At 36.2% G+C, this 66,113-nt stretch overlaps 1 protein-coding gene across 1 annotated transcript; it reads right to left on the bottom strand.

Annotated features, from left to right (window-relative positions):
- Positions 1-34,536: 34,536 nt before the first annotated feature.
- On the bottom strand, positions 34,537-63,919 carry LOC121429984 (lysosome-associated membrane glycoprotein 1-like). Its single transcript, XM_041627254.1, has 8 exons — positions 63,657-63,919; positions 46,474-46,916; positions 45,206-45,431; positions 43,813-43,986; positions 43,214-43,395; positions 41,883-42,096; positions 40,164-40,328; positions 34,537-39,605 (listed from the first exon to the last, which is right to left on the bottom strand). The coding sequence occupies exons 1-8, from the start codon at positions 63,688-63,690 to the stop codon at positions 39,460-39,462; spliced, it is 1,584 nt and encodes a 527-aa protein (XP_041483188.1). The 5' UTR covers positions 63,691-63,919; the 3' UTR covers positions 34,537-39,459.
- Between the last annotated feature and the right edge of the window lie 2,194 nt (positions 63,920-66,113).

The following is a 66,113-nucleotide window of genomic DNA, read 5'->3' as shown; positions in this document are numbered from 1 at the left end:
TTAATTATATACCTATTCAGTTAAGTTACAAAACGTGCTAAGAATTTCCATTCCTTAGGTAAAAATGTCAAAAAATTTCGGCTCGCGCTTCGCGCTCGCATTATTTGATTTTTTAAAATGTGTAACGTCTTCATGGCTAACTGCAAGCAAGTATCTAACAGTACTTTTTCCATCACTTCATTTCTGCTCACTCTTTACATTCGTAGTAATTATTAACTTGCATACACATCTTTTTTTTTCAAAATTTTAGGAAAAAGTACATAAGATTTTTAGGACTACCCCTTCAAAGAAACAAAAAAAATCCCGGCAAAAATCATATTCGAGCGGCCGATCGGGGAAAATATGGCTGAAAAAAATTCCGGGCCCCCCCTATTGGCGAAGGCTGGATCCGCCCCTGTGATCCCCCCCCCCCCTATGTACGGCCTTGGTTTCAATGCAGCGACGTAATGAGTCAAAACTTCTGAGGGAGCAGACATGGCGTATGGGCATAATGGGGAAAATTCTTTAAAAAGCTTCGGGCAAGTGAAACGAGTGAGAAAACTTTTGACCTTTTCTTAGGATCTAATCATCACTATCAGGATCATATTATAAAAAAAAATAAAGTAACATTTTTCCCTTTTCCTATGATTTTTATTTCTTGGTGGTGATTTCTTTTTTTTTTTGGGGGGGGTCATTACCCCCAAGCCTCACCCCCCCCATCAGTACGCATGTGGTTCAGTGTTCAATTTTGATATCACGAAAACATGACATGAAAGGCGATGTGTGTACAAAGGGATTGTATAAGACGGTATTCGGTATTACGGTAGTTAGACAGGACTGATAACCGAAAATGGATTTAGAAGTTTCAACCGTGAAATTAAAATGCTTACGCTTTATCATCTTCACTTCCGAGGCAGGGTCAGTCTCGTACTGATAGAGATCAAAAGTGAATATTATTAACATCTTATACATCTTATACATGGTTACTATCTGGAAGAATATTTCGAGTGACTACTGAGGGCGCAAGGCATGCATGGTAAAGATAAATCCCATTTCCCACCCCCCCCCCCCTCCAGGATCGAGGGAGACCCTCCGCAACGGATAATAGGATAAAGGGGCAAAAATACATTTCCCCTTTTAAGAACCCCTATACTTCCTACTAAAATATAGCTCTTCTCTTAATTCTCCTTTTAAAAAGATCCCTTTTTATTTCCTGTTAAAAAAAATCACTATTTAAACTACCATCAATATTTGAAGACCGGGAAAAAAAATTTAGAATAAATAATAACACAAAAACACCTTTTCTAGCGAAGATATACCATAGATAATAAAAAAGCAAATATCTGTAATTTCATTTCATTTATTTTCATATATTTAATTGCTTTTTGATTGACGTCAAAATAAAGCAGCAACAATAAAACATAACTGATAAATTATAAACAACTGAGAAGTATACAATAACGTAACACAATCAGTCGAATTATAAAAGTTTCATTTAAGTCCAAGAAACAAGATCATGGGAGCTATATAAAAGCAAGCTTGTAAAACTGCAGGCCAAGAATATCTACCATACACTCTTCATGTAGGCCTTGTGAAGGATTTTATTTGATTCAACAAAATCATTAACCTAATTCAACAACAGCTTTGCAAAAAAAAAAGACTTTCACTATGACGTATCATCGATACCTAGGGATAGGTATGAAAAGGTAATAACGCTGTTTGGTCTTAAAAAGAGAGTAAATATGAGCACTTAATCCAATTTTCATTTTCTTGCAGAGTAATATAGCATTCATTTTCAACCTCCAGTCTTTGAACAATAGATTGGCCTCAATTTAAAAGCAGCTATAAACCAGAAAACCTATAGTCACTTTTACCAATAAAACTTAAAAATCATAAACAACGCCTTTCGCTAAAGCAGCGGACGCTGACAAATAGATGCTATACATTTCAAAAGAAATAATAAGATGGCTTTGCCTTTTCTGCTTACATTATTACAATCGTCCCTCCAACCCTTCTAAATTGTTAAGTCACTGGCCTCATAATTTGGAATGCTGATATAGTTTTAACTATTTTGTGGTGGCCCATATTGCTCAATGAAACGCTATACTGCAGGATGGATCATCAGAAATGTTTTCTCCTCAAAGTCTGTCAAAGTCGCTTTAAAAAAATGATAGATTAGTGTTTTTTGCAAGGTCACATTTGTAGGTCCCATCCATTTTTTTCAAATTCCGTTGAGATATTTAATGATCATTTTTAAGAGCTTTTTTTCAATTCAAAATTACTTAGGCCAAACTGTCACACGAGAGAAATCGAATATGCCGATCACAATAACATTTTGTTCATTCAGTATTTGGAAAAAAATCATTTCGCGCCATTTTACCAATTTACACTCTAAGATAGTCTCGGAAAATATGATTAAACATATTTTTTCAAGTACTTTGCCACACTCTTATTTCAAGTCAATGTTGTCCAAATGATAAAGATCCTGCATGTGTTTGTCCAAGTATGCTGACATGTTTTCTTGCTCTTTGACAGCAATGTTGATTTGAAAGAGTCCTCTATATATTCCGAAATGATGTGATTGTGGGCTTGTGTAATAACATTGGGTTGTCGGGTCGGGCATTCGCGAATCCCCCTCACGTTTGCCAATTTGAGGATCCCCTTAGAAAGTACACCAAGACTTTTTAAACGTCCATAACTTGCTTTTTTCATAACCAATTTTAATGAAACTTGTTTTAAATTGTTCCTCCCATTTTACTATTTCCAATTAGATTGCTTCTTTTCTTGGGTTTTGGTTTTCTTTAAGGTAAAATTTTCCTTCAACTTGGTTTAAATCCACCCTCCTTTAATGAGAAAATCGTCTTTATCCTTCTTTTGATTAAGATTCCCACTATCATCAAATCTATGAAAATGGTTTTCATTTTTCAAATTAATATTTTATTTAAAAGAATGCAATACGGAGTGTTTTTTAATGAATATTCAATATGATAGAATATTATGATATTATAGGGAGTGTTACATCATAACCAGAACTATCATATGATTTTGTTTCATTATATTTCTTATTCACATGTTTTAATCAATTTGATATTAATGCACTTTCTGGTGTCAACTCAGTCTATGGTTATTTTTTTTCTTCTTGCGTATAACATTTTTTTCAGATGACATTCGAAATTTCAATTAGAATGAAATGAAAGACATTGTTATCATCACAATGCACTCCCCTATTTCTTCCCACAGAAGGACACACTGTAGCGAACATTGTATTTTTTAATCAATGAACTGTGAATATTTTATGAAGGTTGATTGAAAGTGCGTCTAAATATTCTTACTAAACAGCACGATACGATAAGCGGATTTTAACTTACCAGCGTAAAAAAAATGCTCTTTCGAGCGCGATACAATGCGAGTTAGAAAATGTCATATTAGCTTGAAATTGTCATTTGTCAATTGTCATAATTGATCATTATTTATGTATATGTCATAAAAGAGTAATCCTCCTTGTATATACAATTATTAGTACAATTTATGACTGACCATGCATGGGCCGTTTCATAAAGCTGTTCGTAAGAACGACTGGTGAACCTTTCTTACGCGCTTGACCATCGCCAATGAATATGCCTTTTTCCACAAGAAAGGATCACCAGTCGTTCTTATAAAGTCGCTCTTAACTTACGAATAGCTTAACACCCACCAGTACTGTGTCTCTCTAATGGGTCGTAAAATCTCATTTGCGGCAAAGTAGCTGGGTCAAGAATACGGATTCTTTAAAGTGCCATCGACTTGACTGACGACTTGGCGAGATACTTTATCTTCCCATGTCGACATGGCGAGATACGTTATCTCGCCAATTCGATTTATAAAAAGTTATATGTCGACATGGCGAGATAAGGTATCTTGCCAAGATAAAACATTATTATGTCAACATAGCGAGATATTTCATCTTGCCAAGAAGACTTATAAAACATTATAATTATGTCAACATGGCAAGATATAGTGTCCAAGGCCCGGCGAAAGTCCAAATATTTCCCCAAGTTGACATATAACATTTTATAAGTTGACTTGGCAAGATAAAATATCTCGCCAAGTTGACATAAAACTTTTTATAAGTCAACTTGGCAAGATAACGCATCTCGCCATGTCGATATATAACCTTTTATAAGTCGACCTGGCGAGATAACGTATCTCGCCATGTCGACATAATAAGGTTATTATGTCGACAAGATAAAGTATCTCGCCAAGTCGTCGGCACTTTAAAGGCTCCGTACAAGAAGAATCAAACAAAGTGTAAAAAAATAATTGTGTGCACGCAGGAAGACACCTACCCATCATTCCACCCCGCATACACACACACACACACACCGACACAAAACCCACAACACATCCCCCTCCATGTACACACACCCATTAGTCCAGTCAATCTAGCCAGAATAGGGGGGTGACCCGCCACTAATTGCAACACTTGATTTTCCACTGATGCATTGCTTTCCATGAAGGTCCTCTTAACAACATACTAAAAGTCCCAAAAAATCAAGCAGTGGAAATTTATGAAACTTGCATATTATGCAAATGAGCAATAAAAAGCTAGAAAAATAAGGAAAATAGTCCAAAGATTACAAATTAAGTGTTCAAAACAATTTAATTTGAGCGAAAAGTAATGATAAATAACTTTATTCAATGTTTTTATTCAAAAGAGCCAACAAACCTACCTAATTTGCATATTATGCAAATAAGCATCCTTATATGGAAAAAATGTCAAGATATTGTAATTGTTCTCATATAGACTGCTTGAAAACACTTCATTCATGTAGACATTTATATGTTACTATCACTAAGCATGAAAATTCATCACAATGCCTGAAAATTAATTTGCATATTATGCAAATTAGCCATTAAAAAAGAAAATAAGGAAAATAATCCAAAGATTATAAATTAAATGTCAAAAGCAAGTAATTTGAAAAAAAATTAATGATGAATAGATAAGTACAATGTTTTTATTTTAAAAAGCTAGCAAATCTGCCTCATTTGCATATTATGCAAATAAGTATCCATATATGGAAAATGTCAAGAAATTATGATTTTCTCACATTGACTGTGTTCAAATCATTATGCTGCTATCACTAAGCATGCATATTTATCCTAATATAATTTGTATTTAAGGGAAAATACTGGAAATGTGCTCTTCACGTCCTAAAGCCCTGTTGTGAGTCTAACATGTCTAACAAGATGATGGGATTGGCAAGAACAAAGCACAGTATTTGAAATTGGAGAGTAGTTTGTTAGAGCTGACATCCCTTTCTTATATGGATGGGAACTGCGGAAGGGAGGCCAAGAAAAGCAAACTTAAGGCAGGTGAGATCTGATGAGTAGTCTCATTAAGAAGTGTAACAGAGATTCCATCTGGCCTAGTAGCTTCATGCAGATTGTTTTCTTTAACAATTTCTTCAGTAGTTTGGCTACACCCGCTTCACTAAAAATATGTTTTCTGGCCATGTCTGGGTCAGAACAGGGTTTCAGGACTTGCAGAGCAGCGTCATCATCATCATGATCAGTGGTAAATACTAAGACTAAAAAATCTGTTGTCTTCCAATGTAGTCATAGCGCATGATATTAAGGGCTTCCAACATGCTAGTTGTTACAGCCTGGATCATTGCCAATCCGGTCAACAAATTGTGTATTATAGGCTTGTCTACAAACCATTCTATGGTCCTCTTTAATGCATTGTAGCAATTCTGAGTTTCACCTTCCTGATGCTTTAGGAGCTCAACATGCGCAAACCTTCCTATAAAACTGTTCTTTCTACACAACTTATGTCCAGTGTCTTATTGAGGCAACTTGTGTCGGAAGAAGACAAGGGTAATGGTTTGGTTCTTGTCAAAGTCCTCTTGATTGACATTCAATCTCCTATGCTCGACTTGTCGGATTTCAGTACAGAGAGTTGTATGATTGTCCAAAGTACATCTGCATGACACTATGAAAGTCAGCATTCCTCCAGACGAACATCCGTAGTCGTACCATAATTTCTGAAAGGTTTATTCCTCTGTATACCCTCACAGTATACCAATGATTAACACAAAGTGGCAAACAAATCCTGGAATGGGTACACACTGTTTAATCAATGTTGGATGGTATATGATGGTGATGTTAAATGTGTTCCGTTATGTTGTGTCCTCTTGTTGCAATAATCTGGCTTAGTCCTTCATCTGTTAACGTCTACTTGGTTGTTCATTGTCTCACTAAGGAATTTTCATTTGCCATAAATATCAAAAACTTGATACTATTTGCATACGATTTGTTTAGAAACTATAGCTACAATATTTGGAGATAGTTGCCATCCTTAGGAGATTCATCAAAGAGGAAAGAACAGAAAATGGATGCTTCATGCTGAAGCAGCAACTGGATTCAGCAAGAACGTCTAATCATGATTCCCGTATCTGAAAAAGATGTCTACATACACTTTAAGCCTTTATCATGACATGAAAGGCTTTCATGTCGGTCGTATGGGCAAATGCTCATTGGTACTCTTATAAACCATGCCCAGAGATCTCGTGATCCAAGGAAGTACTCATATTCACCACCAAGACAAGTGGTGTGCTACCGCAAGGACCAAATATTCGAAGCTAACGAGCTTTTATTTGTACTGGGTGTGACATCTTGTACTGATCACTTGACAATCAAGGAGCATTCTAGCGTGGACTATACTAGCAAGAAACGCAAAGACTCTACCAAGTCAAGGGGATAGCAAGACTTGGATAGAAATATGAAGCATTCAAACAAAGGGACCCATGTAGAACTGACTCATCATTGCACAATATGAGTAGGGTATCTGCTCCGGTGGTAACTGCTCATGAAAAAAGTCAATATCAACCAAGCAAGGTCATCAAGGTTACACATAATCTACGTGGAATTTTAGAGGAAAATATCACAAGTTTTCTTGATTATTTATAACATGCCGGATGCTTATTTGCACAATATGTACATTCCACTTCAGATATTAAGCTGATAATTAATGTACTAGGCATTCTTAGTAATCATATATTGATCTAGATTCACAGAGGGGAGACCTTTGAAGGACCTTTCAAAGACCGAAAATTGGCAAAGTCTAGATTCACAGAGGGGAGACCTTTGAAGGACCTTTCAAAGAGAACAAAAATTGGCAAAGTCTTATACAGCAGTCTCCAAGATCACTGAAATTTGTCATCTCTGTGGAATGGCTCAGAAAGACCCCTCAAAGAACTCTGAAAGACACCTGTCCTATAGAGATCTTTCAATGGTCTTACAGAGATGTTTATGCATCTAGTGATCCTTCAGAATTCTTTCCATAGACTTTGCCTGGTCTTCAATTATCTTTCGATGATCTTTCAATGATCTCTCATTGAGTCTTACAGTAATCTCTGAAAAAATCTCGAAAGACTGCCGAAAGATCATAGAAAGACTAATAAGAACTTTGAAGGTTCATTGAAAGACCACTGAAAGACCATCACAAAATAATTTTCCTGTAAGACCGCTGAAAGACTGTTTTGAACCGTTTCAAAAAGTTTTGGGACTCACGAGGACCACAAAGACCATTGAAAGATCTATCAGGAATCGTGAAAGACATCGAAGATCTTTAAAAGTTCGTTGAAAGACCCTTGAAAGATCAAGTAAGTTTTATGGACTTACAGCAGTCTTTCAGAGGTCTTGCTCTCTGTGGAATGAGGGTTTAACTGTTTGTGTGAGAAAATGAAAATTTCTGGGTTGTTTTTTTCATACAAGGATGCTCATAATTATATATGCAAATGATGTAGATTTATTTACATTTTTTTATTTGAAGAATTATTAAATTTGTAAAGATTATCATGAGCTTCCGTTCAATTTATATTGTTTCCACACTTGATTTCCAAATTTTGGATTATTTTCCTCATTTGCAATTTTTTATGGCTAATTTGCATAAAATGCAAATTTTGTGATTTTCCTATGCTTGTCTATTTAATGACTTTTAATATGGTGTTAACTTCTTGGAAGGCATTGCCATATTCAAATTTCAATAGATAATCTACTTGCATTTTTTGAGGAATGTATCACCAGTGTGTTTTCTTGAATATTTATTACATTTTAGATACTTATTTGCATAATATGCAAATGACACTACAGACACTAAGCTTAATATAAATGTATTCATAGCAGCATATTAATTTCAAAATTATTGAAATTTTCAAGCAGTCAATGAGAGAAAAATCACAATATCTTGACAATTTTTCCATATAAGGATGCTTATTTGCATATTATGCAAATGAGGTAGATTTTTTTGCACTTTTGATTAAAAACATTGATTAAAGTTATTTATTATGAATTTTCGCTCATATGAAATTGTTTTCGACACTTAATTTGTAATTTTTGGACTATTTTCCTTATTTTTCTAACTTTTTATGGCTAATTTGCATAATATGCAAATTTCATAGATTTCCACTGCTTGGATTTTTTGGGACTTTTAGTATGTTGTTCAGGGGACCTTCCTGGAAAGCATTGCAGTGGAATATCCAGTGTTGCAATTAGTGGTGGGTCAAACCCTATATTGACTGGACCACATCCAACCATACACACACAGGCTTCTTTAAAACTTCATACAGGTTTTTTGTTAATCAAAAATGGAGAAATTGCTCCATTGTTTAAGGTCAAAATGGCTTGCCTGATTTGGAAGCAGCTTCTCATGTTGAGCACTTCGCAAGTGTCGGTGCACCTGTGTGTGGGTGGTGGTGGTGTGTGGGAGAGGTGATGATGTGTTGTGTATGTGTGGGTGGGTTTAAAGGGGGAGGGCGTGTGTGTGTTCCAATTCCAAGTGATTGGAGAAATGATTTAGGTTCGATACAATTTTGTGAGATAGACTTAATTATAATATAAACTTCCTTCTGTTGGGGAGGGAAATTAGCTTTAAGGAGGTATTATCAAGAAAAATATTTGAATATTTTATTAAAGAATTGCAAAAGTCATATGATTTACAGATAAGAGATGGACAAAATAATTATAATTATACAGAGAAAGAAATTGGTGAATGTTTTTTTAGTTTGGTCTTTAAGCATTTTTATAATAACTGATTTCATTGTTTTTTTAAGATATATATGACTCATGATTTTATTAAGTTAGTGAAAAAAGTGAAAATATGAAGTGTAAAGTATTATATATAATTTAATTAAATTGAAATGTTATGTAACTTTTTGTTCATGAAATCAGAATAAAAACATTATTCAAAACAAAAAACAAAAAGTGTGTGTGTGTGGGTGTGCGGGTATGTGTTGATGATTGGGTGTGGAGGTGCCGTGGCCGAGTGGTCTAAGGCGCCTGGCTATACATGGAAAGTCCGGAGTTCGATCCCCGGCCGCGGCACCTATGCCCGTGAGCAAGGCATTTAATCTACAATGCTCTTTTATCCTGCTTTCAAATAAATGGAAATGATATATGCATTATTGGTAACTAGGTGTGCACTTGTATAAAAAAAGGCAAAAAGTATCTGATAAGTTTGATTCGTATAGATTACCAAAAATGTACATTGCCTTAGTATAAAAAAAAGTGTGTGTGGGTGTGTGTGTGGGTGTGCGTGTGTGTGTTGATGATGGGGTGTGTGTGTATGTGAATAACATTATTAATTGGAAGACAGAGGGAATTTCAATTTAAGCTTCTGCATGGGGCAATTTACACTAAAGTTAATTTGTTTAGATTTGGATTTGTTGAAGATAATCTCTGTTCGTACTGTAAACTGGAAACGGAAACATATTCACATATATTTTTGTCTTGCTTAAAGGTCAAACTGATATGGGAAACTTTGATACAGCGATTTGAATTAGATGAAATAAAGGACTTGAATTGGCGGGATATATTTGTTGGTTTGTCAGGCAATACAAATAGAATAAAAAGTTGTAATACTATTATCTTTATGGTAAAATATATATTATTTATATTTAGAAAGAAGGGGTTTTACCAACCATTGACGATATACATAAACTTATTTTAGAATATAAGGATCAAGAAAAGAAAATAGCTATTAAAATGGGGAAATTAGGGCGGCACTTGCAAAAATGGGAAACAGTAAAATTGTGACAAGGTTAAGTTGTAAGTCTTTATTTATTTTCAATATATGTAATGCTTCTCCCGTGAGCTTGTTATATTCAAAATTTTTCATCGAATTGTTTTGTACTTTTAAACATGATTTATTTATAATGAATGTGAGCAGATCTTCTGGGCAGTGTTGTGTTGGGTGTGTGTGTGTGTGTGTTTGTGTGTGTTTTGTGGTGGGGGGGAGGGGGAAGTTTGGTCTTTAAGCATTTTTATAATAACTGATTTCATTGTTGATTTTTTTTTAAAGATATATATGACTCATGATTTTGTTAAGTAAGTGGAAAAAAGTGAAAATATGAAGTGTAAAGTATTATATATGATTTGAAATGTTAAATTGAAATGTTATGTTCATGAAATCAGAATAAAAACATTATTCAAAACAAAAAAAAGTATGTGTGCGAGTACGTGTTGATGAGATTGGATACGTGTTGATAGGGTGGGTACGTGGGTGTGGGTGTGTGTGTTTGGAAGGATGGGTAGGTGTCTTTCTGTGTGCGCACAACTTGTTTTCATTCCTTGTTAGATTCTTCACCCGGCGACTTGGCCCAACTTAGATTTTACGACCATTTGGATAAATTCTCTGGTACTGGTAGTCAGTCATGCATGCAGAGATCCGTCTGAAAATTGTACTAAATTATGCGGGGTGAATAACTCCACCAATACATATAATTAAATCGATGATTAAATGTTTCATACTTACCTATCATTGCATGTAGGTCTATCATAACTCCCATCGTAAGTAGGCCTATATAACAATTTTTTCATCATTAGTATTGTCTTTGTTATTTTTGTTCATCATGATTGTCATGACAACCAAACCCGTAATTTATTTGAACAGAATACATATAAAAGCATATTATTTCTACAAGGCAAATATAAAGAAAGAACAAAATGGCTAGGAAAACACCAGTACGTATAAATTCACGAATCAAAAGGATAGATATCCCCCCTCCCCCCTCCTTCTCTCTCTCTCTCTTTGGTCTCAGAATAAACACAAAGTGATTTCATTTTTTGTTATAAAATTTCTGGACCCCCCCCCACACACACACACACGTACGCACTCCCCCCCCCCTCTCTCTCTCCCTCTCCTTTTCTATATCATTTTACGACATTTCACTTCTTTAGTTCTCATCAAAAGTGAATAGTGTCCTTAATAATGTCTTAGAAACAGTTTGGTCTTGTAATTAAATTTCATTGTCAGGAAATTCTCAGCCCTTTCGTTGTTCAATTTGCCGATTATGTAAGCGCCGGAGTTTTTTTTCTACCTCATTAATGACCACCTGAATGCATTGTCAATGAATGTAAACAAGTATGGAGTACCATCTGATTATTGAATTCAATGTTTAATATCTCGTTGAATTTCAATATAAAAAAGAGCATCATTACTGTAATTTTTCACAGGAAATGTTTCAAATACATTACATTATTGAATTACCATGGTTATAGGTGTCACGATGCATAGAAATTACAACATAATAACCACAAACAGAAGTACATGAGTACATGCATGACCACATACAACCAAGGAGCTAACTGATACAACCAAAATGAAATTACATACTTCCACAAAATTATTCAAAGCATGCAAAGCCTTGTTCCCATCATTGACCTTGGTTCATCAAACTGTAATGAAACTGTATTGTCACTGTGAGTTTATGTTTTTTTTCATTCAAATGAAATTGGAAACAAGTAATATAATATCATTTCATTAATTTATGAATATTTTTCTTATTTCCAAAAATTTCATTTATTGACATAGAATATTAATATATAAAGTATGATGTGGCAAAACGGCGACGAGAATTGCAACAACGATTTGTAATTAAAAAAAATATAAAAAGTGTGATCTTAAGATGACAGTATCAGCATTTTTTATTCATCTTGTATTTGGAACTCGCTGTTAACAAACATTTTTGGGTATATTCAGGAAGCTTGCTTCGTATTTTCGGACCAGTATTATAGCGCTGGAAGAACTTCACTCGATGTTTCGGAACGTATATTATTTCATTTAGTTAACTGATGCGAATTCCTGGTGGGAATCGAGGAATGAATCAATGTCGTATTATTTCAGCAGTTTCATGAATGAAACGTATAGTTTGTTTTGATACAATGATAACATATAAAGATGGTTTTGATATGTGTCTTCCCAGACCTATTTACAAGAAGAAAAGTATGAGTTTGATGTACGCAAAAACTATAGTGTTATGAAAAATAAATTAGATATCAATTTTTATCGATGTATATGTTTATTGATTTGTTTTTCCTTGATCCTGAAGGAAATATCCATCTTCTTTTTATCATTAAAGAAAGTTGCAACATAATTTTATATTTCCCTTCAGCCTTACATAAAATATACTGGTATACCAGTGAATTTCATTATCTATTCTGAGATAAGTAGTCAATATCTTTTACTTTGACTCTGACTAGATGTATAAGAAGAATTCAAGTAAGATCTCATACACCCTCAGAAATTTTTGAACCTCAAAATGAAACACTTGTGCCAACTTTTTTTGGGTGTAATGAACCCTTTTGATAATCACTTGCACCCAGAAATGCTCGTTTGCACCCTATAAGGTACAATCTTTCACCTTTTAAGGTGCTTAATACTTAACATTAAAAAAGGTTTAAATTTAAACCTTATTACATAGTTCAACTCTGCACACTGAGAGTGCTTAAATTATCTATACCATATACACTTAAAGATGCACAAAATGAGCATAATTGCTCTCATTAGAAGCCCTTCGGATGCTGGTTTGTACCAACCCTTAGGGTTCAAATTTGAACACTTATTTCCTAGTGTGTACCTTTAAAACACAATTAATGTAACGCTCTATAATGAGTCGCCTCAAGACTCTTCTGAACCTCGTTGAACGCTTATCCTTGAACTGTTGAATGCATTGAAAACAGCACTGAACGCAACTGGGTTCATTTTATTAATTTTTTTTAATTAAATCAATAAGTAATGTATATGTTGTCTTTAGCTCTCCTTCCATTTCATATTTTTTTTCTTTATTGTTTTAATCTAGTTCAAATTGAAAACCAGCTGCAACCGGCCACCAACATGACCAATACGGCGGAAAATTATTCTAAATATCATTATGCTCTATGCATAATGTTTGTATTTTATTATTGATAATGCCTAAAGTATTTATTTATATATGATTATTTTGATTGCTTCACATTAGTTGTACATATTTTACGGAAAGAAAAGTTATTCATGGCTACCAAATTGTAAAACTCACAAAAATTGGGGAAAATTACACTTAGTCCAAACGGTAACAAACCCCGACATTTTTTACAAAACTGGCGCCAAGTTCACTTATTAATGTAATGTAACAGCTTCCGGATGTATTGTTAATAGAATAAAACCTGTATTACCCCCCTCCCGCCACTTAACACAAGAAAATAAAATAAAAAATCTTGAAAGGACGTTTTATTGGGAAAAAATCGTTTGATTTATGTTTATAATATTGCATACCGAGCTCATTGGTCTGACACGTTGTTGAAGATTGATTTTGAACAGGGATTCGACCGCGTGTCTCACAAGCTTTTATTCAAGATCTTAGTGTTGTTGGGGGATGTCATCTTTCAAAAGATGGATACATCGTGTCTATGACAATGCGTTTTCTGGTGGGACTGTAAATGGTATCTGTGCAGAGGAGTGTAATACAGGACGAAGGTGCATTTCGCCAAGGGGATCTCTTGTCTCTTTTCTCTTTTTGATTGTGAGATATTACATATTGATTTTAATGAGGCACTCTAAAGATTTTCAGGTTGGAATAGCAAACGCTTGCAATATGCAGATGATACAATTTGATACTTAACGGTACTTATAAGATTTACAAGTGCAATAAAGACATCAAGCAACTCTGAGAAAATATCAAACCTTATGAGATCAATTTTACCAAAACTTAAGTATTATGGATTGGGAAAACAAGATCGTGCCAAATCAACTTCTCCCAGAGCATGAATTTAATTGGGTATCTGGAAGCTACTCCAGATACTTAAGAATATATATTTCAGTAGATCTCATAGAAATTTAGAAACACAATTACGCAGAAAAATGGAAGGAAATACAGCGCCTAATTATTTCGTGATCCAAAACCAAAAATTGAATTATATATTGCTTTAATTTCCTGAGCCAAGTTCACATTCTTCTTTATATTATATTTGGGATAATAAACCCAATAAAAAAGGGAGAGAAAAAAATACCTACGTTATAATAAGGTAACTTTGAAGACGAACGAATTATGCTGACCCTGGAACTTTGACACATGAAATCGGTGTTAAACTCGAAATATCGCAAGATTGTTTTTTTACTAACTCGTTTCCTGTCCTTTTAACTTGTACTTTTATTAGGACCGAGTGAGTTTTTTTCACGTCTGTTTTATAAATATTTATATCTGATGCATATTTTTATTGGCTCAGCTTCAGAGTTTACAATTATTGTTAAGCATTCAGAATTAATTTGTGATAAAAAGGCATTCTACATGTATACGTTTTTCTCGGTCCGACATGGTCGAAAGATGCAAATTATGGTTAGGTCTTCTTTAGATTGAGGATCAGTAGACAAATTAGCCTCACTATAAGACGGATATTGTTGGTGAAAGATCTCATCATTGACCAACAAATTAATCTTACAAAGAAGGGGAGGGAGAGAGAGGGGTTACAGACGAATATGAATAAAGGTTGAAGTTACAGATTGTGGTCGTTATATACCAACCCCAGTTTTCAACTAACATTGAATTTTCAAACATAATTTTTTCTGTGTGGGTGTGTGTGTGTGGTTAATTCTCTATTTTCTTTTCATTTCGTTTCAAATCAATCATTACAAAATATGCAACCCATTTTGTTCTTATTACTATGAATATAGATTTAATAAATAATAATTCAAGCTTTAAATGTAAAGTAGGTGGACCTGAAATGATGTGAATTTCAAAAATAATAACAGATTGATTGCCAAAATATAGTGGAATAAAAGTACAAAGCTTAAAAGAAATAGCAGAACTGAACAAGATAAAACAAAAACAATGGCCCAAATACGGGGACACAGGCATTACCAGACAAGACCCCCCCCAAAAAAAAAAAATAATAATAATAATATTAATGAATAAATAGATAAATAAAATAAATGAATAAGTAAATGAATAAATAAATAATTACATAAATTTAATGAAATAAAAAAAATGATAAAATATATGATATATATCAAGGAAATAGCATCACTATCATTACATAGCTGATTAAAAAAAACTGCAGATGTGTCAGGTTGACAAAAATACAATCATCTGGTTATATTGTATGTCATTGAAATGTATGTACGAGTCCATTAAAAGGGGGGACCTGCAGTTGGAAATAATTGTTTGCACACTCTAAGAAATATTGGGTAAAAATGCTCCATGAGAGTAATTATGTGTCCAACCAACATTGTGCATTTTTATTTATCCAGTGTGATGAAAATTTTGCCCATTCTTAAATAATTGCAGCTTATTTTTAATCTTGCTGGTCAATATGCTTCCCACGTTGGGTAAAATACTGCCCCAAACTCAATTCGCTTTATTAGATATAAAACAGAATGCAATGCTGTTGTCCGAAGACTAATTGTGCAATGTTTACATTGAATATTATTTACATTTGAAGATTGTATATACACTTAAAAAAATATTCACATATAGAAGAGAAACAGTTGGTTGATTGAGTCATGCATTGGTGAAATTTCAGTAGATAATTGTACTAGCATGGGATTCAGATAATTGTGTGTTGGGGAAAAAACTGTTTAAACTTAAAATCATACAACAAAAAGGTCAGAAATATAATTCAGATTTGATTTCTATTATGAAGTTAAGAAATAAAGATTTAGAATCAAGTTATTGCAACATGATTAATCATAGTTAAAGAACGTTTAAATAAAAAATACAACCTTTGAGATATGAAGTCCATTAAGAATGGAAAAGAGATTGCTTTGAGATATGGCATTGAGGCTGATAAAATAATTCATGATAATTCTAAAGAATTACACATATTGGACACAAAGAATTGGACACATTATTACCCCGTGCTAGTTAAATTTTACCCAATATGTTTTTTACAGAGCATGGAAGACATAAAAGACATGATTATGATTTCCTTACCTCATTATACAGATGACTCCAATTACTTGACATAAGACGTGTTTGTTGTCGAAGAAAGATCCGGTCGTTACGACTCCCGTTATGCCGAAGGCGTTGATGAACGCCGACACGGCGAGGTCAGCAACCGCCAGGTTGACCACAAACGCGTTCCCGAGGTTTCTGAGCCTCCGATGTGTAAGTACGGCCCCGATCACCAAGGCGTTCCCCACACATCCGAACACCGTCATCGTAATGGTCACCGCTAATAGGATCGTGTTGAACACGTACTGATCGGCGTATGGGTTTCTTTCGATGCCGTCGACCACGTCTGTGCTTCTTGATAAGTTATCGACAATCGACGTCACTTCGATGTCGATCACCGATGTAACTTCGACATCGTATACTGTGAAGTTCGCATCCGTCGAAGTTTTAGGCAAATCTGTGATCAACTGCGTCGTCGACGTGCCGACCATTGTTCTTTCCGCAAGAAAGGGTCTACTATCAAAATCAAACTTTCTTGAAGAACAGACAAAACTTCTCGACTGTTTCAATGGAAACTGAATCGAAACACGAAATATTGTCTAGTTCTTGTACCTATTATCCTAACTTGTATGTGTCAAGTTATGATTTAAAATGTAACATTACATAAAGGCAAATAGAGAGAGAGTTCGAAAAACGATTTCCAGTTCACATACAGAACGTTGTCAATCCTTGCTGGGCCACTATCCTCTTTTGAAGATCAAGAAAATATCGACGCAGGGCATGCCAAATTACGCAAGATGTCAGACAAAGTACAACGCTTAATTACAATCAAAGCTGCCGAAGCAATCGTTGACAGAGAGATGGCGTGACGAGTTTTAAAATTTAAAGGCAAATTATTTTAAAAGCTCTTGCTATCAGAGATGGATGGTCCTACTTAATGACAGCTAGCGAAGAGTATAACTGAGGTGAGCGATGAGCGGGATTAATGCTGTCAAGAATGCATCACTGTATTGTCACCTTCTGATCTCCAAACGCGTTGAACAGCGGTTATGAAAGCAGCCGGTCCGAATTGCCTGCGTGACCACCAAAGCAATCACGATTCTGCGCAGTATGGAAATCGTTAAGTTCTTGAATATTTGAAGCGTCACATTGGAAAAATAGCTGCCGTGGCGCAACAAAGGATGAGGGGGTCATTGGGGCACGTGCCCCCCCCCCCAATCGGCTGGCCAAAAAAAAACGGAGAAAAGGAGAAAAAGAGGGAGAAAGGGAGAGGAACGTAGTGGGGGAAAATAAATTATTGTTAATTATATAATGTTATATTACAATTATGTTATATTACATTAAAAAAATCATAACTTAATGAAACATAATTTGCGCAGGGCCTATATGTCTTCAAAAACCATTTCATGTCCGTGCTTACGTTCGCGGATTGGTGAGATATGTTCTTCATGAATTCCTATCAGTCCTTAAAATGTCCCTTATTGTGATCTGAATATCAACATTTCAGCTTGCGCTTCGCGCTCACATCATTTGGTTAGTGAAATACGCATGGTCTTCGTGAATTCCTACAAGCAGGCCTTAGAATGCCCCTCTTTACGTCTGAAATTCCTAAATTTTCAGCTCGCACTTCGCGCTCGCAATATTTGATTAGTGAGATGCGTATGATAATCATGATTACAATGACTACAAAAAAGTGCTTTATGTGTTTAGATGTATATTACTCTAACAAAATCAGCAAGCGCTTGGCACTCGCATTAGATGACCATGGTGAGATATGTATACTCTTAATGGATTCCAAAAATATAGTCCTTAAAATGTCTCTGTTTGGGGTCAATATATACAAAAATTTCAGGTCGCGCCTCGATCACGCTCGCATTGTTTGTTTATCGAGACAGGGGCTGTCTTTTTTTTCAGGTCTGAATTAAAAAAATTTAAGCTCGCGCTTTGCGCTCGAATTATGTGATCAGTGAGATACATATCCGTTTAATGGCACTGTCCTTAAAATGTCTCTATTATGTCAGTATACATGGCACGGGACCTGGCAACTGAGCGCGCTTCGCGCGCTCTCTAAGTGACTCAATTTTTTTTGCTGCCCCCCCCCCCATGCAGTGACCCACGGTACGCCACTAAATAGCTGGATGCACAAAAATGAATTAGAAATTATATAAAATTTAAAAGATATCAAGGTCACTGTAAATGGAGCTATGTTGAATATGCCGTGAATATTTTCTCTTTTTTTCATTTGCTGCTTCTGACGTATTTTAGCCATGTTTTCATGATGATAATTATGCTTGTTATCATTATCAGTATTATGGGCGCAGCTAATTATCTGTCATTATAATTATGAACTTATTGAACTAGCGTACCTACGGGGACAGGGGGCAGTCTGTCCACCCCCCCCCCCCCCTGACGAGTCACAACCCATGCAAGGGACATACCCCTGACGAGCCTGATAAGACCTTCTCTTTTTTTTGCTTGCTTGTTATTTTTTTTCTGTTACGCAATCCTATATTTGTGGTTGAAGACCTTTTTTTTTTGCTTGTCAAATTTTTAGGCGGACGATTTTGCCCCCCCCCCTGTGGAAAATTCTAGGTACGCCACTGACTTATTGTGATTGGTAGTCTGTATACTTCGCTGTACTCCCACGGGTCTTATAGTTATTGATAATTGTATGCCTAATTGGTGATGAATACCAGACAAGTTGGACAAATTGGAGCGCTCAGTGCTTAAAAAGTTACAGATGACCGTCACTCTTTCCGGGCCATTTTGAAAAGTGTTGCGACAGCACCTACATGATTGTATATACATTGCGATTCCGAGGCAATTTTGCGTAACGGATGAAGTTTTTTCTTCAGAGGGGGATGGGGTCGCCCCCATGCACTGACCATGCTTCACCCGCCTGTTGCCCCACCCCTGCATGCCAGTGACGTATGTACTTCCCATCCAGCCATCCACCCGTCAGTTGACAACTGTGAGAGTACATTCATTTTTATATATATATATAGTTTAGTTTGTATTTCAAGAATGAGAGTTTTCAAAAAGAATGGGCCTACATGGAACGGTAAATAAATGTGTTTTTCCGAACACTGGTTGTTTGGCATTCTGATCAGTAGCTGAAAAAAATGCGAAAAAAAGTGAGTTTTAAAACTTGAGGGCATTTTTTTGAAAAAGCTCTTGCTATCAGAGATAAATGTCCTACTTAATGACAGCTAGCGAAAGGTGAAATCAAACAAGCAGTGTTTTTTTTCTCTCTCTCTCTCCCTTCCTCTCTCTCTTCCATCTTACTCCTTCTATTAAACACGTCCATGGGGGGCACGTGCCCCCCCCCCCTTAATCGGTTGGCAAAAAAAAAACGGAGAAAAGGAGAAAAAGATGGAGAAAGGGAGAGAAACGTAATGGGGGAAAAAGAAATTATTGTTAATTATAATGTTATATTATAATTATGTTATATTACATAAAAAAATCATAACTTAATTAAACATAATTTGCGAAGGGCCTATATGTCTTTATTGTTCCCGCTGCTCGCATTGTCTGTTTGACGAGATATGAAATCTAAAACCTCCCGTTTTCAAGTCAATATACACCAAATATATTTCGTCGCACTTGGAATTATTATTGTTTTATGTAGTGACCTATACTTCTTTTTTATGACTACTAAAAGTGATTGTCCCATTTAAAAGTCTTAATATTAACCATTTCATGTCCGTGCTTACGTTCGCATTCGCGGATTGGTGAGATCTATTTTTCATGAATTCCTATCAGTCCTTAAAATGTGCCTTATTGTGATCTGAATATCCAAAAATTTCAGCTTGCGCTTCGCGCTCACATCATTTGGTTATTGAAATACGCACGGTCTTTGTGAATTCCTACAAGCAGGCCTTAGAATGCCCCTCTCTAAGTCCGAAATTCCTAAATTTTCAGCTCGCGCTTCGCGCTCGCAATATTTGATTAGTGAGATGCGTATAATAATCATGATTACAATGACTACAAAAAATTGCTTCATGTGTTAGATGTATATTACTCTAACAAAATCAGCAAGCGCTTGGCACTCGCATTAGATGACCATGGTGAGATATGTATACTCTAAATGGATTCCAAAAATATAGTCCTTAAAATGTCTCTGTTTGGGGTCAATATATACAAAAATTTCAGCTCGCGCCTCGATCGCGCTCGCATCGTTTGTTTATCGAGACAGGGGTTGTCTTTTTTTTCAGGTCTGAATTTAAAAAAATCAAGCTCGCGCTTTGCGCTCGAATTATGTGATCAGTGAGATACATATCCGTTTAATGGCACTGTCCTTAAAATGTTTCTATTATGTCAGTATACATGGCACGGGACCTGGCAACTGAGGGCGCTTCGCGCGCTCTCTTAGTGACTCAAATTTTTTGCTACCCCCCTTGCAGTGACCCACGGTACGCCACTGAATAACTGGATGCACAAAAATGAATTAGAAATTATATAAAATTTAAAAGATATCAAGGTCACTGTAAATAGAGCTATGTTGAATATGCCGTGAATATTTTCTCTTTTTTTCATTTGCTGCTTCTTACGTATTTTAGCCATGTTTTCATGATGATAATTATGCTTATTATCATTATTATGTGCGCAGCTAATTATCTGTAATTATAATTATGAACTTATTGCACTAGCGTACCTAAGGGGGCAGGGGACAGTGTGCCACCCCCCCCCCCCCCCCCCGACGAGTCACATCCCATGCAAGGGACGTACCCCTGACGAGCTTGACAAGACCTTCTTTTTTTTTTTTGCTTGCTTGTTAATTTTTTTCTGGTACGAAATCCTATATTTGTGGTTGAAGATCATTTTTTTTCTTGTCAATTTTTTAGGCGGACGATTTTGCCCCCCCCCCCCTGTGGAAAATTCTAGGTACGCCACTGACTTATCGTGATTGGTAGTCTGTATACTTCCGTGTACTCCCACGGGTCTTATAGTTATCGATAATTGTATGCCTAATTGGTGATGAATACCAGACAAGCTGGACAAATTAGAGCGCTCAGTGCTTAAAAAGTTACAGATGACCGTCACTCTTTCCGGGCCATTTTGAAAAGAGTTGCGACAGCACCTACATGATTGTAATAATAATAATTGGTCCATTTATATAGCGCAGTTACTATATGCATATACTCTACTGCGCTTTGATAATTGGTATATTATTACCCCGGCTGTAGCTGAGCCGCCATATTAATAGGCGCTAAAGCGTTCAAGGAAAAATCCTACCGGGTACCCATTCACCTCACCTGGGTCGAGTGCAGCACAATGTGGATAAATTTATTGCTGAAGGAAATTACGCCATGGCTGGGATTCGAACCCACGACCCTCTGTTTCAAAGTCCGAAGACTAATCCACTGGGCCACAACGCTCCACATATATACATTTTGTATATACATTTCGATTCCGAGGCAATTTTGCGTAACTGATGAAGTTTTTTCTTCAGAGGGGGATGGGGTAGCCCCCATACACTGTCCATTCTTCACCCGCCTGTTGCCCCACCCCTGCATGCCAGTGACGTATGTACTTCCCATCCAGCCATACACCCGTCAGTTGACAACTGTGAGAGTACATTCATTTATATATATATATAGTTTAGTTTGTATTTCAAGAATGAGAGAATTGTGCGTTTTCAAAAAGAATGGGCCGACATGGAACGGTAAATAAATGTGTTTTTCCGAACACTGGTTGTTTGGCATTCTGATCAGTAGCTGAAAATAAATGCGGAAAAAAGTGAAAGAGTTTTAAAAATTAAGGGCATTTTTTTGAAAAGCTCTTGCCATCAGAGAGGGATGTCCTACTTAATGACAGCTAGCGAAAGGTGAAATTAAACAAACAGTGTTTTCTCTCTCTCTTCCTTCCTCTCTCTCTCCCATCTTACTCCTTCTATTAAACATGTCCATGGGGGGCACGTGCCCCCCCCCTTAATCGGTTGGCAAAAAAAAAACGGAAAAAAGGAGAAAAAGAGGGAGAAAGGGAGAGAAACGTAGTGGGGGGGAAGAAATTATTGTTAATTATAATGTTATATTACATTTTAAAAAATCATTACTTAATGAAACATAATTTGCGCAGGGCCTATATGTCTTCATTGTTCCCGGTGCTTGCATTGTCTGTTTGACGAGATATGAAATCTAAAACCACCCGTTTTCAAGTCAATATACACCAAATATATTTCGTCGCACTTCGAATTATTATTGGTTTATGTAGTGACCTATACTTCTTTTTCGTGCCTACTAAAGGTGATTGTCCCATTTAAAAGTCTTAATATTAACCATTTCATGTCCGTGCTTACGTTTGCATTCGTGGATTGGTGAGATCTGTTTTTCATGAATTCCTATCAGTCCTTAAAATGTGCCTTATTGTGATCTGAATATCCAAAATTTTCAGCTTGCGCTTCGCGCTCACATCATTTGGTTAGTGAAATATGCATGGTCTTCGTGAATTCCTACAAGCAGGCCTTAGAATGCCCCTCTTTAAGTATGAAATTCCTAACTTTTCAGCTCGCGCTTCGCGCTCACATTATTTGATAAGTGAGATGCGTATGATAATCTTGATTACAATGACTACAAAAAAAGTGCTTCATGTGTTAAGATGTAATTCTAATAAAATCAGCATGCGCTTGAGACTCGTATTAGATGACAGTGATGAGATATGTATTATACTCTTAATGGATTCCTAAAATATAGTCCTTAAAATGTCCCTGTTTGGGGTCAATATATACAAAAATTTCAGCTCGCGCTTCGATCGCGCTCGCATTGTTTGTTTATTGCGAGACAGGGGTTGTCTTTTTTCAGATCTGAATTTTAAAAAAATTTAAGCTTGCGCTTCGCGCTCGCATTATGTGATCAGTGAGCTACATATCCGTTTAATGGCACTGTCCTTAAAATGTCTCTATTATGTCAGTATACATGGCACGGGACCTGGCAACTGAGAGCGTTTCGCGCACTCTCTAAGTGACTTAAAATTTTTGCTGGTGCCCCCCAATGCCGAGACCCACTGTACGCCACTGAATAGCTGGATGCAGATTTGATAAATATCAGGCCTACAATGTAATAATGATAATGATAATAATAACAATAACAATACTTATGATAATAATGATAACTGAGTCTTATATATCGCCTTTATTTGCAGCGTTATATTGGGAAAAAAGCTGAATGCAGATTTGATCAATGTTCGACCTGTAATATAATAATAGTGAAAATAATGATAATGATAATAACTTAATCTTAATATAGCGTTTTCTATGAGAACCACATCAAGGCGGTTTACAGTGTAGACGATTTGAAACATACAACAAAAATGAACTATAGATTATATAAAATTTAAAAGATATCAAGGTCACTGTAAATGGAGCTATGTTCAATATGCCGTGAATATTTTTCTCTTTTTTTCATTTGCTTCTTCGGACGTATTTTAGCCATGTTTTCATGATGATAATTATGATAATTATGATAATTATGCTTATTATCATTATCATTATTATTCTTTTGTGCTCAGCTAATTATCTATCATTATAGTAATGAACTTATTGCACTAGCGTAGTGTTTTTCCGAACACTGGTTGTTTGGCATTCTGATCAGTAGCTGAAAAAAAATGCGAAAAAAGTGAAAGAGTTTTAAAAATTAAGGGCAATTTTTTTAAAAGCTCTTGCTATCAGAGATGGATGTCCTACTTAATGACAGCTAGCGAAAGGTGAAATCAAACTAGCAGTGTTTTCTCTCTCTCCCTCTCTCTCCCTTCCTCTCTCTCTCCCATGTTACTGCCTCTATCAAACACTTCCTCTCACACTCAAACCTGACAGTCATCAGTAGTCATCAACCAATATAATAGACCAGTTCGTAATTACTTCATGGGCAATTTTGGTCAAATGACCTTTCATTTCTTTCATCATGATAGGCAGATTTCAAAGCAAGATATTATGTAAGCTTGCCTTACATAGCAGGATGAAGAAATTGAATAGACCAGGTGACTAGAATAGCACACCAATGAACACTTAATGAAGGTATTTGTTGCATTCCTACTTTGAATGCATATCTTAGCATGTTGCACAATGTACTTGACAAATTGTGAAATACCAGTCGTTCGTGGAAGCATTGTTGTTTTTGTGGATGTAAATGAAAACGACAATTCAAAAGAATATATGAATAATCAAGACATCAAAGTTGGTGCTTATACAGTATTTATCACCTACCTGGCAGAAGAACTGATATGTCTTGTTAAAAATTATGCTTTCAGACAAATATTTTACTCATAGATCACAATTACGTGCATTTATGGTGCTCACACGTGTGAAAATTTATTTCCTAGTTCGCATTGCACATAATACAATCGATGTCTATGGCGGCCATTTTGAAAGTCAAAATACAGTATTAAACACAAACTTTAATCCTGAATGATATATTTCGTTAAAAGAACTATGTTTTATAAACAGCATCCCATTTATTCATCACAAATAAATGCATTTCAGTGCTCACTCATGTGATTTCTTTGGTCCTCTTTATCGTTGAATACTGTTGGGGCCTTTGGCGGCCATTTTTAATATCAAAATACAGCATTTATCACATACATGGCATATCAAATAATACATTTTGTTAGCAATTGTGTTTTAGTCGATATTCCACTTGTTTCTGTTAATAATATGCATTTTAGTGCGATTTTTGTTGGCCCCTTTGCCATAGAAAATAATACTATTTGGGCGAGTGGCAGCTATAATTTTTAATATTAAATACAAAGATATTCCCATGCATGACATATCAAGTGATATAGCATGTTAGCATTGATGATTTTCATATATTACTTCGTCCGTAGATCACAATTACTTGCAGATTAGTGATAATTTTGGGGGGAAATAATTTTTCCCTATTCATATTGTACATTATAGGTTAAACAGAGGTCTGTGGCAGCCGTTTTGAATATCAAGAAATAAATATTTCGTCAAAAAATGTTATTTTTTAGAGAGTATTTCACTCCTGCAACACAATTACATACATTTTATAGCCAATTTGCTGCCAAATATATGATTTTCATGGGTAATATGCATATTTTGGCGGCCATATTGGATTTTGCTAATTTGTGGAAAATGCTCAAGGTTACACGAGTGGCATCATTCATATTCGAAATCAGCACCCGCGAATTAACAGAAAACAATAAAAAATATTGTATATATGACAAAAACAATGCCTCTTCTATCCTGGACTAATTACCCGGTAATAAGCACTCACTGTTGCGGAGTAAGGCCATTAAGTTGTCAAGAAATCCCCAATGAGAATAATATGACACGTCTGTATCGATAACTCTAATCAGCAATAATTGCAGTGATTTAGTTCAGTTTATCTTTTGTAAGAATATAATTTACATATAAATAGACCTGTTCACATATTATGTATACCTAAAAGGTTCATCCGCACTTTGCACTCGCATTCATTATACTGTACTTGAGATATGTATTCTTTTCACGATTAGGCCTAAACTATCCGTTTTTATGTCAGTGTGTAGAACAAAAATAAGTTCGCGCTTCACGCTCACATTAATAATAATAATAATGGGTATATAGAGGCGCTAAAAACAAAAGTTCCATAGCGCTACAATGTAGGAATAGCAATTTAACATTTGCAATAATTACTACAATATTCAAGAATAAAAGGAAAAATTAATTATTTAGGAAAAATGTATGTCTTAAGGGAATATTTGAACATTATTACCACAATGAGATACAAACCCTGTTAATGAATGCTCCATTTAGGACAATAGAACTATTACTTGGTTTTCTAAAGATATTTAAGAATGCATGATTGTCGTTCACCCCCTGAGTATACGCATTGTTCTCTTTGTGATTGCCGTTTGGTTACGAGAAGCTAATTGTAAAAGTTAATAAATAATTAATGAATAACTGAAAAAGGTAGAATCATGGCTCGTCAAGATTTGCTCAATATTATTCCAGTCAGTTATTATCAGATTGTACGCATACATTCGTAATTCCGAAGCTTCGTTATTCCGAAGGTTAGGATATTCCGAATAGGTTTGTTATTCCGAAGGTGCGTATTTCCAAAGGTTCGTAATTCCGAAGGTTCGTTAATCCGAAAACGAAATAATTAACGAACCTTATTTCGTTTTCGGACTAACGAACCTTCGGAACGAGGAACCTTATTTCGTTTTCGGATTAACGAACCTTCGGAACATCGATCCTTATTTTGTTTTTCGGATTATCGAACTTTCGGAATAACGCCACAAATGTTCGGATTAACAAACCCTTTTACGTTTTCGGATTAACGAACATCGAGGTATAGGCAATTTACGTGTGACGGAATTACGAAGTGTAACCAGATTGTGAATACAGTCAGATTTGATGTTGGATACATGGCACTGGGAAGCGGAGGTGTTGCGTATATTATTCTCCGAAGGCATTCAACACCCCCTGGAATTTTGAATGGTGTGACAAAATGGAGAAATGTAACCAATATGACCTTCATTTTGTACTCAAAGCTTTTTGTTTTGGCTTTTCAAAATATTTCGGGACCAGAAATCGACCGTCATTTTGCAGTGAAAACTTTTTTGTGGGGGGAGGGGGGGGGGGCTTCTCGAATTTACATCAATACCCCTAGTTAAAAAAAATATATCGTTCCCAGATCTATGATTGACCGTACCGAGTTGGGTTATATTTCGACCTTCATGATCTTGAGAATTCAAATCAGATTTATCTAAACTGAATTCTACCGATCAGTTTAAAACAGCGATTCTGCGTTTAAATCCCTCGAAAAAAAAAACCTGCCTCAGTAAATGAAACTGTTCAACTTAATGCCATTTTTTTAAAAATGGCATCAACTACCTTGATGTGGTATTGAGTATTTTTGTATTATTATTATTTGTAAGGGCGAGGTCACCGATGCTTGCTATATTTTTATTTTGATATCTTTAGGACAGAATGAATTAAAAAGAGAAATTTCTTCTGCAGAAAAAAAAATCATGAATAGTTGATTTTCATTCGCTTAAAGCCGCGATTATTGCTAGAACTTACATTCTAACACGAACCGTGAGCGTTCCAATACACAAGTTTGCGATCGAGTTTATCCATTTATTTCATTTCGTATTCATTCATTATTTGTTTTCACCTCGTGTTTGAACAAAGGAACTGACAAGCTGCATACAACAAGGCGGAAATGCCTTACGTTTTCTGTAACTTCGAAGGACGATATTTAGTGTATGATGACTGAGGTGAAACACCACCGCACACACGTTACCGCTGTCTAAACAATGAAGAAATGTATTAAACAGACTTTCTTTACAAATTGTTTTGATGACGACTGAATAATTGTAATTCATCAATATCTCTCAGAATCACGAATTTTGGCTTCCTTTTTCTTCTTTCTAGATATTTCAATCTCCCCCACTCCCCTCTCTCCCTCCCTCTCTCTATCATTCTCTAATTCTAGAATTCTCTGTCTGTTTTATTAGTTCTCGGGTTAGTTCTTTGCCATCGTTCCTTATTTTTCCTGTTTTAGACATACATGAAGTTTTCTTTTTTGTAATATACTGACCTAAAATTTTGCATTTTAAGCACATTTCGTAACCGTGAACATGAACATGATCTCCAGCTGGCACATACCTCATTTAACAAATATAGGTCTTTTGCTACTAAAGAACCAACAAGGCACGAGCTGAAACAGTATGGCTTATTGATTTGGTTTATTGAATTGAAAACATTATTACTGATACCGTGAATACCGGTGCAATATGGTACAAGAGGGGAAGATGTTAGTTGCATTCATGCGAGGGATCATGATTATTGACCGAGCAAGAAATTTTCTCATTGTCAACCGTAAAACTCGGCACCTTAACCATACGATTCAGGTTAACAGTGAGTTAGAAAGAGGTGGCTGAAATAATTTTTGTTCTCTCTCTCACTTCGCTCACTCGCAAGATCAGAAAGTTACATGTGTGTGTGTGGGTATAATGTATATATAGGCCTATATATATATATATAATTGTTATTTATGTATTTATTTATTTATAAGTCTTTTTTTAGTAGGGTAGCTCCGTCAGTAATTGGTATACTGTGGTCCTTGGAGGCCCTATATAATGATAACACCTATAGGTGTTATCATTATATGTCAAATAAAGGCGGTATTTTGTTAGGGGGTAGGAGGACATAAAGATGCCCTTTTTCACGATGAAAAATATATTACATAGTCCGACAACCTATACCCTCAATTTACAGTAATTTCTTCTGTATACTTTTTTTCATTTTCGCCCTTTTCCCTCTCTGTCCTGTTTTCGAATTACTCAATTACTTGAATAATTGAAAGCGGGATGCAAACTCTGATGCCGCCCCTGGTCAAACATACTTAGTGAATATAAAAGCTCACTTTGAAAAAATGAATTGTTTGAAATATATCAACGAGTTTTTCATTAAAATGCTTGCTGTGTCAGCATGATCAGTGATTTAGCACAAATAATGTTTTTATAGGCCTATGTGGCTGTATTTACACAGCAAAAACTGTGGTGTTAACCGGTGTACATAATTATATAGACGACCACACCAGTTATTTCACACCGGTGTTAAATTGGTGGTGTTAGTTTTACACCTATAGGTGTTGTTGTAACACCTTTGGTTGTTACATTTACAGTCTTTGGTGTTATGTTCAATCTTTGAGGTGTAATTTTAACACCTCAGGATGTGGTCCTCTATTAACATCAATTGGTGTCAGTTTTAACACCACAGTTTTTACAGTAAACGCTTGGAGAATATTAAAAGCGAGGAAATATTTGGGGGGAAGAACGCAAAATATAATTCTTTTGGAATTAAACCAATTAAGAATTGAAATAGGGTAGGGTAGAATGTGATGATAATAGTCTGTTTTAGCATCCAATTCGCAGGCACTTTCTTCATGTTCAGTAACGTTCAGAATCTATTAAAAATACCCCGACAAATTACAATGGACAGATTACAGGTCATTGTCGATAGTTGGTAGACCGGAACAGCACATCGTCTTAAGATATAGGGGAAGGCGGGGTAAGTTGAGCATAGGGGAAAGTTGAGCCACCACCCCAGGCTAATAATGAATGAGTCAGACATCGTGGTGGTGTCATGTATTGATGACCCATAGCATAACCCCTAACCCCACCACATTGTTTTCAACTTTGAAACAAAAAGTACTTTTTTAGAGGAAAAATACAAATTTCAGCCAAAAAAGTAAAAAAAAGGGTGTGAAATAGAAAAGTGCTGTTTACCCACACACGTCTTTAAATATATTATAGAAATAAGAACAATATTGTTAGTCCAGGTATGGATTCTCACTCATGTCATAGTCTTTTACATGATGGATGCATAAGAAAAGTGTGGATGTGAAAATATCGCAAAAAGTTCGGACGGGGCTAATTTAAGCCAACCAACATGGGGCAAGTTGAGCCATGGTAACTCTTATGGTAATATATAATAAAAAAAAATGAAAAACAGAAAAAGTCATTGATATGCAGGCAGAAAGGAGCAAATTCACAAGACAGCTCTTTTACTTTAAAAAGATGTGAGTATTTAGAGAATTAGCAAGTAAAAAGACTTTAAATGAAAAATTGACATCCTGGTTCTCCTGCATACATTTTGTACATAGTTTTTGTGGCTCAACTTACCCCAGACGGTGGCACAACTTACCCCACAGATGGGGCAAGTTGAGCCATTTGACATCAGTTGTTTCAAAGGTCACAACGATTTTCAGTGTGGGGGTAGAAAGTTATACATAGGTGAAAAATATTTCCCAAGAGTCAAATTTAAAGGCAAGGTACTTATTTCTACAATATTACTAGTCATATCAATTCTAACATGCAAAATGTAAAAAGTGTCATAACTTACCCCGCCTTCCCCTACGGGCTGGACGAAAATTGCGAATACATCGTTTGGCCAGAGTCCAGGACGACACCGCTGTTTTGATTCCCCGATTTTCGACAAAGACTGCTTTTTTTACAAAGAGCTTTTGACAAAAGATTGGCGGCGTTATAGGAAGAGTCTGCGGTTATTGCTAAAATACCATCCTGTGAGTTTACTGCTCTCTGTACACGTTAATGAGTGTGTGTGGGGGGTATCTGTGTGTGCGTGTATGACGGATGCATTTTCTTCTGAAAAATGACATACAATGCACCAATTTTAACAAATCGACTGCAATCTCATTTTCTTCACTTATGCTATAGTCTAATTTCTACAAGTTCACAGCGCGCATCCAAGGATGAACTTGTGATTACATTAGAATGGTGCAATATTTGAGGTAAAACATAATAGAGAATGCCTTCTTCGATCTCTGGTTTTAATGGCAGTCCTCTGAGGTTAACCTTTCCTTTACTTTCCTATAAGATATAAATCATAAAAGGCTTTTAACATTGGAAATGGACGCAAGGCCTTTGCATTTGATATAAAGAAATGTTTAAGAGTTTATCATAAAAATGTTCATTCACATCAAATCTTCAATAGCGACCACTTTCATTTCATCACATCCTAGAATATAAAAAAAATCCATTGGTTTTTATTCGCGAACATAATAAATAAAATGTATGGGGGAGAAGTGCTTTTCTATTGCTTCTTCCTCAGCTCTTTAAAAAAAATCTAACTCCAGCATCTAGGCCACTTACAAAAGTCAAAATATCGTGGATATTGAGCAGAGATTTTAATAAAGTGCTTTAGTACAATATGCGGCATCCATTACCATCAGTGGGGGAAACGAGCAAAAAAGTTTTGAGACAGCACAACATGGCATATCTGGCAAATTTTCAAAACGTCGCGAGCGAGCGAAAATGTGACTTGTTTAAAACGAAACTCTAACCTTTTGATACGAGATTTTGACATATCTAATATTCATTAAGGTAATCTTTTCCCTTTCCATTTTCCTCGTTTTTTATTATCCTTTTTTTAGGGGGGATTCTTGGTCGTGGAACCGGGTCAAGTGCCCTCAAAGCGACCCCCATCTACATTCCCGGGGGAAGAAAATGCCCTTTTCAAAAAGAAAAATACCCTTTTATGAAAATGTGGTTGAGAATATTTGTTCGGCCTGCCCCCAATTTGGCAGAAGCCAGATCCGCATAGTTTATATTATCTTGATATAAAGTGTCGATTGTCACTTATTTTTCAACAAACAAAATCACTTCGATAGGAAGGATGCGGATGTAATTAGCGCCAAAATTGACAACGACGTGAGTATATATATACATATATATAAACATGATAAATGTGAGAAATTATAAATGTACATGTACAGCAGCTTGGGCAACTCTTGTATTTTAATATGTTGTGAAAGAAATGAGGGAAGTACAGTTTCTGAAATAATCCATTTTAGGATAAAAAAAAAATCTGGGAAAATGTAGTTCCTTAAATTCCTTCAAAACTGCTTTGATCAACTTATCTTGCATGTCACGAAACACCAAGATATTTAAGACAGAGGCGTAATCCCATGGTGAAAATCTCTGTTTGTCTCCAAATGCCCATTTTGACATATAAGTGCCTTTTTGGGGGGGTTGCCCCCCCCCCAAAAAAAAAAAAAGAAACAACGCCGCCCTGTACTTGCTCCGTAATCTAAAAACCTATTCCGTATTTCATTATTTTGGTAATTTTCTAGAGACTAGATTTGTCCCACTTGCAATCGTATCGCGGCTCATCTAGTCAAAACTTTGATACCGCAAAATGGTTATGGAATTTCCTCATATATATTTATTTATTCTTGCAAAGTTAACAATCATGATAAGTTATATTATAAATGGATTGTGTAAGTTTTCATCTGTAGAGAAAGATGTAGAAATACAGTTGGCTGCAAAATATGTTGGTTTCCCTTATTTGCAGGTGACGGATTTGTAAAAATGCAGAGAAAACTATGTTCAATTATGGGAGAATTTACCAAGACATCTGTTGGAAAGTTAATTTTTCTTTGGTAATCAAAGCGTCAATAAAACTTTCAGAAATACAGTACTATATCACTGTTGACGTAACAGCTTAGCGATGAAATTTCTCGGGTTGATTGCATATTCAATTGCGTATATAAGATCATTACTACAATATCGAGTCAATAATCATTATTAGTCGGTGGAGCGCCGAGGGTTTCGGATTCCGGTTCCCACTTGGTGCGCTAGGGTCCTTGGTAAGGCATTTCATTCTCATGACGAGGTCCCTCAGAGAGGACCTTAAGCCGTCGGTCCTCTGGCTGATTGCCCCCCCCCCCCCACACACTTTTGGCTCAGCCCTTCCACTTTGAAAACCATTCCGCAGCCGCTGTACAAGCATTCAGGCTCTCTTAGCAATCGGGGGGAAGAAATCACCATTAAAATGTAGGGGGCGCTATTGATTAATTGTCGTTCCTCTAAATTTAATTCTTTTGGGGGATTTAAAATAAAACCGAGTAGTTACCATAGTACGGAATTACGGAACAAGTAAAGATTTACTTTCATAACTTCTGAGGATTTACTTTTGAATTTTCTAGGGTCTCAATCTTTGATTGATCCATAACTACAGTCTATATTAATTTATTTTAAATGCAGTTTAGAATTGGATGACAATACACCAAATGACAACATCCATTCAAGCATAATTTTCAACATATTTTTCTTCCAAACTTTATTATAATTATATCCATTCGCAACTTGCACATTATGCGATTAAAGTCTTGATTAACACAATATTTAGAAGTGCAATTTACATTACCTTAAATTTGTACAAACATCTCAGATGGTGACATTAATAATACAATGGTTACAAGACAAAACATGACGTATGAAATGAGGACTTATGAATAGTGAACTTTTTAAACTTGGCTATTTTTATAATAACTGGGGTACTAAAAAACACTAAAATTTCAGCATTATTTCAATGTGAACAGGAATCCCCCCCCCCCCATTATAATGAAACAAAATGCGAAGGCACATTTGGGTGTTTAAAACAAAGGGGAACAAATTATTTTCAATGTCATTGATGTCACTTAATTTTCAGTTTGATAATCTGTCTAGCAGCCATTTTAGATTTTATCAAAACAAGTTCCATTCTGGTTTTAATAGTAGTACACAAGACACAATAATTATGATAAACAGTTTCATGCCATGTTTAAAGCTATGACAGCAGTATCACATTAGTTTATAAATCATTTCCTAAGATTACCTTCATGAAAGTTTTTTTTTTAATTTCTGCAATATATTCATACCAGTTTTTAGATTAAATAAATCATCAGTGGTTCATAACATAAAATGACTCTGCCTTCGTAAGGAATTACAATGTCCCCAAATGAGATTATCTCATGCCACTACAGCAATTTAAATTTCAACAGGAGTCATCTCATCAAAGTCTGAATACTGAAAGACTACGCAATCATGGTATTTCATTCATTTGCATATTACATTCAGTAAAAGAAGAAATATCTTACAACAGTATTAACCTATCTAATTGCTGCTACAATGTATCTGTCTTCCTTGTGACTAGCTAATTACAATTCTTTTAGCAATGGATAGTATGTGTCAATTAGTGTAAAGCATTATGTACATAGCGCAACACATGTATAGACAATAAGTCTACAAGCATCGAAGTTTCTTATTAAAACCTGAAAATATCATACATAGATTTCAAATATCTGTATAAACTATTGCCCTTCCGGTTTCAAACATGGAATATAAGTCTATATCCTATGATGACATCATAAAGAGCAAGACATAGCAGTTCAGTCGGTTTTGGAATCATCGCAAAGTGATATGTGAAACTGATCATATGACTATATAGGGCATTGTCAAAAAAATTGCTTTCAATTGCAAGTCTGTCTTGTAATCAATTACATTTTTTGCAATTGATAGGTGATTTGCCTCTTGACATATGGACCCTGTTGCATAAACGTTACTATTATGGTAACTTTGCCATGGTAACCCTGATCACCAACCAATCGAAATCAAGGATTCCAGACAAGTTACCACTGGATGGCAAAGTTACCATAATGGTAACCTTTTTGCAACTCGGCCATGGAGTCTTAAATAAACCAATCTGCCAAAGATAAATCCTATCTATCAGTTGTAAAAGTGCAACATAAATTTGCAATTGATCATAAATTTTCTTGCAACCCCCTTATGTCTAGATATTTACCTTCTCTCTACTAATAAACAAATCATTATGCATTGACAAAATGAAGGAAAATGTCTAGATATTCTATATACACCAGAGCTGCCAACTTGAACAAGAACATTTCAGTATTTTCAAGGCTGAAAATCAGTATTTTGGTGAGGAAATTAGTATTTTCACAGGTATACCATAGGACAGCACATAAACTGAAACTTAAGAAATCAGTATTTTGCATGAAACAATCAGTATTCTTCTCTATTTTCAGTACTAAATACGGAAAATCAGTACTACTTGGCAGCTCTGATACACCTTTGTACTACATAACATGCACATCCATGTATCCAGAACAAACTTTTCCCTCCTATGATTAAAATTTGATTCATGGCTGTAATATTCCAAATGATCTTTTTTTAAACATAAAATAACATTTTTGCCCCATTTGGTGTTCATGTACTCAACGTTATGTGAAGAATACTCTATCCCCGGTACTACTAATATAAATCACAGAATGGAATAATAGGCGGCATGTACATAATTGCTGCAACGACTACGGCACTCATCGGCAAATGGTGAATTCAAACATCTCATCCATTCACTTATCCCCACCACAACTACTATCATCATAATCTTTTTATTATTACAATCACCAGCAGCTGTTGCAAATATTACCATCACCATCGTTGTCATTATCATCATCATCATCACCATCCTCATCATTGCCTCCATCCTCCTCCTCCTCGTCTTCATTATCTAGGCCTATATCATCCAAGCCAAGTTTACAAAATGAAAATAACAATATGGAACATCAAGTTAGCATTCCTACGAGTGTACATGTACTAATGAAGTTTAATCCAGAGAAAAAGGAGAAATTTTGAAGCAATAAATCAAGGGAGTTCTGTGGACATCAAAATCCCTTCCCCAGCTCACGGATAAAAAATTGAATATGCAAAGATTCAGCAATACTTGATAAAATATCACTTTACTGCAGAAGTTAAGTAATCTCCCTTTTTAGAGTTTTGTCGAGGATGAACTTAGGGACTTTGATACATGTTGCTTGAGATACCATAATATTACATTAAGTCATGTTAAGCAAGGAACACTATTACCATATTGAGCTCTAGTGGTTGACTTCAAGTGTGGTGTTAATGTTCAGTGTTGGTGCTTGGTATTGGTATTATTGTTGGCATTGGGTGCTAACGCAGATGTTGGTGTTTGGTGCTGATGTGGACGGTGGTGTTGATACTCAGCATCAACACCAACATCCACTGGAGGAGATGTTAAGTTTGGTGCTGAACATAGATACTGGTGTTGGGTGTTGGGGTTAGGCATCAAGGTTTGCATTGGTGTTTCTGATAAGAGTGTGATCCATGCTGCTATACCTAGCTCAAAAACCGATTTGTGGGCTTAAAAATTTATTGAATTCGCATTATGATAATTTCATTAACGGGTCATGAAACTTACACCAAACACCCCATGAGCACTCTACACAGTGGATTTGGCATGATATGAGTTCAATGCATGTTGTGCTGGGTGTTAACTTCCTCTCCACACCAACACTAAAATTCAACACCCTACATGAAACCACCCCATTTCATTTAAACATTGACCTTAACATTTCAATTGTCTAGTGGAACACCACGACTTCATTACACTAACACCCTAAATATTCAAATTACGGTAGTGAGTTTGTGTGATCTTGAATAGCTACATTTGAAGCGACTTTTAAAGTACAAAATAATGATCATGAATCGAATCACCTAATGATAATATCTTTAACATAATGAACCACACTTTTCCGTATGTACTTAGTAACTACATGTATGTACACGACACGTAAATGAAAAACAAATTGAACAAATTTGTACAGCTTAATACACAAGTCATTAAAATGTTCATCTTATTATTTCAACCACATACCGCTTACAATTTTCTTAAGAGAGATTATCATCAATCTGCAAGGCAACTTCACAGACACTTTGTAAACAATGCCAAATTTGACGGAAATAAGACCTATAGTCTTTCTCATATTACAAGGCCCACATATGTATGACTAACGTTTACCATGCTGAATTCGTCCGATAAATAACACAACACGATACAGAAAAATCACAGAAGACCTGTGCCTGTTATTAGAGTGTTAACTCTTTTGGTAATTGCTTGTTTAATGGTGACTTTAAAACCTTTTCCCCAATTTTTTTTATCTAGGCAGAAATTTTGCGTACTTTTCTGCCCCCCCCCCCCCCCCCGATCAGGGCCAAGTTCAATTACTGTCTCGAAAGCACAAGGCAAGGCAGGTAATACCTTCCTTACACTTCCCCTACAGTTCGGTTATATAATTTCTTGCAAAAGATTTTATTGCTATCCGTTTTCATCCATCTCTTGCTTTAAAAAAACATAAAACTAAACACATCACAAATATGATATTCCCCTTCTCATTTAAATATCAAGGCAACAGGTTTTGCAATCTCGCACTGAATTTGATTCAACACATTCATTGCAATATCTCGATTCAACAACATAAATCTATATAAACTTAAAACACATTGGTAGAACCATTTCTTTGAAAATAATAATATACATCATATCATTCACAATATTAACTATACTACCATAAAATGTATATCAAATGAAAAAAATGTCATGTCAGATTGCCAACTTGTAAAATCTAGTAAAGAAAACAGAAGATAGTTTATATTAAGCAATTCGAACAATAACATAAAGCAATTTTTTTTTCAAAGTTATTTCCTAGATTTCTTGATTTTCAGTCCTGGATACAGAGAGATGTACATTTTCGGGCAAAGCGCCCACATTCAATTTGAAAACCCACATCACAATCAAGTGAATGCATCGTTTTCCCATGGTGAAGATAAAATGCCCAAGCTGGGTTCCCATTTCACAAAACTTTTAACGATAAACAAATATGCCATAACAGTTTTAAGCTACTGCAATCCATCAATTTGATTGGCTGATTATAAACTTGCAATAGAAAATGTGCATTTGTTATATCAGGTCTTTATGAAACAGGAACCTGAACTGATCATTTCAATCAAAGCCGGTCAAGGTATTCGACGAGGTTGGTCAAGATCGGCTAGGTGGACAATATCCTACCTCAATCTCTGTGATCAAAATTGCTCTAGCTCTCTACTCAAACATATTGGACATGTTCAAAATATTTGGGTAAGCAGGGCAATACCAATGAAAACGGCACAGGTAGACTGATGCCTATTATGGTTGTGAACCAGGGCCCCCATCTTACAAAGAGTTACGATTGATCGATCAGTCGCAACTCTATGGAAGTCCATCGGTGTCATAATTCTTTCTACCAAAAAAGTTGCACAATGTCCGTTGTATGCAAAGAAAAGCGCAGTGAATTCTCAAGAAAACAATGAATGCATGAACATACATCGTAGCTAGAAAATATTATGAACAAACATGCATATTGGATGTTGACGTTGCTGGCCGTCCATAGTTGCAATTGATCGGATCAATCCTAAATCTTTGTAAGACGGGGCCCAGGATAGCCTTGTTGACCTAGACTGACCTGATCGAAAATACCTGACCCGTGCTTGACCGAGTTGACCAGTTGGAAGTGGGAATTGTGCACCGACCATTTGCTCATCACGCACAGGAAAATAATCAAGTACTATGGCTCAAATTTACAACAACATCAAAATTAATGAAACTATGCAAGGAAACAGAAAGAGTGATACTATAGTTACTTGAAGAATGGAAAAAAATATAGGCATTTTTTAATATATATATCTATATCATACACACAATAGTAAACAAACATTTAATGATAAACATTCATGTACTTCAACGGATACGAAAATAGATCTGATTATGCCACATACAAACTGATATTAACGTATCAACAACATTCCATTATTATGCAAAAAAAGTGATCTCCATTGTATACAACCCAAATTTCAATGATTAAAAAAAAGAAAGAATATGAGAGTCACTCTTCCTGGAGTTGCCAGAATATATATCACAAACGCCAAGAGTGGGATCACACCACATACAATTAGGAATGCAAAAAGTGTGAACACAAGAAATTTAACATGAATATATTGACTGACCTATGTATCTATATGCAGATTTATGAAGCTAACATCTTCTTCACCGGCTATAGGCACCATTTGAGCATTATACACATATTTCGGTTGTACATTATTAGTTATCAAAATGCAAAACCAAAAGGAGAGAGCCATAAACACCATGATAGTGAAACAGATGAAACACACTTCCAAATGGGTGGTGTTTTTTTTGTTAAATGGTATTGCAAGAGATGACAGACAAAACAGAAAAACAAGAATTTTTTTGTATCAAAGATTTTTCAAACTTTGATGAAACTTTTGGCAACTCCAGGAAGAGGAGGGGACATGACAGATGGTTGTTTCCATGACAACCCCGGAAACCATCAAGATTTCTTCATGCTAAAGACAACCGTACATTTGCATATTCAATATTCTATCAAGCAGCCCGCAAAAAAATGTATCAACTGTGCAAGGAAGCGATGACCAGTGATGCAAATAGATTTTGTTATGACACGATGGTTTGAGTACAATGGAGGGATTACACCATAAATATGATTAATCCATGATTGACCATTTCACACTGCGTTAATATACCTCACGTGTCAGGAGGAACATGTACTGAAGTGGTAACATCCTTCCTGTTTAAGTCACTTTGGAATATCCCTTTCAATGTGATTAAATGACAAGTGTGAATGCCTCCAGGCTAAATGTAGACCCAACAGTTCAAATTCTAATAAGTAGTTTCAGAATACTATGGTATAAAACCATGGTTTATGCAGATTTCTTGAACTGTATCGCGTTTTCCTTTTAGCGCCCTTTGCCAAAAACGCGTTAAATTTGATTTTTTTTTCTTCTATAAGCGTAATTATGTACAAAAATCTGCAAAGTCCATGTTTTTGTACCATGGTACAATAGAAGCCTCTTTTAAGAATGCGGGCCTTCCAGTTTTAGATTCATTATGAACAAGATGCTTTTGTGCCACTAGCCATCCTGCACCTAAGCCACAACCTAAAGATAACTGGAGCAAGGATATACTGTAAATATTGTGCTGGACCAAAATGGAATCATGTTCGATGGGATCAAATCACCATCGTGAGATGTTCTGATGACGGTTATTATCAAAGCTGCTCTTGGGGGGAATGAAGAAATCCTGATTTGGCGGCTCCGTCCCCTGTCGAGGTCCAGACTAGACCGACTCGTAACCGGACTTTGAACTCCTCTGACGCCCGATCAGGTATGCGACGAGCACGATGATGACCAAACCAGCGAGGGCGCAACCCACTGCGATTGGTACAATGTTGTTGAGCGAGCTGTCAGCTGGGCAAGGTGCCTCTGCAAAGGCAACAAAATAAGAAAGAAATTTTGTTTGTTTTATTTTTGTTTCGCCTTGGCAGGTTGGTTTAAAATGGTTACTTAACAAGCCTCCTTCTAGGGGCACTCCAGGCTAAATATAATGTCTGAACAAAACAAGTAAATATGAAATAATGAAGTTACTGAATTTGGAGTTCAGCAAAAATTTTAATAGTTATATACATGTCATCAGTATGCAATTGGTGAAATGATGCTGCCAGGTTCCTACATTCCATTTTCTTATATCATTATATGAACTCAAATCGAGTCCATATTTTCATACGTGTAAAAAAAAACATGCCTACTTTGTAACAAAATTAGTATAAGCAATGATTATCTGACACCGCAGAGCAGAAGTCCATCCTATCGTTTGCATTTTTAAAGAACATTTTAGTGACACTACCCTGATCAGGCAGGCCCTCAAAGCATTTCATGAATTACCGCGCACCCCATTTACTACACACGGGTGGAGAGTTTCAAATGTAGACTCAGAGACTTCTCCACCGAACCACTATTTACGCAACCACATTGACCACTAACCTGCACCGTACGTCTGATTTGTATAAATTGCAAATGGCTGAATCTTGACATCATGAAGAATGAAGACAACATTGTCTGCTTTTAGTTCGGCCTCGGATTTACAGCTGTAACACTTTCCTTTTGCTGCCTCGATCTTGCTTTCTTTCGTAGAGGCTGTGGCAGAACCTGAAATTGCAAGGGAAAAAGGTAACAAGAATCATCCAATATGCTTTATATATCAAGCAGTGCCACAAAAGCTCTCCCGAAATATATGTGTAAAAAGAACATCAAAAAATGTGGTAGTACACTCTTCTATATGTTTTTTTTTTTTTCGAGGGGTGATTTCAAGTTCAGTGTTGACCTATTGGTGTTGGTGTTGGGTCAATTTTTACACGATTATAACACCAAACATAAAATGAAGGTTGTCCCGAAAATTCACCCACTAGTTGTTGAGATGTCAATAATGTGATCTGGATCAGGTTTTACAAACTCTGAATAAGTTTTGGATCTAGGAGAAGCAATCCAAATTTCAACACTAACACCAACACCAAGGCCAACACCGGACTTTAAATCACCCAATGTTCTGAACACCCACTTGTCGAAAAACCATGTTGGACTGGCAAAACGCCATTAGAAACTGGAAAGAAATATTCTGAATTCATTTCCTTAAACCTGTGCAACAAAATGTCTAGTTATCTTCACTCACTATGGTCAGAAATAACATTATTTTTCATTTTTCCTTTCTAATTTTTTAAATATTTTTTTCACTATGGGACCATTGCTAATATTTGGGGGCTACTTCTTTCCTTCTCATTTCTCCTTGATTTTTAAGGGCTATTTTTCACACGGTTATTATGTAGTAAATTAAAATAACATTATTTATATTTACCATTCCATGACATAGTTGTCTATCATTGGGTGATTTCAAGTTCAGTGTTGACCTTTTGGTGTTGGTGTTAGGTCAAGTTTTACACGATTATAGCAACAAACATAAAATGAAGGTGGTCCCGAAAGTCATTCACGAGTTGTTGAGATGTCAATAATGTGATCATTTATTTGGACCATTCCATGGCATTGTTGTCTCTTATTGTATTGAACAGTATCATGTTTTATTCCAATCTCGCTTCCTATCTATACCATTCTTTCACCTATCTTCTTTCCTGCTATTCTCTCTATCTCTCTCTCTCAGTTCTTCTGCTCAGTACATGTATGCACCTATTGATGTTTGAAGTTATATTTATTGTATTTTATACAATATCGTATATTTCAAACAGCAACATAATAATGTATTGTGATTGTAATGTATAATGTACTGTGACTTATGTATGCGCTAACTAATGTAAATTCAACCTGGCGGCTATAAACCTGGCGGCTATAAACCCAATAGGTTGCCGGGCCTGATTTTTGTCATACTTGATCTATTTAGAAAATCAATCTTCGGCATGAGGGAGAATAATGGAATTTTGGTTTTAAAGTTTTAGAATTTTAAGAGTTTGGGTGGTCCTTTTCAGGACCAACACTTGCCCGAGGAAGATACATGGTATAGTGTGAAACCTACTACACTAGTATTCTAATCTGCCGCATTATTGATTTTCTAAATATTCATGAATCCTTGTTCATGGTAGACCTTGGGGCAACTTCCGAAAACAAAGTCGCCCCTACGCATTCCATTTTGGGAATTCTAAGGGGTGAAATTAGTGATGATGAGGGTAAAACCGTCCGTCATCCTCTGTCACTCACCGTTCTTGGCCGAATCATTGAAGTAGTTGTAGTTGTAGGTGAGCATCATTTTGGTGTTCTTGTAGACGTTGGAGGTGGTGTTGAGGGTGAAGTCCAGCTCCAGGATCCAGTCCTTCCTGAAGATCAGGATGAAAGTGGAACTGGTGTTGCTGGCTCCGCAAGTTGAGTTGGAGGGATTCGCGGTCTTGGGGAGGACCACGGTGACAGTTTTGTTCTGTGAACAAAGATGGAAAGGAAATGAGGCAGGTTAAAAAACTAGTATCAACACTGCAAGTACCTTACACTGGATCATCATTATCATCCTTTTCATCATTATAGCCATACCTTGGCTTGTTGCACACACCATTCTACAGTCAGGTATTTAGCATTTCTTTTGTGTTAAATCACATTTTTCTAACCTTGCTTTTCTCTTTAAAAAAAAATCAAATACTGTGCATATAATATCTTTTGCTTTGTGACTTTTTCTATCACATATTTTCAATTGATTCAGAAAAAGTAAAATCGGTATTTATGCATATCTTAGTTCCTTAACTGACAACGTTGAAGACAGTGGTTAATGATTTTAATCTAAAAGTCAGAGCTGTAAGGCCCCTATGAAGGAGATATGACAGCTCAGTCGGTATAGCAGGTGTTTAGGATTCCAGTCACCCTGGTTCAATTTCCACTTGGTGCGGTAGCGCCCTTTGGTAAAGGCATATTCTCATTACCTTAAAGGAAAATGAAACTTTTGGAACAAGATAGCTTGTGTGAAAACAGAAAAATCAAAGAAACAGATCAACGAAAGTTTGAGAAAAATTGAATAAATAATAAAAAAAAGTTATGAGCAATTGAAGTTTAGATCATTATTGTATTGTAGATCCTCACATTGGCAATGCGACAGAGATGTGTGACATCACATGTGAACTACTTTCTTATTGCTTTTGCATATATTTCACTTAAAATGCCTTTTATCTCATCTATCAATAGATCATTAATTCCTTCTATAGGAGGGCTTGTAATACAGATTTTCAAAGAATATATTGTGGATAAAGTGTTTGTATCACCATAAGAAAAGCAAAAAGAGACATTTTGGGTTTTTTTTATAGTCCATCAAAGGGAAAGTTGTTCACATGTGACATCACACATATCTGTCCCATTGCCAATAGGAAGATCTCCATAGCAATAGTGATCGCAACATTCAAATGCTCATAACTTTCTCATTATTTGTCAGATTTTTCTCAAACTTTTGTAGATTTGTTTCTTTGATTTTCTTTTTCCACACAAGCCGACTTGTTCCAAGGGTTTCATTCCCCTTGAAAGTCACTCAATGGTTTACGAAACACTACTCTCACCTGGTCTTTAGTAGTCGTATTATAAGTGATGTTGAATTCGAGGGACATGGTGACCATCATGCAGATCTTGTTATCATAGGTGATGTTCCAGTTGTCTGCCGGTGGGAAGGGGGTGGTCATGGGCGCCATGCTGGAGGTGGGGGCTGGCGAGGTAGAGGGCGTATCTTGAGGGCACTGGGATACTATGATCATAAAACAAGGAAGAAACATAGGGGGAGAGATTGATCAATTTTTAATATAATTTTAAAGCGAAAGTAGTCTGAGTGTATAAATATATATACAGGTAAATTTGCATATAAAGTCAACCCTTTATAGTAAAATATTTTCCCAGGTCAAAGCAATCAATTATTTATTTAAACCAGATTATGGAAAATTTGCGTTTCCTCTACATTGTCAAATTTCTCCTCAAGTCAAACAGAAATCTGTGGTCCCCAAAGATTTGACTTGGGCAGAATTACCTGTTGGCTCAGCTCAACACCTGCCTCCTTACAGTTTTGGTGATATAACTAAAGCTTGATTTGCCACTAACGCAAAAAGACAAGAAATTCACAACCATTCTCTATCCCAACCAAGCTTTTTCTTCTAATCAGCTCTCTTACCATTTCCAAATTTGTTGTCTACGATATCAGCTGTCTGAACTTTGACCCTTGAGAAGGTGACATTGGCATCCATGTTGACCTTGAACATCTGGAGGGCATTGCAGAGGTAAGAATTGCCATTGTTGACCATGAATGTGGCACTGGGAAGGGTAGCAGAGTACATCACCAGCTGACCTGATGAGGGGGAATAGCACAGATATATTCACTGGTTAGTGGGGCAACGGTAAAAAATATGGCATGGTCACATGACAGATTCTTGGTCAATATCTATCTCAATCCCATAGAAGCAAAATTAAACGATTACAGTAAGTATCAACAAGGTGTTTACGCTCAATAAGATATCACACTTGTTATTATTATAATCAATATTATCATCATTATTAATCAACAAAGCACTATCACATTTTGTCTCATTCACTCGTGAAAATGCATGTCAACTTTTTTCATAGTCCCCTCATTAGATAAATCTTGATGAAAAAAACTATTCATGGAAGACTTGAAAGTTAACTGTAACACTGATTCGGGTGACTTTTGGCCTACTGTAGTTACCATGTGCGATCCTACAGTGCCATATCAATAAGGTTTCCCAATTGCATCAACAGTTTTGCACCGCTACGCAGAACGCTTTCAAGAACAAAGAAAATGTATTGTCAAAACTCCTCATGACAATGGGTTACCTAGAATTCTTTGTTGAACACTGGTGAATCAAAACGGAAGTTTAGTTTGATGGGTGTGTGTTTGATAAAGCTGTTCGTAAGTTAACAGCGACTTTAATAACAACTGGTGATCCTTTCTTGTGGTAAATGATATTGACTATTGAATGTTCATTGTTGATTATTTTGAGCATAATAAAGGTTCAACAGTCATTCTTAACTCACGAACAGGTTTATGAAATGCCCCCAGGACTCTGGACAAACAACATATTTGCAATTTTTCATCTGCTCCAAAACTTAAAACGAACTGCTGATCTGCTTCACCAATTTTCGACAAAGACCTCCCATCTGTTCATTGCCATTCGATGGATATTTTGAATACATTCACTAGCCATTTACTGCGCTCTAGAATTCGTTCTGCCTGGCGGTGCGAAAACTTGCTAATATTTCACGTTAACAACAATGATAACACAATTATAGCATTTCTGACATTTTTTATAGTGCAATGATAATATTAATAATAATATTTTACATAAAATAATCTTACACTTTTTGGGAAGCAAGGGTACAATCCTAAATTTAATAAATAATTAAACAAAATGACAAAATTCTTAATTTGGTACCCCCAGGTACCAAATAATGCTTCATCTATTTGTATAGCATTAGAACACATGAAAAACCTTTGCATCCCACAGAACGATTCTGAAATATATAGCATATTGACCACTTCATATTCATACCGGCCTTGGTGCTGTTAGGGAACAAAGGATTGGTGTGGTTGAGCGCAAGGCTTATGTTGGTGAGGGCGGAGTCGTTGGCGGACATGGTGAAATACTGCTCAAACTTGTTGCCCAGTTCTGGTTCGTCAAAGATGAGGGTTAGCTTGGGCATAGTCTCGTTGCTGCCGCAAGCGCTGTTTGCAACGTCAACCGTTGCTTCCTGGGGCACACTGAATGTGATTGTAGACTGGATAAGCAGACAAACAGAGAGAAGTTATAATTTGCAGATATTCATGTATTACATACAGTTGCATGCTGAATCGTTAATTCAACCCACATAGTATACTAGTTATTCATTTTTATGGAAAGAAACACACATATGCATGCAAGATTAACAAAATTGTATACCATATCTAATTCAAGAGAAGGCAAGAGCCTTGGATTTTATAATCAGCATTGGGAATTGGGTTCATTTAATACCTTGAACAGATATGGCTGATCAAGCAAATTAATATCATTTTCCTACCTTTCTGTGATAACAGAAGCATAATGTGAAATACTTCTACGGTTCTGGCTTGTTCATTCAGGTTTTTGATTGAGGACATAATTTGCCTATATTTGATATACGATCCAGAGTATTTCAGCCGATGTTTAAAATTTTGGACCATGTTTCAGGAATTCAAGTGAAAATTTTCTCCATTAAAGTTGTATGTGGATTGACCAAAAGATTCAATATCTAATTTCAATTTCTGTCAAAATGAACTGTATCAATTTACTCATTAAGAATTGTGTAACAAATGAAATGTTCCCACTTCATCTTCATGTATCAAATCTTTTGAAAATAAATTCCAGTTCTGGTAACGATCTCAAAATGACTTTACACAGAATCTAATATAATGACCACCCAAGTGTCTGTTTGTATGAATAACAAATATGTGCCAAAGGATTCTGGAAGAAATTGTGTAATTGCTGAGAAATAAGCAAAATAAGCACGGATTCGGTCACTTCCATTGGGCCTTTATTCCAGCAATAATAATACACTGTCCCACGTGTGCCTATCTGTGTTGGCGATCTTCAGTGTGATCGTATTTCAGCTTGGATTTTATGATTTCACAAAGTATTATGTAACTGTACCAGATCTAGATCCACGATGATACAGTCATACTTTAACCTTGGTTTTACAGACTTTCTCATGAAATTAGTGTTTTACTGCAACTACTATCATTTACACGTAGCTTTAAAGACGAATTCATGATCATCGTGGTCAATAAATTACATCTGAAACTCACTTGGACAGTTTTGTTCTCCGCATTTATCATTTCATACATGATTGAAAATTTGGCTTCCATCTGTTCCAAAATGCAAGCGGACTTGTTGCTGTTGTCCAGCCTCCAAGTTGTCTGTGTGGGCATCGGCGTCGTGGTCGGTGCAGGCGTCGTGGTCGGTGCAGGGGTTGTGGTCATCACCTTGGTAGTGGTCTGTGCCTTAGTAGTAGTAGGTGCCGCTGTGGTGGTTGGTACCTTTGTAGTTGTTGGCACAGCTGTAGTAGTTTTTGCCGCTGTGGTGGTAGGCCCTGCTGTGGTGGTAGACCCCGCTGTGGTGGTAGGCCCCGCTGTGGTGGTAGACCCCGCTGTGGTGGTAGGCCCCGCTGTGGTTGTAGACCCCGCTGTGGTTGTTGGCGCAGCTGTGGTGTTAGTGGCATTGGTAGTAGTTCCCATTGCCAAAATTGCTCCTACAGACAGAAGAGAAATATACACGATGTTTAATACTAAAATATGGTAGTGGTAAAACCAACAATCATCTAACCCAAACCATAGCTCCTCTGGTGATACATGTACATATATCTGTATGTACCACAGGTGATATGAATCAGTCGATAAGTCCAAGGAACTGCTGGACAAGCATCCTTTGGCACGATCTGCCACTCTGCACCTCGCTGTTAAAGGCAAGAAATACCAAGAAAGAAATTCCTTGCGCATTGATGCAATATCCTCATATAATAATCAATCAAAAAACAGCACGTAAACTAATAAAGGTCACAATTAAAATGCTACTGAGATTCCCCCCCCCTTCCAAAAACTGAAATAAATGAATGAATAAATAAATAATAATAATAATGTAGTTCTTAAACATAATTACATGTAAAATAAAAAAAACATCAATCATTCAATTTAAAATAAAATGGCTGAGGGAATGTGATTTTTTGAATCTCAAGATCAATATCTACATGTAGGTGGGCCAAGCTAATTTGGCTAGTTAATCTTGAGACTCGCCAAACTAGGCTATAAATGCAGAACCACATACTGTATAACTGTATCACAGCAAGCCTGGACTTTGATATGTCCTTTAATCAATTGGTCCTGTGATCCATTTGTCAAACAGATCTAATGAAGTCCATGCTAATCGATACAAGATCCTGGGAAAAATTGTAAGATTTCATCCTCCAAAATTGGTCTAACTTTGTAACTTTTTATCTTGAGTATGTACCTCCCACAATACATTTGAAGATGTAGTTGTACAGTACTGCAGTACAAGAGAAATGTACAATATTGCACAATATCTCAACAATAATTGGTGCATAGTTGCATGAATGTACAGTATTTGTACAGAACCTGTGACAATGGATTCAAATAAAAAGCTTGCATTTACGTATAAAAGTCAGCATTCTCTTTAGTCAAGTTCTTCTTCAGATCGTGCAAATCTTGTTATTTCTTCTCTCCATCTCTTTAAATGCTTTTCATACAAGTATCTCTTCTATTCTGCTTTTATAGAGTCAAACAGATTTCTGTGGGCCATGGAGATTTGACTTTATAGCCAGACTCATCTAGAGCTACATGTACTGTACATGTCTAACCTATCCCGACTGTATTTTGTATGATTACCACTTGTAATTTGTGTATTCTTTTTACTTTTCTACTTTGTCACAATACATGTATGTAGTATCAGAAGAGCCACAATCACAGGAAAAAGAACAATGGGTCATTAATTTAATATAATGTCAGTATCAGCATATACATGTACTGTATATGCAATTCCATTTTCAAAAACTGAGTAAGATTTCCCGCTATCAACTGAACTGCATTTTACTGCACAGCATATCAACATAAGGACAAGTTGCAAACTTATTTCCAACACACAAACCTAAAAGCTATTATAATTATTTTCCCCCCTGTACACAACATATATCTATCAGCATCACTGAAGCAGAAAAGTTCATATCCCAAGACTTCAACAAACAAAGAAGATTTACATGTACCTCTTCTCCACCACCCCCCCCCCCCCCTTCCCACAATCAAAACTGAATTCAATACTACCCCTTCCCTACAAACATATTGACATAAATCTTCAAGAAATTTAAATTTAGTACCCCCCACATTAAACAAATCAATTTGAAATACACGTACATTCTATTTTGATTGTAATCCTTTGTTTAGATGTGAAATCAATAACATAAACTTGAAACCTGTACAAGATTCAATATCCTCCCCCCCAAAAAAAAATAATAATAATAATAAAAAAAAAAAATAAATAAAAAATGAAAAAAAATGAAAATGATCTGTAACCCACACACAATCACACTCCCTTCCCCTCCCCAACTATCGAAGCTGGAACTGCATGTACATGTACACATAAATGTACGTCTAGGCCTATACATTTATCTCGGGTCTCATTTGTGAACATACATTACAAGAACAGAAACTGAAAGATATCACTGTTTACATGTGAAACCAAAGGTCACTCTTAGCCTGGTTTCCGAGCATCATTTTTAAATTACACCAGCTTGGTCACATGGTACCACAAGCCTCATATCTCAAAGATTTGTATTTGCATTTGTCTTTTATACTGTAGAATACTCCCCTTTTAGCCTTGTTTATGAAGTACATGTAGGCCTATATGCTATTTGGAAGAAAGACCCTTTTAATCTTGTTTATAAAGTCCATGTATGCCTATATCGCTATGTGCAAGAGAGAAAATACTTTTTAAGCGTTATACAAATACATGTACTAGCGTATGAAATTCCTCTTTTGTAAAGATTAAGGTTTGAAACTGAATAGTTGTGTTTGTGATGAGGGGTATGTACAATTGTACATGTACTAACTTTTGTAGGATGCACACCAAAAAACAGGGTTTTTTGTAATCATAGTGCTACCTTTCACTTAACTAATCTGCATCATTGGATATGTGTAAGCTTAAAGCTTAAGTCCACCCCAGAAAAGTGTTGATTTGAATAAATAGAGAAAAATCAAAAGAGCATAACGCTGAATATCTCATCAAAATTGGATGTAACATAAGAAAGTTATGGCATTTTAAAGTTTCGCTTATTTTTAACAAAACAGTGGTATGCACAACTCAGTGACATGCAAATGAGTCAGTCGATGATGTCCATCACTCACTATTTCTTTTGTTTTGTATTGCTTGAATTGTACAATATTTCATTTTTTACAACTTGACTAACGATATAATATCAAAGAATTCCAATTCTACATGTTCAGGGAGGAATTAATCGTTGTTTCACATGACAATGAGGAAAACACTTTTTACAATGATAAAAAAAATTGTTTCCACTTTTTTTGATACATTGATCGATAAAATTGAGAGGGCAGGAGTATAAATTTCAACGAATTTTGACAATCAGTCTCAATACAAATTCAATTTTTCATTAATAAATCAGTTAAAAGTGATCATGAGTCTACGGTCACTGCAGTTATGTCAGATGGAATTTTGGAATAATAGCCACCAAAACATTGTCAAACCTTTACCATATAAAGCTTTCATCAAGCTCAAAAATAGACTGAAATGCTTTTTTATTTTTAATAAACATGAAAAGAGACTAATATGCCATTTGAAGTATTACATGTACAGTACTTGTACAGCTACAGCTCTGAATGAAATTTAATTCCTATCATATCTCAAGTTTCTCCAAAAGGAAAGATGGAAATTAAAGTTAATTGATTAATCTGTTCACGTAACAGAAGAAAAGACAAGGGGTAAATGACGGGGAGGTGGAGATTCTAAATGAGTGATTGGTTAGGAACACCAATCACCTATACGCAGTACTGTACATGTACATGTTGGTCTTCGACAAATATTATCAATATTAAAGGTCAAGTCCACCCCACAAAAATGTTGATTTGAATAAATAGAGAAAAATCAAACTAGCAAATGCTGAAAATTTCATCAAAATCGGATGTAAAATAAGAAAGTTATGACATTTTAAAGTTTTCCTTACTTTAACAAAACAGTGATATGCACAACTAAAATGAGACAGTCGATGATGTCCCTCACTCACTATTTCCTTTGTTTTTTTATTGTTTGAATTAAATTGTGGAGCGTTGTGGCCCAGTGGATTAGTCTCCAGCCTTTGAAACATAGGGTCGTGGGTTTGAATCCCAGCCATGGCATAATTTCCTTCAGCAAGAAACTGATCCACAATGTGCTGCACTCAACCCAGGTGAGGTAAATGGGTACCGGTAGGAAGTGATTCCTTTAGAAGCTGTGTGCACTCTGAACGCCTAGCTTAGCCGGGTAATATAGGAGCACCTTGAGCACCTAACAAGGTGGATATGTGTGCAATACAAATACCCTATATCATTATCATTATTAACAATATTTCATTTTTTACAGATTTGATAATAAGGACCAACTTGACTGAATCATATAATATTTATAAACAATGCACATTCCACATGTTCAGGGATGAATTAATCTTTGTTTAACTTGACAATGAGGAGAAAAATAGGATATTCTTTATTTTACATAATGAAATACAAAAGAAAAAGTGAGTGGATGACGTCATCAGTTTCCTCATTTGCATACCCACCAGGATGTGCATATAACTATAAGCAAAACTTTAAAATGCCATAACTTTCTTATTTTATATTCAATTTTGATGAAATTTTCATTGTTGTGCTTGTTGGATTTTTCTCTTTTTATTCAAATCAATTTTTTTGTTGGGGTGGACTTATCCTTTAACTAAATTTATTATCATTCCATAATAATTTGTTCCTGTTATCTGCAACAAAAACCGTTAGAAGTGCTTGGTTATTTCATCATGTACAGAGTAAAGTTAACCTTTTTATGCATTACGTGTACACACTTTCTAGTACAAGGAAATGATAATTGGCAACTATAACCAGGAATACTTGTACAGTACAACATGAATGAGAGGGATGCCTATTATCAAAATGAAACTCAAGAGAGTATGAGAGAAAGTGGTATCATTTCCTTTCTTTTTATTCCCTTTCTTCTGCATTTTTGTAGCACTTGGACATCTTTCAACATACATCGTACATGGAACGGACATAAGCCCATTTGCTAGGCGTACATGTAGGTACCTATTCATGGTGATGTGGTGAGGATATTTGCAATGGTGCAAGAGCACAAAACGATTGAGCCAAGTGCCCAAATACGAATGTCACAAACTTCATTATGTGCCTATGAAAGGGGTGAATTTATTAATACTTAGAAAGTATCTTAAAAATTGCAATAGATCGTACAGAAAATATTTTCACCCTAGGAAATAATAATTAGACCATTTTGTATGGGAGCTTTCGATAGTAGGGAGACGGTCTGGTTCCCAAATTTCCCTTGAATTGTAAACAGTACATCATGATCATTTATAACGAGAAGAGATGGATCATCTAAGATCTCAAAATACAGTGGGTGCACTAGGCAAATTTTGAATAATTGAGGAATGCGGAAGATAATTTTCAGAGGAGTGCACGTTCCTTGCATCCGGCCTGGATGGGCCACAGCGTAAGCATATCAAAATCATTGCTACATGTATTTCATTGAAAAAAAACCAATGATAAACTGTCCTTGTACATGTACATGTACCCTACCCTTTTGTGATCAAGTCAGGCAAAAATGATGAGCAAGGATATTTTGTTGATATAAAGAAAAAATAAATTATGAAATTGCACCAAAAAAAAGCATGAATGGGATAGAACGAAAGAGAAAGTAGAGTAGGAAGGAAATGAGGCAAAGGATAAAAATAACATAAGAGAATTGCGTTGAAGAGCATTGCGTTTTAGAGCACTTGCATCAATGAAGCATCCAGTGTTGAGATCACATGACTATGATGCAAACCACCTGACACACAATAATGATCATGACCTACATGCACCAGGAAGCAAGGTAAACACCATGTGACCAGAAAGAATTTCCACACAATGTTGAAATCACTGAACGTGACATGTGTTATATTTTATAATTTAATTTTCCCCCATTTTCAAATTTGTTGACACTGTAGGCCTAGGTATGCATTGTACATTTATATTGTAACTGTAACACGATGTACATTTATTTACATGTAGTATGGTAGAGATTGGTTTGAGAAACATAATAATGCTGTTTGTCCGGCGAGGGGGGAGGGGACGGGAACTGTCAATGGAAAATGGACACTCTCATTACACTGTATAGATATTAGGCCCGTTTCGGGTACACGTGTACACGTGTACACGCACGGTCAAGTCAGTGCACGTGTACTAAATTCCATCACCGTGTACACGGTAGCATCTGCATAAACAAGCTCACAGCCTCACATATCTTAGTTCTCAGACACTGCACATGTTTTAATTACTAATATGTCAACATATTTCAATTAATCCAGAGTGAGTTCACTTCCAAAATCGCCAATTTAATCCACATTCTTTCTGGAGACTCACGTTTTTGTACCACGAAATGGGTTTGCTCCGGTCTCAAAAGCTCGAAAGCGTTGCTCAATCACACTCAGAGTCAATTTGAGAATCACCAATTGCGATAGCGATCATCGCTACAACTTACGTGTTATACGCTCGCACACAAGCCTACAAACAAACGCTCTTCAAATTGGCAACATAATAATGAAAATTAATCGATAACTTCAGTTACACTTATTCTGCAGCGATCTGTGCATGCATGTACGGTACAGTATACAAAATGCGCATCTAACGAGCGTCGGCGCTAGCTAGGGCCCTGCACTGATTTTCTTTTGCATTCTTTATTAATTTAATGCGCTGCTAAGCCGAGTAAACTTTTAATTTGCACCAATTTTTGTGGATTGATACTTCAAACTTCTCAGGTAAGCTTTAAAACCGTGACTTAGGCTATATAGACCCCTTTTTATGACATATTGATGCGGGTCAGTGTCGACATGAAAACAGAACTCGCTCTCACAGTGTTTACAACGTGTACACATGTACACGACCGAAAAACACGCCGTGTACACGTGCATCAAAAATGGACTTTCAAAACGGCCCTAATAGATATACATAGACCTAAAAGTCTGTTCTCACTACATTCCTAAACTAGTTTCGTGGAAACTAGTTTAATACATAGTGAGAACTTGAAGCGGTCTAGGAAGCGATCTTCCAAACCAGTTTGGAAATCTACCTCGCTATGTAGTTTTCAAGAGCGCTTCGCGCTTCTCCACACGACAGGGGTAGAATGCCTAAGCTGCGTTTTTTAAATTTCACGCGAAACGTGCCACCCCACTGAGAGAATTTCCATAGCAACAAGATCGCTTTACGTGAGGTGATTTTGAAAACCACTTTCATATGATCAAGTGGGAACGCTAGCAAAGCGATCTTGAAAACTGGTTTCCAGTAAACTAGTTTTAGAAAATGTAATGAGAACGGCCTCTAATTGTTACAGTATTCATTCATCTGAAAAATGATAGCCATTTCTTACTGTAAACACAAACCATTATCATAATTTATTTTTCAATGACAAGTCAACATGTGACACTTCATTATCATGCAAGCGAAACCTTTTGAATGACATTGGCCTTTGCATGAATTGTTGATTTCACGCAGCGTGAAAGGTACTTTGAACTCTTCCAAACGCAAACAATAATGGCCTATTTATAGTCTTCATACAGTACTACATTGTATACATGTACATGAGCATGAATCATTACATTACAATACAAGTACGGGCTACAGTATTACAAGCAGTCCTCCTCCCCCCCCCCTTCCCCATTACAATCTGCCAGCCATGTTGCTATAAACACAATAGGCGGTTTCAAACCGCCTCGATCACAAGAATCCCCGTTAAATTACGAGAACTTTTTAAGGCTAAAAAATACCCATTAATTATTCCTGCATTCACACCGCCCCGAAACACATCCTTCGGGATAAGTTCCCGAAGTTTCGAGCATGCGCAGTGTGGTCTGATAAGCAGGCAAGGCGGGAGATTCAAAATCTCTAGCCCAGCAGCCACCCACGCCGCCGCGCCCAACGACACGCTGGGATAAAAGTTCCCGTAATTTGCTTTCACATCGCCAAAATACCTGCGACCTTGGAAAAATCCCCACGAAACTTCTCGTAATTTCGCCAAGTACCTACTATTTAGCGGGTATTTTCTTTCAGGGAGATTACGCGTAGTTTGCTTTCACATTACCAAAATAACCTGGTATTTTCTGATCGGGGTAAATTTCCCGATCAGAGAATACCTGGAACTGACAAACTTCGAGGCGGTCTGAAACCACCTAGTGGGTGATTTTAAGTTCAGTGTTGACCTTTTGGTGTTGGTGCTATGTCAATTCACGAGGTGTTAAGCCATTGTGCTCTGTATCATAGGAAACGCAATCCAAATTGTGCTTCCAACACCAACACCGGACCGAAATCTCCCAGTGAGGCCCAACGTGCAAGAACAACAGATACAGATGGTCCATAATGAATTTAAGGAGTGTTTCATAACTTGCCATAATCACCGACAACTAGCACCACAGAACAAATACATGTACACTAAATTTCAAATTAGCCTGCTAATTAATCTTGCCTAGAAAGAGGTCTATACTGGAATTAGGAGACTTGTTTCTGGACAATATGAGGTTGCTAATGCTGCCATTGGCATGATTCTACAATGTAAAACTCAGCATTTCCTTTGAGTTATCTTCAATGTTGTTTTTTTAAGATACAAGGTTTGAACAGCCCATTGACACTACAATGTATGTCCAGTTGATGTGAAGGTGATTTTCACAAAACCCTATATTTCGATTATAAAGACGATCTTGAAATCTACATTTTCCTTGGTTTAGCATCATTAGCATTACATTTTTTCATTACAGTTGATAACAATTAGTTAGGACCACATGGGAAATCACCAGAGTTTATAGATCAATGCAACACACCCCCACCCACTCCAATCATTTGCAAGTGAAACAGGTTTGGAGGATAACATAAGCTCACTTGAACCAAATATACGTAGCCCGCAGCTGTCCCACCCCCCCCCCCTTCTTCAACATATACATAGGCGCAATCATTTCCGATGTACTGCTTTTCCTCAAGGGGGGGGGGTGGAAATGAAGCTGCTGTCTAATTTTAATTATGGAACTTGTTTATTACAGTAAAGTAAACATGTGCTGCTTTGTGTGCACAGCTAGTTCGCCACCTGTAGACCAAACCATGATCAAACCCTCCCAAACTTTGTTTTGTTCACATGCAAAAAATAATTCTGAGTTTGATATTTTGGGCCTACAGTAAGATGTATTTTGAATCCTGCTTTTCTTGCTGCCCCATTGATAGTACATGTACATGGATAGATGTGAGCTAAATTAATTCGGAGTGGAGATAGGTCTAATATCAAGGTCCTGCAGATTTTGAATCCTGTTTTCCCATTCCACAACTGATGATAATTGTTCTACTTGAGAAATGATTTGAGAAATTCATTAAACTTGTAATTTTTTTCTGGCCAGTACATAACTACAAAGAAAAAGAAAAAATTATCATTATTATTGATCTCCAGGGGCCCGTTGCATAAAACTTTTTACCTGAGACAGACCTTCATTTTTGAGGAGCGCGATCACGCCGGCGCTCCTACCACGCTCCTTAAAAAAATAAGGAGAGCAAAAAGTCGCACTCCTCAAAAAAAAAAAAAAAATTGCTAAAATTTCACATCTTTAAATCCACGAAATGGCCTTCTTTTTTCCATAATTCCTTGAAATTACTTTGATTTAGTTGAAATCTATCGGAAAAATGAAGAATATTCATCTCTTTCCCGACTCTGATTTTAATTTAATCTCGGTAAATATTGCAGTCCCATATGTAGATTTTCATGGCAACACCATGGAAGTCTACATGTGGGACTACAATATTTACCAAGGTACTGTAAGTTCAAATCAGAGTCGGGAAAGTGGTGAATATTCTTCATTTTTCTGATAGTTCTCAACTAAATCAAAGTAATTTCAAGGAATTATGTAAAAAAGAAGGCCATTTCATGAATGTAAAGATGTAAAATGTGAAATTTTAGCAATTTTTTTTTTTTTTTTTGGAAGGAGCGCGTACGATATCTTGTAAACGTATTGACGTGACCCAGGCCTAGTTTCACCACAGATTAAATAATAGCTAACACAGCTTTTTATACAATGTTAAGAAAAATCTACAATTTATCATACATGTATTGTAATGAATTGATTTGAGCTCCTCACGGAGAGCGATTCTGAGGAGCTCAATTGAGCTCCTCAAAAAAATGAGGAGTTTTCTCAGTTAAAAAGTTTTATGCATCAGGCCTCAGGTTGATAATAAAATAATTTGAACAACTGATAAAGTACAAGAGAAGTGTACAATGGATTGTACTTTATTTTATATTCCACTTTAATAGTGCCAAAAGACGATGAATGATACAGTTTATGCCATAAAGAAGAACTGGATACATGTATCCGTATCATTTAAAGACCTTCATTAAAATACATCAAATTTACATAGAAATTTATCAACTTATCAATTTCCATCAATATGAATCACCAAACAGCAGCAGAATACTGTACATGTATGTGAACAATCCTTTTAAAAAATATGCAAATCATAGAGTCTACATAGTGCATATATAGCAGTATTTACCAATAGGGAACTCTGGCCCTCTCCTTACTCATATGAGTCAAGATATATCTGTGGCTATTATTTTTATCCCCCAATTCCCGATGCCACTAGTCATGGGCTCATCGTTGAGGCTTAAATTAAGACCATCCTTGTCATGTCATGGAAGGGTTTGCCCCCTAAACTGACAGTTCAGAAGCGCTGCATGTACAGCAACTGAAATTTATTCTGCACGACTATTAAGAGTAGTGTATTTGGGGATCTGTAGTTTAATACAGGGATACAAGCAGTAGGGACCATGATTTTCTGCTTTAATACTGGGAAATCAAAATGGATCTGTTGGTTCTTTACATTTCATGTGAAAATTAATTAAATTTACCTTTGACAAACAGAAAAGGTATTTTTGCTCTGTACATTACATTTACATGTAGATCATGTTTGAAACAGAATTTTACAGGTTATCAGAAATGGAAAGGACAATCTTTTTTATATAAAGTTACACAAGAATTTGTAAATGACCTAAAAAAAATACATCTAGAGATTCTAAAACATGCAAGGATCCAGTATTAAAAAGGAGGGGGATCCATTCCCCCTCCCCCAATAATTTCACTCCTGGGGGTGGAGTGCCCCTCCCCAACCCCCACTAGATCCGAGGATTTATTCCTGCTCAGATGCTATTACAGCATGCACTCTGTTTTACCTCCACTCAGATGACCAGTTGAACAACACAATAATATTGCTTCCTAAAAGGGATGTAGGAATTGCAAGATAACATCACAAAAGTGGTTTGGATAAGCAGTTTTCATATCTAAACCAAAGATAATATTTTTCTCAGCTAATTTCAAATTTGATGTACAGGTAACAACATGCAATTTCCTAATCATACTCTCTACATTATTCAAGAAATCATGTTTATTCTATAATATATAAAGGTCCCCTAACATCTTTTGTGACGCTCAAAATGTAGCCCTGATTTTTAATTTCACAAATATGTTCATGTTTTAGGGACAGTGATATAGCCGTTTCATTAGCAAATAAAACATAAATTCCACTTGGTTCATATACTTTCATGTAAAATTTCATGGAATTCTCCTTTGCAAAACAGAATTCAGGTTTTTGCTGTGTAGATTTTCAGAGACAAAGCAGAATTTCCATTTTTAGATCAAGTTGAAATGGAAAAACATATTGTCAGAAACGGCAATGACCATTTTTTAAACGGAAATCACTGTCTCTAAAAATGTTTACATAAAGAAATAGCTGTATGTGGCAAAAATTAATGCAAAATGATTATGGTAAAAATCTGTAACTGGTGAAAATAATCTGTAATCTGTAACTGCTGAGAAATGAGCAAAATAAAGATGACATTCCTGGCTGTTAGATGAAAATTTTCCAAGCTATAATAATACATCGTCCCACATACATGCAGGTGAATCATTGTGTGATGGTTTCAACTTAGATTTCACAAAGTTAGATCTACAAAGGAGATTTACAAGTAGTCCTGCAAAGATATGGTGACAAATGATCTAGATTTCAAAGACTTTCACAGGAAATTATTGTTTGCTGTATTTCACTGCATGATGCTCGCCCTTTGCCCTGCAAGCACATTAAACAATATTTAACCAAAACCATGTCTAGAGCGTAGACTACATGTACATGCCAAACTCACTGTCTGTGTCACATACATTTTAAGAGCCAGCCACGGTACACAGTGAATCTAGTCTCACTACTTCAGACTCTGCATTGTGCACCACAGATGTGAGTTGCGAAAACCAAGGGTTTGTGCCTGCAGACTACATGTAGCATGGATCATGCAATGTACATGTATACAAGAAATGAAACCTGCAGAATTACATTTTTCAATATCTTATGAAAATGGTAATTGCTTCCGATATCAGTAAAAAAGCAATTTCATGAAAACCATACATGTACGGTGAATGTAGGTCATAATGTAACTTCACCTACATGTACATGTATTCTAAACAGGATAATAGCACACTCCTACAGCACATATTACAAAAGAGGTTGTATCTAGAAATCATGTACCATGAAGTACATGTACATGTATAAGGAGTGGTGGTATGTTTTTTTCTATCGTATTACGCTTCAACGAGTTATGTTTTGAACTGAAAATATTAGAAGAGTCTTTTATTATTCAAGCCCTACAACTGCTATCAAGGTCTATATGTACAAGTATCACTTGCTCACAACCTCACCTACACATACTCAAAGTCATATCTGTGCAGTTAAGTGTGTGTGATAGACAAGTGTAGCGGTATGTACTTCTTGCATCAAGAGCTCTATTGTTATCTCTATTTATATAGCAAAACTTCAGAGTTCAATTCAATTCTTCAATTTCATCTTGAAAAAAAGTTCTACAGTTCACAACCTTTATTTTCTAAGGAGTGAGAAAAACAATTATTTTTAAAGATACAAAAATATACATTCAATACTGTGAAAGCTTATTTCATGCTTCGCAATTAATTTGCGGTGTGAAGACTTACCGTTAAAGAGGAAGTTCACCCTGACAAAGAATTTACTGCAAAATTTGGAATATATGTTTGAGGGGTTTGGGGTGTCTCCAGTGTGTGTTTGCATACATTGATGAGACAAAATTGAAGACCACAATTCTGTTACAAACCCATTTCATACCCTTTAGAATAAGTTTTATGATGGGGGGGGTCCTCATTTTTTTCCCCCCTTAATCAAAATGAACTTGGTATCAGACAGTATCTTCCCTTTATGATATTGCATACAGCTACACTAGTCTGCAGACACAGACCCCGATTGAAAATTTGATCGACAAGTGGGTCTTCACAGAAGACTAGTACATATAGAACTTGCTGTTGAGTGAGAAGGCACTCAGTACATACATGCAAGTCTGTACACTCAGACTCTAATAACTCAAGTGAAGGGTTTGCAACTTTGCACACCAGATTAGCATACAGCTGTGGTTGAGACTGTAATTAGCCATTTGCATAGTGTGCTAAACTGTCTCTAAAGTGATTGTACAATAGAAAATGAAACTCCAGGTTTATATTCTTAAAGGGGAAGTTCACCCTGACAAAAAGTTTATTGTAAAAATAGCAGAAAAATTAATGAAAAATATTGCCGAAGGTTTGAGAAAAATTATCAAATAATTAAAAAGTTATTAGAATTTCAATTATTTGATTTGTGACGTCATATGCGAGCAGCATTCCTACATAGCGAATGGTAAAAAAATCAATGAAATGTCATTTTCTCAGAAAATTGAAAATGGTTTTCACTGTAATTTTTGTATATCAATAGACAAATCGTTTCACACCCGATCATGAAAAGAAAACAAAATTAAGTCATCAGGAACCATACCAAATTTGAAATTTATGCATTTTATATTACATAACACATGGGACAGCTGCTCGTTTATGACGTCACAAATCCAAAACTTTGAACTCTAATAACTTTCTTACTCTTTAACGGATTTTCCTCAAACCTTCACCAATATTTTTTACTATTTTTTCTGCTATTTTTACAAGAAAGTTTTCTTCAGGGTGAACTTCCCCTTTAACTACAATCCTTTTGATCCGTGCTGCTTGAGAATGAGAGTATGCACAGACATTTTCACATTGTCTCTCTTTTCCATTTTGTTATCATCTGTAATAAAGTGTCAATTACATGCAAGTGTACCAAAGCTCTATTCGTACTACATGTACATGTACATCTACATTTATGTCGAATACAAAAAATTCTTACAACTTAAAAAAAAAGTTCATTAAACTTTCATCCTTTCCATAGCCTAGGTACACTTGTGCATGTTACTGACACTTTATTATGAGGTGATGAAAAAATTGATTTTTTTTTTGTTCCATCTTTTAGGAGAGAAATAGACTATGGAAATTGTGTTCATTTCACTGATTTATTGCATTCATATAAAAAGTCTAACTATAATATAAATACACACTTTTGGCAAAGGGCAAAAGATAATGTGAATACATGTATATGTATTAGAAGTCAGCACATTCTATTGAAACTACCTTTGTGAATTTGGGCCAATGTACGCACTGCACCCTTGTTCTGCTGGGCAAATACTGCACAGAAAATGGCCTTGTATTGTACACACTTGGAGGTTTTTCTTCCATGCGAACACAGAACATGTGCCTGATAGTCTGAGAATTGATGAAGTCATGTACATGTACATGTAACCACATCCTCAGACCAATAAGATAAAGCTATATGGTGTAGGAAATCAGGATATCCTTCTATACAGGAAGAATACAGATTAATAAGTGATGTAAAAAAAAACATAAGCCTATTACATTTTTTTTCAATATCTGGAGAATGTTTGTAACATGTATTGTAGAACCAGGCTAATATAACAGGATGTGCGCGAGGCCCGCGAGGTACCGGGTCCGGTCCGAGCTCGGACCCTCGTGCATGCGATGTTTCAAAATCGGCAGCGAATTATTTATGCGTGTGAGGAACTTCATGCTGAGTCTAAATCACCAATTTTGAGACTGATACTGATAGAAGCATGGAAAATAAGTGAAACTTAGTTTGTGTAAAGTAAGAATATAAGTTTTGTTTTTAAAGATTGTGATGTTGCATGAATTTTATATTCCCCCCCCCATAAAATCCCACCTTTGTCACTCGGAATATCAAATCGAGTTCAGTCTTGAAGTTCGGGTAGGTGGAGCGTAGTGTAGCGGTAGAATAGACTAGTCAAGTGGAGTGGAGCCTGCACGAACTTCGCTCGAGGTTAACGTTACATCTAAGAATTTAAGAAGACAACCTGTAGTGTAAGGTGACCACACAATCTTAAGACGGCCATTCCGTGCTTTTGGGAACTGGTAGCCAAATCGAACTTGTACCTCCTTTCACCACGATATGGAAAGAAACTTCGCTTTGGCGATTTTGAAAGAATTCATGCGAGAGGCTTTGTTTACGATGTGAAGCTCCTCACACAACTGGTTACCTCTTTCCTAATGCAATGTTTAATTGGCCCAGTTTGCCATGGGTAGACAAGTTTTCAGATGACATCGACGATTCTGCCGGAATCATAATTTTTGTAATTATATCCATCTACTCCGCATTTCCCTGCACTTCAAGACCACTCTGCCACTTTCAAAATGTTGACAAAAAATATTACAAAATCGATTCACTAAATAAATCACAAACAAGATGTATATGGGGATGAATCACTTTAATAAACTGTATTATCTACTCGTGAAATTTATTTCGTCAGAATCATCACTGACAAAATAAATCTCATTGGCAATCTCTCTTTATATCTACTCTTCAAAATGGGAACCATCTAAGAAAATTCTCCTGAACTTATAAATGCTAGTTCCCATTTTCACGAGTAGATAAAGACAGTTTATTAATCAGATTTATTTTGTCAGAGAATCATCACTAACGAAATAAATATCACAAGTAATCTGTCTTTATCTACTCGCTGAAATGGGAACCAGCGTGTACAACTCCATTGAGAATTTTCCAAGCTGGTTCCCATTTTGGCGAGTAGATTAATAATACTCTACTCGCTGAAATGGGAACCAGCGTGTATAACTCTGTGGGGAGTTTTCCATACAGTTGTACGCACTGGTTCCCATTTCAGCGAGTAGAGTATACTAGTTTACTCTACTCGCTATAATGGGAACCAGTGTGTATAACTCTATGGGGAGATTTCCACAGAGTTGTACGCGCTGGTTCCCATTTTAGCGAGTAGAGAAGACAGCGACAATCAATCTTTCTGATCTAAGCTCTTTGAAGGATTAGATTTATTTAGATTCAGTGCAGCAGCTGCGGTGAAGCAGTGAGCAAGCTCGAAAAGGTAGGTAGGTCCCCGGGGGGGCACTTAGTATATAATACATAGTGGGTATGTGCCATGGAGGGGACCCCCATTTTCACACCCAATTTTCCGTTCCAAGGCATAGCATTTTTGTCTTATTGAGAAAAAAACCAAAGAAAGCCGCTCGAAGGCAGAGCATTTCGTTCTTCTTATCGAGAAAAAAGAAGAAATCCGCTCCAAAGTTTCGCATATTTTTCGTTACGCTGTTCAGGTTGCATTGATCTGCTGCAATTTTGGTGAAAAGCAGCCGCCGAGCGCTGTCCGACCATCGTCTCTGCACGAGCGCACCCGGAGGAGGCCGCGCTAGCTGCATCATGCACACATGCCCGTTCCATAGGGGTGCATACCCACATACTCACACGCTGGCGATCTGTTCCAAGGACCCCCGTTTTCAAAAAAATTGTAGTGTAGTCATGGTAGTTAAGAAGCCCGTTCTGAGGACCCTGCTTTTTACAATAAGCCCGCTCCAAGGCCCCTGTTTTTTGTCTCGCCCGCGGCACATCCCTACCACTTTTTTGGTCGAGTGCCCCCCCACCCCCCGGGTAGGTAATGTCTTGTGAAAAAGTGTCCTGTGGAAATTAGGATTTTTAGGAACTGGTTCCCAATTTCACGATAATGCCCGTAAGACTTCGAAAACTATGTCACATTTATTAGAAAAAGAATGTATACGCTCTCTCTCATCTCAGCTCTCTTCTTTCGCGTTCTCTCGATCTCCTTCCCACTCTCTTTTTTCTGAACTGATTCAGCATTAGTTTAGTGTTTGAGTCAAACTTCAAAGTCATTCAACTGCAAGCGCAGTCGGCAATTTAATTGATCAATCGTTTCCCTACACTTCTTATCAAAATCTTACCAATGAGCACAACGAAGAAACACGTGAGCTTCATGATGATGGCTTTCTTTTATCCTTTTACAGATCACAAGAGTAGGTAGGAAAACAAATTGTCGGCAGAACAAGCTTGCACCGCTTCCTTTCCTTAACTTCTGTAATGCAGCAGCAACAGAAATGTTGAACACCTTGATATGGCGCACGGACCGGGAAACTTCAGCGGAGCAAAACGGTGAGTTCGCGATGGAAAGAAATATCGGTGGCGCAATTTTTTCCCTGATGAGCAAGTTGCAATTTAGCACGTGATTAGCTCATAGAGTGGATACGCTTACTTCACAACTCCCCTCTGGAAATTTAAGTTTAGCTCATCCATCCTCTTAGCAATGACATTTACAGACGATTTTCTTTAAAATGAAATTATGATTATTCAAAGGTCATATCTAAGATACCCACTGACGGTAAATTGTTTCCCTGACTCTAGAGAACCATAATTTTACTCAAAATATTCTTTGCTGAAATATTTTTATTGAATATCGAATGGGAGGCCATCATGGAGAATGTTATTCTCCTTTCACAAAAACTTCAAGAATCAATTGCATGGGGTGACCCCCGGGTCCCCACCAGATGTTCTTCCACAATCCTGAATCCTCCGCTGCTAGCTATAAAGAGCCCCCCACCCCACCCTCGGGGGAGGGGCACATAAAAAACAATTAAGTGGAACAACACCCCCGGTTCTCAGCTTGGAGCAGCAGTACTGTATGTTGACATTGAAATTTCAAATATTTTCTCCTTTGATATAGACCTACAATTTAATCATTTAAGGCCATGAACATCCAATATTGTGGATGCCCTCATTGCCCCCTTTTATTGATTTATGATGCCCCTTTTTACAACTTTCCACATTATTCTATGCTATTGGCACAATGTTCCAAAAACCGGTCTTGCCCTCATAATAAAATTTGATTTTAAAATATATACGTTAAAAAACATGTACATTGTGTAACATATAGGCCCGAATTCACAAAGGTGGACCAAAGTTATACCGGGGTTAAATTTAGCCATGGGTTAACCAATACCCGGGTATGCACCTTTGTGAATTCGGGCCATAGTCTCTGAAAAAAAATTCACGTTAAATCCGTGTTATATATTATACCACAATAATTTTGAAGCAAAATTTCAGTGTCACTCTTATAGTTTATCATGAAATCATTCCTCTTTTTATTTCAAATCATCGTCAATATCCCTTTTATTAGTATGATAATATCCATCGATTCATCTTAACCATCGTCATTCGTCATCATCATCATCACCATCATCATCGTTATAATTTTCATCCGTCATCATCACCATCTTCATCACGATCACCATCTTCATCACTATCACCATCTTCATCACTATCACCATCATTATCATCATCATCATCATCACCACCACCACCACCATCATCATCATCACCACCACCATTATCATCATCTTCATCATCGCCATCATCATCATACTTCATCTCCATCTTAATTCATTAAAATCATGAACTATGTTTTCATTTAAAACTTATAAAAAAATATTTTGCTTTATAAGTATTTATTAATCAAATGAGTTTGCATGTGAGGTAGTCATTCTTTTTCACTCCAAGCAAAATAATTCTTTTCAATCTTCAACTGCAAATTGTAAATGTGTTTGAGTTGATTTTGTGCTTTAAATTCCTATTTTTATTTGGGCATACACTTAATGATTCATGTAAAATAAAATCACAACATATATTTTTGTGTTTTTTGTATTAAATTACACTTTTTTGAATTAAATTTTGAATAAAAAGTGCAGTTAAACAATAAAAATCAAAAGATTGGTATAAAAGAGGGTCAAAACACGTATCATTAAGGGGCGATGCTAGAAAAATCAGCTATTTTCGCAACATTTTTCAACCTATTGTCCAAAAAAAACGAAGAACTTCAATTTGTTTTGTGGTAATAATGGAGTACGACTGGGTAGGTGTGAAAAAATTGCAACCAACAAAACTATGCTGTTCATTGTTGACTTAGAGGTGAAATGAAATGTCCCGTACGACACACAACATTTTCGCCCTTAATTCAGCCATAAGCAAATAATTTTTGTTGGTAATCAGGTTTTCACATGACTACCCACTATAACTTTATTATTGACCAAAAATAATTTTTCGTTGCTCAAGCAATCGGCTGAGAATCTAGAAATTGTTGACAAAATGTCCCGTACGACACGTATGGAATCGCCCACGGTTGAAAAATGCGAGGGAAAAAAGACAGTGAGTCTAAGATAGAATACTCATAGCCTATAGGCCAAATAATTACGAATCAAATGAATAAATAAATAAATAAATAAATAGATAAATAAATAAATGAATAAATAAATAAATAAATAAATAAATAAATACAAGAGTAAAATACGTGAATGTGGAAATATAGGCGTTCTGAATATCAGTGCATTCTGGAGGTTAAATACAATATT

The sequence above is a fragment of the Lytechinus variegatus genome, chromosome 16, assembly GCF_018143015.1.
Source record: "Lytechinus variegatus isolate NC3 chromosome 16, Lvar_3.0, whole genome shotgun sequence".
Lineage (NCBI taxonomy): Eukaryota > Metazoa > Echinodermata > Echinoidea > Temnopleuroida > Toxopneustidae > Lytechinus > Lytechinus variegatus.
Note: the sequence above shows the minus strand (reverse complement) of the source record. Positions and strands in the feature narration are given on the sequence as shown.

Excerpts from the sequence above, each read along its gene's own strand:
- LOC121429984 (XM_041627254.1), bottom strand. The coding sequence starts at position 63,690 with ATGAAGCTCACGTGTTTCTTCGTTGTGCTCATTG. Across the intron at positions 45,432-46,473 it reads CGGAGAACAAAACTGTCCAA|TCTACAATCACATTCAGTGT; the intron begins GTGAGTTTCAGA and ends CTGCTTATCCAG. Across the intron at positions 43,987-45,205 it reads CCCTAACAGCACCAAGGCCG|GTCAGCTGGTGATGTACTCT; the intron begins GTATGAATATGA and ends CCCCCTCATCAG.